At 42.5% G+C, this 60,948-nt stretch overlaps 3 protein-coding genes and 3 pseudogenes across 3 annotated transcripts; all 6 read right to left on the reverse strand.

The window, feature by feature from the left end:
• Positions 1 to 6,858: 6,858 nt before the first annotated feature.
• LOC115671617 (anthocyanidin 5,3-O-glucosyltransferase-like) lies at positions 6,859 to 7,986 on the reverse strand (annotated as a pseudogene).
• LOC115671682 (UDP-glycosyltransferase 88A1-like) lies at positions 7,651 to 9,767 on the reverse strand. Its single transcript, XM_030593303.2, has 2 exons — positions 8,036 to 9,767; positions 7,651 to 7,784 (listed from the first exon to the last, which is right to left on the reverse strand). The coding sequence occupies exon 1, from the start codon at positions 9,511 to 9,513 to the stop codon at positions 8,080 to 8,082; it is 1,434 nt and encodes a 477-aa protein (XP_030449163.1). The 5' UTR covers positions 9,514 to 9,767; the 3' UTR covers positions 7,651 to 7,784; positions 8,036 to 8,079.
• Positions 9,768 to 18,555: 8,788 nt separating this feature from the next.
• On the reverse strand, positions 18,556 to 20,522 carry LOC115663306 (UDP-glycosyltransferase 88B1-like). Its single transcript, XM_030585322.2, has 2 exons — positions 19,200 to 20,522; positions 18,556 to 19,043 (listed from the first exon to the last, which is right to left on the reverse strand). Exons 1-2 carry the CDS (start codon positions 20,200 to 20,202, stop codon positions 18,592 to 18,594), a joined length of 1,455 nt encoding a protein of 484 aa, XP_030441182.2. The 5' UTR covers positions 20,203 to 20,522; the 3' UTR covers positions 18,556 to 18,591.
• Positions 20,523 to 37,171: 16,649 nt separating this feature from the next.
• On the reverse strand, positions 37,172 to 38,934 carry LOC115667383 (anthocyanidin 5,3-O-glucosyltransferase-like; annotated as a pseudogene).
• Positions 38,935 to 45,830: 6,896 nt separating this feature from the next.
• Positions 45,831 to 48,167, reverse strand: LOC115671550 (anthocyanidin 5,3-O-glucosyltransferase-like). The gene is made up of 2 exons (XM_030593170.2): positions 46,951 to 48,167; positions 45,831 to 46,336 (listed from the first exon to the last, which is right to left on the reverse strand). Exons 1-2 carry the CDS (start codon positions 47,963 to 47,965, stop codon positions 45,885 to 45,887), a joined length of 1,467 nt encoding a protein of 488 aa, XP_030449030.1. The 5' UTR covers positions 47,966 to 48,167; the 3' UTR covers positions 45,831 to 45,884.
• Positions 48,168 to 51,921: 3,754 nt separating this feature from the next.
• Positions 51,922 to 58,273, reverse strand: LOC115671616 (anthocyanidin 5,3-O-glucosyltransferase-like; annotated as a pseudogene).
• Positions 58,274 to 60,948: the final 2,675 nt, after the last annotated feature.

A 60,948-nucleotide genomic window follows, 5' to 3' on the forward strand; every position in this document is an offset into this window, starting at 1 on the left:
AAAGACAGAGGCTTTTAACAATAGGGTGCTCTTCCCGGATACTCATTCTATAAACGATGGGGAAGCTACAGTCTCTCGGAGCTGCTTATTTTCACGGACAAGCTCCGCAATAAGCGTATCCCTCGTCTTGTCGGTCTCACCATGCCAGAAGCTCTTTCTTAGGAGCGGGGACGAATTGGATATCAGCTCTTCCCATCGTATATAGAATGCAATCAACGGGTGGCCTAACAGTAACAAATCAATTGAATAAGTAGGCCGTATAAAAAATGAGAAGGGATAGAATATATACCTTTTCTTGAACCATGGCAATCACAATAACATGCACATGAAGAGTGAGGTTCGATTTCTATCTAGACTGGCTCAGCAAAATGAAATTAAAAGGGTGCCTGACCGTCGCCGTCTCGCGTTGGTGTCAAGTCCTTTTAACCTCGGTCAAATCGAAAGGAAAATCTTATAGTCACGCGAATAGCGGCTAAAGATATTTCTTTACGATTTTTAGAAATAAATTTCGGGGAAAAGAAAGGCAACCTTTACATTGCGGGCTCGCGTTCGAGGTCGTATCTTTCTTAACACCATCCTAAAATGCCCTATTGCGGCCCAGGTCCGCTAGCGTGGTTGTATGTGCAATAGTGTAGTGCTAAATCATTAGAGCATGCACAACAATTTATAAACAATCAATTCGAACCTGCAAGAACAAATAACACCTTAATGTCAGGATCATACCTGGGGTCCTAGCTGCCAAATAAAAATTATTTTGAACAGGATAAAATTATTTTGGCTTAAGTACATTTTAAAAAAATTGCAAGTCCCCAGCAGAGTCGCCAGTCTATCGCGACCGACCTCCCGCTCTTTTTTGAATACATGCAAAAGGGAGGGGGGCTCGCCTGGTACGTGCTAAGTCTAGGTTCGGGACTTAACTCGGGCTCTCCCAAGCCCATACCATATCGCGACTTAGGGTTTAGGTTTTTTAACATGCAAGTGGTTTATACCAAGGAGTCGCCACTAATCGATTTGGGGTGGGTCGATTAGAAACCCAAATAAGGTGATGGGAGAATCACCCTATTCCTGCGAACCAGAGATTAACTGAGTTCGGAGACTTGGTTACACTAGTTGGATAACTAATGCCCTTTCGGTGCCTTTTTACTCTGTTCATTTTTTAAAACATTTGTCAGGCAATTTGGATTGATTTTAGGACCTTTCTCCTAACATGTGAGGTGATCAAGCGAGTGCATAATCATAAACGATCAGCAGTCAAAATAGACTTGGGTTTTAACCCTAATTAATTCAGATGACATTCAAAACACAACAATTCATGCAATTGTATTTTAATTAAAAACAAGCATAATAATAACAAAACAGTAGTAAAAATAACATGCAAAATACTACTGCACAACCCTATAGGCTTATCTAATTTAAACATGGCAATTTATACAATTATAACAACATGCATAATGATAAAACAATAAATAAAAACATTTAGATATACCACTTAATAAATACGGAAGAAGAAAAAAAAAGAAATTTTTTTAAAAAAAATTTTAATTAATTTTTTTTAAAAAAATAATATAATAATAAACGGGTCGGGTCGCGGATCCGGACTGGGTCGGAACCGACCCGGGTCAACGGATTCGACCTAGGGCGTTGACCCGGGTCGGTCGGATCCGACCCAGGGCGTTGACCCGGGTCAACGGATCCGACCCGGTCGTTGACCCAGGTCGGGTTAGTTGATCCGGATTGGTAGGACCGACCCGGGTCAACGGATCCGACCCGGGTTGGGTCCGAACCCGTGTGCGCAGGCGCCGACGAAGCCGAAAATCGGCCTCTCGCCGGCCGACCCAGACCGGCACCGACCAAAATCCGGCCCCTAGGACCACCACCAAACCTCGCCACCCACCTGGGTCGTCGTCCGGCCACCGTTCGCCGGCAGGCGACCGAATTAAAAAACGGCCCCATTGAGGCATTTTGTCGAACACCGGGCGTGCGCGACCAAAAATAGGAGATTCCGACTTGTTTCGAGGCCCCGCCGTCCTCGGGAAACCTGTCCTTACCTCTGGCAACGACGCACGGACGGCGGGGGACGGCGGAATGGGCCGAGACTCGCGCGAAACGGCCGGCGCGAGTCCCGGCCAAACCGAGCACAAAAACAGGGGAAAACAGAAGCGGTCGGGACCCAGGGGAAGCTACCCGGTCGACGGCGTGGCTGGAGGCTTTCCGGCTGATCTGCGATCGACGGCGCGGCTATGGGAACCTGTAGAAGCCCGAATCTCCTCTCTTTCTCTCTTTCTTTTCTCTCTGTTTTTCTCTCAGTTTCTCTCGGTTCTCTCTCTGCTCTGTTTCTCTCTCCAAATGGCCGACCGGGCCTCTCTCTATCTCTCCGGCTTTTATAGGCGACGACGACGGTGCCCCCCTGCTCCGTTACGTCTGCGTGACGATGGCCTGCACCGGCCTACTCTGTCCCGCGACTTTCGCGGCCATTAGGCCGGTGCGAGAGGGGGCCGTTCGACGCCGAAGAAGAGAGGAAGAAGGGGAGAGGAGGCCGGGTTTTTCGGGGGACGACGGATCGGCCATTAATGCCCGGTCCGTCGGCGTGCTTGGCCGGCCATCGTCCGGGCTCCGATGGGGACAAATGGGGTCAGCGCCGCCACGCCGCTCGCTCGCTTCTGCGTCAGCGGCAGAGGAGAACAGGGGAGAGAAAAGGACCGCTCGGCGCAGGGGGGAAGAAGGAAGGAGGAGAAGGGAGCTGGGCTGGGCCGGGCCCAGCTCGCGCGGGGAAAAGAAGAAAAGAAAAAAAGAATGGGCTGGGCCCGTGCGGGGGGAAAAAGGAAAAAAAGAAAAGGGTCGGGTCGACCCGGCCCAACTCGAAAATTCTTTTTTTTTTATTATTTTTTTTAAACACTCTAATAGACTCTATTAATACAAAATGTACCTAATTTCTATATGTAATGCATTTAAATAGAAATATTTTTTTGTTTTAGGAATTAAAGAAAATTAACTCCTAAATTTTGTGCAATTAATTTTGGGCAAATTAAAAATAGGTGTCAACAAATGTCACGGATATCTGGTCACGAGCACAATAATAAAAACTTGTTTGAAGAACACAACTAATTTGGCTAGGCAAACGTAGCATTCAGGCATCGTTAGAGGAAGGATAGGAGCGATACTTAATACTTGATGGTGAGGAACGAAGGCTTATTTAGCGTACTCACCATTTCGAATGCCTCCCTTCCGACTATGGGAGCTTCTATGATTTAACAAGCTCTAAGCAAAAATCAAAATTTGACCATTGTACCTTTATTCGAAAACACTATGTAATTGACTTATTTGGAAACTCAATTCAACATAATCAAATAATTTTATAGATAAGTGATGACACCTAAATTTTGACTAATCATTTAATAATTTATTGCATAGAAAATTAGAGATCGACTCCGGCCCCTAGCAAAACTAATTTTCATTAAATTGCATATAGTTTTTAGGAGCATTTCAAGGTATATAAATAAATTCATAAAAAAGGCATTTAATTGGACTGTTTTGAACTTAATTGAATTATATGGATCAAGCCTGTGAGGAAAGGCAAAATTCGGCCTAGCTATGAGGTGTGTTGGTGGCTGTAAATTCCAAGACAAAATACAATGTTCTTGAGCTTTAATTGAGATTGATTTATCCCATGTGATTGGGGATGGGATTTATTTAGAGTTCTGAGCTTAATTGAGCCTATAACAAAATTGAACTTAGCTAAGCCCATGCATCTTGGCTCGGCCGAAATCCACTAGAGAGGGGAGGCTTTATTGAGTTTAGTTCAATCAAAGTTAGCCCATTAAGTTTAATTAATGAAAGGCCTTGGGTTGTTAGAGCCCATTACATTAATAAGGCCTAAATCAAGTTCGCATAATCAACCGGCTAGAGGAAGGAGAAATGAAAGGAAAAAAAAAAGAAAAGAAAGGAAAAAAAAAGAAAATGAATAAATAAATATATAATTTGAAAAAATTATTAAAACATTATTAAAAGTTGTCAACGTCAGCGCCGCCCGGCGCCCACGTCAGCAATATCCAGCAAAAATTAGCCAGAATGACTAAATTGACACTATATCAAATGTTTATGACTAAATTGACACAAAAAAATGTTTAGGACTAAATTGGTGCCCACGTCAGCAGTATCCAATAAGTATGTATTGCACCAATTTATACGTGAGTTTTGTAAATTAGTTCTAATAAGACACTTTCACAAATAATTGCGGATGTGATTTCAGTGGCCTAGACAGGATCGAGTCAGGTTCATGAAAGGGCCAAAAAGTGACGGGTGCGGGTAATCGGAATGAGGGGGCCATGGCCGGGGTTGGGTCTAAACACTCTTTTACTTAAACCCGCCCGTTGTGTAAATCTTAGAAGTATATTTGGATTTGCTTTCAATTTTTTGTCCAAACATGAGGTGCGCACATGTTGATTTTTTTAAAATGAAAAATGCTCAAATTTTGTTTAAATGTGCTTTTGTAGGTGAATTACCACGTAAAAGTTTGCTCCACATATTTTTCTGTTATCTTCGTAATGTGGATAATATTTTGAGTTTTAGCGAAAATTTATAAAACTTGGGTCAGTAAAAACAACACCAAATGCACGCAGGTATTTTTAATAATACAGGTCAGTTTGTGAGATGAAATATTTTTCTAGTCTAAAAATTAAACTTTTTGTCATTCTATTTTTACTTCTTTTTTTTTACGAAATCCAAGTATTAAATCAGGCCAAATCCAACTAAGTTATTGTCAGAAAATTTGTGATGAGACGTGGATAAAGTTTTTCCAATATGAAGGTCCACGTGGGTGTTTAATTAAACTAAGTTTTATCCGCATTATATTTCGACGTGGACTACATTGGATAAATGTTTCCACACATGCATACTTTTGTGTCATCCGACAGTCTCATCAGCTAAATTCGGTCGAATTTAAAGTGAGGGGGATTTTATATAAAAAAAATTGTAAATGTAAAAGGAGTTTATTAGATAAAATAAAAGTAAGAAAACTTAATTAGAAAAGAAGTAAGAGTATAGGAACAAAAAGATAAAAATTTTCTCGTGAGAAGGACTTTGGGCATGTACTTTTACGCCCGAGGGACTGTTCAGGAACATCAATCGATCAAGATTACTCATATAACTAAACAAAATAACTAAACTTTCTCAAATATCTAAGTAATCCCGCGTTCCATCATTACACATATTAAATTTGTACAGCTTACAGCGTCTAGCTATTGTAGACGTTTAGGCGTCCCGTACTACTTGTTTCATCGTGTTCAACACACCAATTTTGAATGAAATAGCATCTCTTTAGAAACTTTAATATCGACCGATGCACACGTCAAATAGAAAAGGAAAATGATAGGAAATCGTTTATAAAAAGTGCGATAAAAAAGCCAATCATAGTACTTTAAGATATGAATTTATTAATACGTTATCGATAACTATAAAGTGATCGAACGTGTAATTTGTAATGCGATTCTTATATATATACATTTACCTAATCTCTAAGAGGCTTTTGGATTACTTCTTGATCATTTCAATAGTCAATCACATTCGATAGAAAAAAAAGTCAATCGCTATAAACCAAAATCATATGTAAATTTAGAAACTAAATGTCGTCATTTAAAATTTTGCCAATTGTCATAATCATGAAAGTAAGTTTTATTATTGAAAATAGCTTATGCATATTTTGATTTTTCATTGACCTCACTTTCGAAATAATCTTGGCTCCACCATTGGAGCAGAGAAAGAGACACAGATTTAAGATTCACACGTTTGTACTTTGTACACACGTGTTCGACGACAACGTTAATGCTGGAATCTGTTGCAGATAAACCTCGTCCATTTTGAACTCTTTCTTCGTGCGTGCCTGTGCATTGAGAGATTGCTAATCTTCTAATTTTGGGATTCTCGTTTTCCATTCATTGTGATGCTTCAATCATACAATTTGATTAGTATTTTAGGGCCTTTTTGTTAGTCATTAGTCAAAAGCAAACAATTTATTTTTCTTTCCCAGGAAAATCGAAATATTATTTAAATGTCAAAAATATTATGAAAAACTTATGTGCTAATTTACATTACAATAATTATTTATTATTATAAATAATTATAAATTATCGTGAGGTCTACTCATTTAAGAATTTGTGACGCAGTGATCTAAATATTGTTACGCTAGTAAAAACCCTGTCTAAAATATGTTCTACAATATATAATGTTCACCGATTGACGTGGTCTAACAACGACGCATCGTTCTCTTCCAAATGGACTCCGGTGGAGATCTACCACGTCTTATCTTATGTTCTGGTATGTGGACAGGTGGGCCCCACCTGAGTGCACGATCAGATGGGCTCGGCCCTCGGGCCCACCGGCAGAGTTAGTCGTTCGATGTAAACCCTTCCAATACGAAAACCTGTATAGTTAACATTTTATCGGTTGACTATGGCCAAAAGTAAAAAAAAAACACACAACACGTCATGAGGTGGCAGATGATGGGTAACAGTGTTGCGCTGCAAGTGCATTGTGAAATATGTTTTCTATCTATCTTACATGTTTTGAAACAGTCACAGCACTTCATAGCTCAATGAAATGATTCCTTAAATGCTATTATAACTTTAGAGCACTGCAAACTGTTGTGGTCTGCAAAACCAGCCGAAAATGGAGATAGGTAACACAAAGGGAGAGAATAAATTTGCAAATACAATCCGAGAGAGATTTTATTTCACCCATAAAAGAAAGGATTTTGTTTGCATGGGGGAGAATCAATCAAAGCGCAGCCTACAAGACAAAATTCAACCAAAGAAAAGAAAAAACTGATACATAGAAAAGCACATGCCACTTTGTTCGTAATGTTGCAAACCTAGAAGACAAGAAGAAAAATTCGTCAGCAGACGGCCGACCGAGAAGACCTGCAATATCCAGCGCATTTCACTCGCGCTTCCACGACTCAATCAGTCCGGCCAACGCCGACCGAGACGACCTGCCGGGGCTCTGAGCAGCTTTAGCTCCTTCCTTCATGGCAAGCGTTTGCTCTCTCACCATCTTGCCCTCCTCACTCTCCATCAACTCTGTGACTCGCTTCTCCACCTCCTCCGAACTCACCAACCCGTCCTCTGACTCGTCCACCGGCAGGGCGATCCTCATCTCCTGCACCAGCAGCACCCCTTTGTGCACCAGCAGCACCCTGTTGTGCCGCTGCTCTGCATAGAACGGGCATGGCCAGCATCGGCATGCCCGCGCACACTTCCTCCAGCACCGAGTTCAACAGGCAGTGAGTCACGAACCCGCCCACCGAGGGGTGGCTCAGCACCGCCACCTGCGGGGCCCATTTCTTGACCACGAGTCCCCTCTTTGGTTCGTTCCAAGAAACCCTCCGGAAGCAGCGAGCCCAAGTTCGGGTCGGGCTTCGCGCTCGTGGCAGCCTTTTGGTTCTTGTCATCTGTTGGGTTACGGACCACCCACAAGAACCGTTGACCGCTCCTCTCCAGCCCCGTCGCTATTTCCTTCAGCTGTTCCACCGAGAACACGCCCAAGCTCCCGAAACACAGGAACACGACGCTCCCTCTTGGCTGGGAGTCAAGCCACGTCAGACACTCCGGCGATCCGCCGTCATCACCTCCCCTGCTCGAGATCAGCGGCCCAATGCAGTAAAGCGGAGGAGTGGATCCGCCAGGCACACACTTGGCCGTCCATGATGGCTCGTATCGCTCTTGGCTCCAGCTTCTCTGCATTTTCAGGGACGAATCCAAGAAGCCCTTGTAGGCCTCGTCATAGCGATCCTGCAATGGTTTCACAACGTCGGAGGGCGGTATTGGTGGTGTGCCGAGGATATTAATGAGACAAGTTGCGCTTTAAGTACTTATTTGATACAAGATTCGCTCTAGATCCTTATTTGAGAAAATGAAAGCATTTTGAATCATTATTTGAAATTTTTCCTAAATTGTATTACCAAGCGATGAGACATTAACGCTTGACTGCCATGAACCTTATTAAATTGTAAATTTTCTTTCTACAACTACCATTTTTTCACCTTATGGACGCAAATGCTGGATGTTACTAGATTCCACCAACTCACTACCGCTTCCACGACTCAACGAGATTACGCAATTCAACACTAGATGACCCGCCCGGGCTCAGAGCGGCCTTCGCTTCCTCCTTCAAAGACTTCACTCGCTCCCTCATGATCTCGCCCTCCTCCGACTCCATCAACTCTCTGACTCGCTTCTCCACCTCCTCCGAACTCACCAACCCGCTCTCCGACTCGTTGACCGGCAGGGCTATCTTGATTTCCTCCACCATCAGCCCCTTGTTCTGCCGCTGCTCCGCGTAGAGTGGCCATGCCACCATCGGCACGCCGGCGCACACCGCCTCGAGCACCGAGTTCCACCCGCAGTGAGTCACGAACCCACCCACTGAGCTGTGGTTCAGCACCGCCACCTGCGGCGCCCACGTCTTCATCACCAGGCCCCTCTTCCCTGTCTGCTCCAAGAAGCCCTCTGGGAGAAGCGAGCCCAGGTCTGGGTCGGGCATAGCTGACGTCGCGGTCTTCCGGTCTGTGTCTTGTGGCGGGCTGCGGACCACCCACAAGAACCGTTGGCCACTCTTCTCCAACCCTGTCGCTATTTCCATCAATTGTTCAACCGAGAAAACGCCCAAGCTTCCGAAACATAGAAACACGATGCTTCCTTTCGGCTGCGAGTCCAGCCACGTCAGACAATCCGACATGCCGTTTCTGCCGCCCTCTCTCTTTCCCTCTCCGCGTGTGATCAGCGGCCCGACGCAGTACAGCGGAGGCGTGGGGCCGTCGGGCACGCACTTGCCGTCCTTGATCGCTTGAACTGCCCTGGGCTCGAGCTTCTCGAACGTGTTGATTATGATCCCGGCAGACGTGGCCATGTTCGTGGCGCTCTCGAGGAAGAGCTCGTATGCCCTGTCGTCGCGGTCTTGCACCGGCTTCGCGATATCGGAGGACGGCAAGGGCGGCGTCCCCGGGACATGAAGAACGGCGTTGAGGTCCTTGTAGCTCTTTGTGTAGAGCTTGTGAAGAGTTGGGAAATACAAGAACACGGTCAAGACGCTCGCAGCAGAGGTGAAGTAGTAGTAACAAGGGATGCTGAGCTCATGCGCGACGCTCAGAGCCGAAGCGCAGAAGAAGTCGATGACGAGGGCATGGACGACGTGGTTCTTGGAGATGGAGGTGAGGGCGCTGTGGACGTTTGGGTTGTTGAGGCGGAGGAGCTCGAGGGCGAGGGTCTCGTGGTGGGGGGAGGTGGTGGAGAAGTCCGGTGGGAGGGAGGTGGCGGGGAGGTGGTGGAAGGCGATGGAGGGGCAGGCGGCGGAGACGGAGGCGATGTAGGAGGTGGTGGAGCCGGCGTTGTAGGCCTGGCTGGTGATGAGGACGTGGATGGAGAGGGAAGGGCGGTGAGAGAGGAGGAGCTTGCCCAGCTCCACCATGGAGATGAGGTGGCCGATGGCCGGCGACGGATATAGCACCACTGCCTCCTCCATCTGATGTGTACAAGAAGGCGGTGTAGAGAGAGAGAGAGAGAGAGAGAGAGAGGATTGCTCAAGATGGGTGTGATGTGTTGAACTTATGTGGGGAAGTAGATATAGGATCGTTTGTTTCTCTCTTTTGGGCCATCGATGTAGGTTAGTTTGAGTTTTCACGCCTGCGTTTCCGAGAAGAAAAATCAGTGAGGAAGCATTTTCTTTTTCAAATTTCAGTAGGTCGCTCTTCTATCTTTGCTTGGCCAAAAGTAGGACAAAGGTTGGTAAAGGCGATTGTGAGATTGAGAGCGATTTTTTGCGTCATATTTCGGGGCCACATCTAGAAGCTAGGATGGAGTGGTGGGTCAACAAGGGAGACAAAACCTGAAGAGTGGGGCCACATGTACACGTGTCAAATCACTCAATGGAAGTCTGACGCGTGTAATGTTTTCTCGATGAGGAAGGAGAGGGGGAGATAGTGACATGAGGTGATTGCTTCCGATTATGAAATGTCGAATCGTCTTTTCGGATAGCTTTTATAACTGAACTTACGTGCCTAAGCACGCCAGCACGCATAATCTGAACTCGGGGTGTTAGAAATGAACTGAAAAATCGAGCTGAGACTGGAACCGAACTAAATGTTGTTTCAGTTTCTATTTGAATAATGAAAAATAACTGTTATTTCATTTCAGTTTGGATAGTTTCGATTCGATTCGATTAACCGATCCAAATTAAAAATCATCAATCTTCTTAATATTATAATTTACGAAATCCCTTTCCTTTTCACTAACCTCTTCTTAATATTACAAAAAAGAAAATCGAAAAACTGAATTGAAATGGGCCTTCGGTTCGGGTTATACTCGATTCGGGTCGCAGTTTGATTCAAAGTTATCACACACCAAAACGGTTCGATTCGGTTCAGTTTTCTTGAAAATTCGAATCGAATCGAACTCTTGACACCCATAATATGAATGATCTAATAAAAAAAATTAGAGAATGATTAAGTGATTGTCATTAATCCACTGTGAGTTTTGACACCTAAATTTTGGCGACCCAGTATGTCGTTCGTTGCATAAAAAATTAGGGATCGATCCCGTTCCCTAGACAAAAAATTAGTTAAATTGCATATAGATTATGAGCATTTGAATTAGTATTTAGGCTCATATAGTTCCATTTGCATTGGGCCGGCGGCGGGTAGACTTGAGTGAATGATTCTGAACTTAACTGGATTAAGTCTGCGGTGGCCGAAATCATGTGTACCAAGTTAGGAAAATTTGATGAAAATTTGAAGCGATAAAGCTTGATATTATCAAGATTTTGGTCACATAGCAAATAAGAAAGAAGCAATCGTCATAATTTTCGTGATATTTGTGAAATCAACTATTCGAAGGAATAAATAGTTGAGAATAAGATTTAGTCAACAAAAGGAATATTTGATTGAAAAGAAAGAGGAAAGAAAATATGCATGCGTCCAAGGATTTGTCAGTGAAAAAAAGTATATAAAAGGAGGAGGGGGGCTTCACTTCACGGGGGGAAGAGCAGAGGAGGCCACACAATTGAGTCACACGGCCACATTGAGAGACGGCCAGAGAATAGAGAGAAGAAATCGTGAGGGGAGCTTCAAGCGGTGGCTGGTTTTCTTTTGATTTTTGTCCAGATATGATAAAGAAAACCAGCAAGTATTGTGATGTTTGAAGACAAGAAAGAAGCTGCAGGTCAACGAAAGACACACACGAAGACTCCCCCTCTCGGTTTCCGTCCCTTCACCGAGCAAACTTGCGGACTTCAGCGTCGGATTTTGGTGGCCATCGTGGGTATTCAGCGAGCCCGTCACTGTAGCAACTTGTTCTTGCTATCAATCTTTTGCTACTTTGGCGACACAGAAACCATCATCGATCAAGCGTAGCCTCGGCTACACCGGACGCCGCTGTTTGTTATACTATTTCTCTGTCGCACTGGAGTTTTCCTTCGCAGGTTTTCTGGTGGCCTTCAAGCAACGCCCAACAAGTTCACATTGCATTTAAGCATCTTGCGTTTCTATTCCTCAATTGGTGACAAGTTCCAATTAGCCCCGACGTACTCAACACTCCTAGCCTCGAGCCACCGTCCGCCGATCCAAACTTAGAAAGCAAATATTCGAAGTAGGTGAAAAGCTCATCTAATTTGACTTTCGAGTATATTACTTCCTTGTTTGAAATATTGCAATCTTATGCGAAGTTTTGAGTAATATTATCGTATCCAATAAGTTCCCGAATAGTCTTTAAATTAGAAATTATTTCTTAATTTAATAACGTGCATATGATCAACAGGCCGATTTCATGCCCGAAATATGACTCGCGATCGTACGGAAAATCGTCAATCCGATCTCCCGCCTGAGATATGATTCGCGATTGTGCGGAAGATTGGCCAATCCGATCCTCATGCCTGAGATATGATTCGCCAATCTATTGTTTCTAAATTTAAATAGATATAGATAATATTTCCTGTGATTGGATGTCGTGATCATTTTATTGCTATTTCTTTCCGTCTTTTGTTTGAACTAAATTGATTGTCTTTCCAAAAAAAAAAAATACAAAAAGATTTGGTAAAATTTGAGTGGATAATATATTGCATGTTTAGGATAAATTTTGATTATTTTCTTAGAATAGATTAGATTCTTTTCTTAGATATTATTATTACATGTTTAAATTAGGTTAATTATTTATTTTGAATTTAAACTAAAATATATATAAAATACCACGTTCATGCCATATTAGAGATAGTTCATTTAATCGTCATTAGAATTAGGACATTTAGGTAAATCGTATGTCGTATGTCATGTTAGACTAGTAGCATGCATTGCATATAGTTTAATTTCCACTAAATAAGAGAAAACTCCAAAAAAAGATTTGAGTGAAATTGCATGTTAATTAGAAATCATATTAGGATTGTCAATGTGATTTTCTAACTCAAAATTGCAGATGCTTTCGTTGTTTTGAGGTAAGTCCCTATCTTGCAATTTATTTATTGCTTTGTATTATTGAGTGTTATATTATTGGTTGCGCACCCGCATGATCACCTCGCATGTTAGTGGATAGGTTTAAAATCAATTCAAGTTGCCTGCAAATATTTTTTTGAAATAAAAAAAAAAAGGTACTGAAAGGGCATTAGAGTAATCTAGTGTAATCAAGTCCCCAAATCCATAATCTCTGGTTCGTAGGAGTAAAGTAATTTTTCTGATACTTTACTTGGGTTTCTAATCAACTCACAAAAAATAGATTAGTGGTGACTCCTAATTGAAATTATCTTGCATGTTAAAAACTTGGACCTTAAGTTGCGAATTGGTATGAGTTTGGGAGATCCCGAGTTAAGTCTAGACTTAATAATCTATTAGTCAAATTTCTAGGTGTAACTTGAGGGTAGGTCGCGACGGTGAGATTGACATCTCATTCTAGGCCTCAAAAAATAATAAATAATAAATTGTTGTAAGGTCTACTCCTTCAAAACTTTGTGGCTCATAACATATTATTACTCTCACATGGGCTCACAGACTATGATGCGAGCAAAGTCCTAATTCGTATTGGTAACTATTAATAAAATTACCATTAGAAGAATTTGATCACACATTTAACAAGAGTTAATAACCTCGGTCGTGGCAATCGAAAAAATTAGAGCACTCACGTAATTTGACTAGCGTGCTAAAACCTACTATTCTAACTACAATCACAAGAAAGTTTGGGATGAAGTAATTGAGTGTGCTAAAACAACCAAGAAAGTTAGGTATGATGTAATCTGAGTGTACCTTCAAGAAAACATTAGAGGACATTACAATGTGACCAGTATATACTTAAACCTAACTATCTATCAAAATTAAGATTGTTAGGGATGATGTAATTGAGTGCCCTGAACCATTCGGCAAATTTTCTGGTTTGGGCTTTCAGTCGGTTACGTAAACAATGAATCGAATCTGATGTACTGTGCAAAATCTTTTTCATATGTACCACCGTCGTCGTATTGTGGGTATCGAAATTAAGGTTTGTACGATGTGCTGGACTTTATCGAAATAGCATTTTGGCAACATCTGGTGTTCAGACGGGATCTTCACGTCATGCACAATCATTTTGGTTTGGATTAGTCATGGCCACGGGCCGGTTTCGGCCGGGAACCGGCCCGGTCAAACCCGGGCCCGGCCCGTTGACCGGGCCGGCGGTTTGGAACCGGAACCGGCCCATGCCCTACGGGCCCGGTTCCCAAAAAAAAAAAAAAAAGCTGCAGCACAGCCTGTAGGTGCAGGCCATGCTGCTGCTGTTGCGGCCCGTTGCCAGGGCAGCCCCTGGCAACGGGCAAAATTGTAAAAATAAAAAAAAAAAACCCCCTGCAGCAGGGCCTGCACGTCTGCAGGCCCTGCTGCGGGCAACGGCCAAGGCCAACGCCCAAACGGGCAAAAATTTAAAAAAAAGAAAAGATAACCGTTGCAAAATTGCAACGGTTATCTTTTCTTTTTTTTTAATCCTAAATTTTCTTCTCATTTTTTTTTTATAAATTCTCTCAAATTCTCTCAATACTCACAATTCTCTCAAATTCTCTTCTCTCAAGTCTCAAATTTTCTCAATACTCGAAATTCTCTCAAATTCTCTTAAATTCTCTCAATTTTCTCAATCTACGCAATTCTTTCTTAATTCTCCCAATTAATCTGCTCAATTCTCTCAATCCACTCAAAAAATGGCAAGTGGAAGTCGAGTGCCAACTGGCAAAGGTAAGAATATCATGACGGAATCCCATCATTCTTTTGATCCTCGTGAATATGCAGATTTTCAAGATGATGAAATCAACATTTTTCCCGATGTGGAGCGCGTCCCGACGCAAGAAAGTTTTCATCCTCCTGCCGAAATATCTACAACAAAGGAAGCGGAACGGGAATTTACATCTGACATTTGGAATCACTTCACGAAAATGGAAATGTTTGATATTGGTCAAAAAATGTATGATATAATTTGTAAATATTGTGGGAAAATATATAAATATACAGGTGGACAAGGATATGGAACATTTAAACGATATCTTAGGAGCAAATATCCAACCGAAACGGGAATTGATATCGGGCAACAACAAATTTCCGGGTACATCAATCCTAACACTTCCCCTTTATTTCGTTTTAATGAAAAAACTTATAAGGAAGAATTAGGCAAATTTATTTCCGTTGAGCATTTAGCATTTAATTTTGGAGAAAGATTTGGTTTTAATGAATTTGTACAAAAAGCATGTGCTCCACAAGCAAAACGTGTTCCTAGAAATTCAACTAAACGAGTAATTAAAGATCTTTACAAAAATGGAAAAAAAGATTTACAAAACTTTTTTATGCAATTTAATGGATGCGTGCATATAGGTAGTGATATTTGGAGTGATCATTGGCAAAATCATTCTTACATGGGCATAACATATCATTGGATAGATGACGAGTGGAGTATTCAAAAAAGAGTTATTGCATTTAGAGTTTTCGATGATAAGCATACGGCAAATAATATTTATAGAATAATTAGGCAAGTTTTAGAAGAATATTATTTGCTTAACAAAATTTTTTCAATTGGTTTTGATAATGCCGCAGCAAATACCGCTTCAATTGCCGATTTAGAAAATATTTGTAAACCCGCTTTTGGCGGAAAATTTTTTCACGTTAGATGTGCTTGTCATGTTTTAAATTTATGTGTACAAGATGGTTTGAAAACTCTTGATATTTTTCTTCAACCAATAAAAACGGCGATTCAATTTTTATGGAAACATCCCCAAAAAATAAAAGAATGGGGTAGATTTTGTAGAGAAAATGGCAAAAAGCCAAAAAGATTTCCAAGAGATGTTCCAACTCGTTGGAATTCTACTTTCCACTTGCTTAGTGAATCTTTAGCATATAAAGATTTATTATGTGCATTCATTTCTAATAATATACCTCAGATTAATTTATACCCACAAGAGTGGGATATTTGCCAAAAAATTTTAGATGTTTTAAAGGTTTTTAATGATGCAACTTATACTTTGTCCGGTGTTTATTGTCCTACTACACATTTATTTTTAGTAGAGTGTACTAATATTGTCGGAATTTTTGATGAATATGAAAATGATGTTGAATTACAACATACTATAGTTGCAATGAAAATGAAGTGGCTACATTATTATAGCGAAATTCCCATTATTTATTTAGTTGCTTGTGTTTTTTATCCGCGTTGCAAATTGGATGGCTTAAATGATTTTTTGCGTACGTATTATCAATGTTTACATTATGATGCGATAAATGTTACAACCATAGTACGTGAGGTTAAAAACGTAGTAATAGAATTATATAATGAATTTTATACTAAATATAATTTAGGTGATATTAGATCTTCTCAATCTACGGAGATACAAAATGACAGTACAGGTAAAATTAGTAGAGGGTACCAACTTTTATTACATAGACAAAAAAAACAAAAGGGAGTAATAGGAAATATTTCTGAATTAGAGATTTATCTAACCGTTTCATTTGAGTTTACTGAATCCGAAGGTGGTACAGATTTTTTAATTTTGGATTGGTGGAAGAGGCACGCAAGCCAATACCCAATCCTTTCTCTTATTGCAAAACAGATTTTTTCAACCCCTTGTTCTACAGTTGCGGTCGAACAAGCATTCAGTGCCGGAGGTAATATTTTGGACGAACATCGTTCAAGATTAGCTCCAGAATCAGTGGAGATTCAAGCTTGTGTTGCTGATTGGACGAAGGCTCAATACTGGCAACAAGAGATAGATCGGAATAATGAATCCGAATTCTTTAACGACGGAGATACTACCGCTACCGGTACCGGTACTGGAACGGGTAGTGACGATTGAGGGTAAAAGAACTATTGGAGTTGGCAAATATTTCGGGAACCCTTGTTTCTCATACCGGGTACGCCCACGTGAGCTTAGGGAAACTGAAGTATAATCCGACGACATGTGACCTCTGGTCCCCTGCGCACGGAATGCTTAGGTTTTGGGATCATTTTATGGCATATATATTGTGCTCCTTTTTTTTATAGATCGTTGTAACGAATTGTAATGTGCTTAATGATAATTTATTAAGTTCAAGCCCTCTCTTTCTCTCTTGTCTTTTTGTCCCCAAATTTGATTACAATTTATATTGAATAATGTTCCGTCACCGGAACAGTAATTTTTTAATTTTTTTATTATTTTCTTTTCTGTTTTTTTTCTTTTCCTTTTCCTTTTCTTTTTTTTTTCTTTTCTTCCTTCGCCGGCCTCAGGCGAGGCCGCCCTCGTCGGCGTCGGGCGAGGGCCGCCCTCGCCTAGGCTGGGCGAGGCCGGCCTCGCTAGATCGGGCGAGGGCTCGACCTCGCCGGCAAGCGGCGAGGCCGGCCTCGCCCGACGCCGGCGAGGTCGAGCCTCGCTAGATCTCGGCGAGGGTTCGACCTCGCCGGCGTCGGGCGAGGCCGGCCTCGCCCGGTTGCGAGGCGAGGTCGAGCCTCGCCGGCGTCGAGCGAGGCCGGCCTCGCGGTTGCGGCGAGTCGGCCTCGCCGACGCCGGCGAGGTCGAGCCTCGCCAGATCCGGCGAGGGTTCGACCTCGCCGGCCTCGGGGAGGCCGGCCTCGCCGGCCTCGCCGCTTGCCGGCAAGGTCGAGCCTCGCCCGCGCCGGCGAGGTCGAGCCCTCGCCCGATCGGCGAGGCCGGCCTCGCCCGGCCCAGCGAGGGCGGCCTCGCCCGACGCCGGCGAGGCCGGCCTCCGCCGGCCCCGGCTATGGCCGGCGGAGGAAGAAAAGAAAAAAAAACAGAAAAGAAAATTTATGAACCGGTTCTGAACCTGAACTGGAACCAGAACCGCCGGTTCAGAACCGGAACCGGTCGGTTCCGAACCGTGGCCATGACTAGTTTGGATGCAGTCCCCATGTTTCATTTTCCTCCAATTGCTTTACACCTAATGGTCGGGTCTTTGTCAAAGCAAAAGCTCCTTTAAGGATATCCAATTTCAACTCTGCGCGGAGCTAACAGGAGAGTTATAAAAAAAGAAAATCAAAATCTTAAACCAATCGTGCCAACCGCTAATTCAGTCATGAACTTTTTGATTTGGCCAATGTAGTTCTAAATCTTTTGATGATTCTTTTTTTAATGTAGTCCAACCGGCTAATTTAGATCGAAAATTATTGACATGGCCATTCAGTCAGCGCTGGCCATCCAACGTGGCATGACCGATGACCGACGTGAATGAAAATGTGTCAATTTGCAATTTTAAATTTTTTTCCTTTTATTTCTTTTTTATGTTTGTTTTTTTCTATTTTACTATTCATCTTCTTCCTTCGCTGAGGCCTTGGCGATGGCTGGTGAAGGTCGTTGACTACAAGCCAGGGCTTGCGGACCTCATCAGCCACGGACAATTGTTAGTTAAACATCACAGTTCTCAAGAGTCCTTGGTATGAAACATAAAAAATCACCTAGCATATCAATATCATGTGTAGCATCACACATCACCAATTGTTGTGATTCTTCTAGAACAAGGTAATAGAGAGGAGGATATTTAAGTGAATGTGTGCTAATCGCAACCCTATGGTCACATGGAATGTTTGTGCTTTTTGACTAGCATTATATCGATTTATAGCGAAGTTCGTAATCGTATGTAGATGATGTTTACGTCGGAGGAAATTTTGCTGCGATTAGGAGCGAAAAATAATTACCACTTTCGAAGAAATATGGGGTCAGATTGAATTGTTGTCAAGTTTGTCACCATGGATTTGGGCATTGATGACACGCGGCTTCGACCGCAATTATTTTGCATCATTCGTGACCTCCATATAGGCTTGATGCGTTGATCACTAGAATTCCACATAAACGATGGAGGTTCACAACTCTTGCTTCTATAAACTAAGCCAAAAACTACTTCTAAATCGGCAGAAGATTAAGGTGGTGGTTGTCGTTGTTTAAAAACCATGCATTTGTTGATCTTCCACCTAGAGGACCGAGATTTACGACGACCATCACGATGACAGCTTTTTATTCCGTATTTTTTTTAGAAAAGTAGATCATTCATAAGGAGCGCAGAAAATTTTACGAGCGATCTTCTTTTGGCCAACTTGTCAAATCGACGATATATAATTACCCTTCTTCTCACATCATTCCGCTTTTAAACGAGTCCACCAACTTGTCCATCGCCACCCGCGACGACCCTCCCTCGCTCAACGCCTCCCTCGCCGCGTTCCTCATCTCCGCCACTCGCTCCCTCACCTCTCTCCCTTTCTCGGAGCACATCAACTCGGTGATTCGCCCTGCCAACTCGTCCGTCGTCACGAATCCGCCTTCCATCTCGGCCACCGACAGCACCAGCTTCATCTCCCCGGCTAGGTACGCCCGGATCAGCTTGTGCTCTGCGTAGAGCGGCCAGACTATCATGGGCACTCCGGCGCACACCGCCTCCATCACCGAGTTCCATCCGCAGTGGCTCACGAACCCGCCTACCGAGTCGTGGCTCAGCACTGCCACCTGCGGGGCCCATGACTTAAGCACCAGCCCTCTGTCCTTGGTTCTCTCCGTGAACCCACTCGGAAGGATGGCATCCATGCCTGAAGAGAGAAAGGAAATTGTTGGGTGTACTGAGAAATCATAACGAAACTCGTGATTGAGAGCTCATGAACGGAATTATTTGACTTCTGACCGTGATTCGGAGTCCCCCGTATTATTCTTGTACCACTTGATGTGGACAAGAGACGTAAACATACCTGGATCATCTTCTGGTTTAATAGCTAAGCTGCGCCAGATTTCATCGTGCGGTGGTGGGTTACGCACCACCCACAAGAACCTAACCCCACTCCTCTCTAGCGCATGAGCGATCTCTCTCAGCTGCTTCGACGAGAACACCCCCATGCTGCCGAAGGTCATAAACAAGACACTTCGGCTAGGATGCGAGTCGAGCCAGCTCAGGCAATCCTGCTCACTGATGTGATCGTCGGCTGCCACGAGCGGCCCGATGCAGTAAACCGGCGGAGTTCGGCCGTCCGGCACGCACAGTCCCTCCGATATCGCTTTGACGGCCCTCGGTTCGAGCGCCTTGAACGTGTTGCTTATGAGCCCGGCGGATCCCGCCAGCCGCATGGACGTTTCCAAGAAGTGGCCATAGATTCTGCTGCTGCGGTCCAGCATTCTCGACGGCATGTGCTTCGCTGGAATGGGCGGTACGCCCGGGATGTCGACATTTCCGTCCAGGTCTTTGAAGCTGGTGTTGGTGAGTTTGTGTAGGGTGGGGAGGTAGAGAAACGCTGCGAGAGGGTTCGCGCCGGAAGGGAAGTAATAATACGCAGGGAGGCAGAGTGCGGCGGCAACCTCGGCGCCGGAACCATAGAAGAAGTCGACAACGAGGGCTTTGGGCTTCTGCGACGGCTTGGAGGTGGAGAGCAGCTCAGACAAGGCTTGGTGGAGGTTGGGGTTGTTGAGGCGGGCGTACTCAAAGTACATGGCCGGGTCGTCAGAGAAGGCGGTGGGGGCGGAGGAGAGAGAGGGGGGGAGGGAGACGGAGGGGAGATGGCGGAAGGCGATGGAAGTGGTGGCGGAGGAGATGTAAGGGGTGATGAAAGGGAGGAGGTGGGGAGGGGAGGAGATGAGGACGGTGACGGAGAGGCAAGAATGGTGGCGGAGGAGGGACTGGGCGAGCTCCACCAGGGACATGAGGTGGCCTCTTCCCGGTGATGGGTACATCACTATGTGACATTTGTCTGCCTTCACCATCGTGGGTTTGATGCTTCTGTGTATTGTTGTTGCACTTGCACTTGCACTTGCACTTGCACTTGTGAGGTGGCCTCTTCCGCGGTGGCTTTATGGCCTTCTTTCGGGACGCAAGCAATGGAGTAACTCGAGAAAGACTGGTTGATGGAAGAGTCGGAGATTTGTGGTTTAATTCTGATGTTAGTTGAAATAGGGTTCATCAAAATCTCTTTCTTCTGATTAGAGATTCAACATGTCGTTGAATGCAAGTTCTTGCAAATACAATCATCACGTGTTAACAGCGTTATGAGGACTATGATACATAGATCAAAAAATTTTAGGTGGTACTGTCTTGCCAACTCAGTAATAAAACACTTCACTCAAAGCGTAACACGTCTCCATCGTATCCCATTTGTTAGAAATTTTTGAAATTCCATCTTTTCCCTCTTTCCATTATTTCTCTGTCTCTCTTCCAGCTCTCTCTGAGTCTCTCTCCCTCTTCACTTCATGATCCCTGCTCTTTCTCTATCTCTTCACGACCAAAAGTTCTCTCTTTCTCCCTCTTCTGTGAACTCTACTACTTCGACACAATATCCGTGTAAGTCGTTGTCTCATATTGGAATTGGATAAGACAGTCTTCGAAGAAGTGAGGTAATACTGATAGGACCAACAATTCGCGTTCGCACGTCATGATTATGTTTTGCAATTGTGTCAAGTCACATCATTAGAAAATCACTATACTTATGTTAATTATGTTATAAAAGCTATATATGTTAAAAGGGTTTTGCTAGTATAATAGTTGTTGAGCTACTTTAGAATAACAAAATATTATGAGTTACGAATTCTTAAAAAAGTGAACCTCATAATAATTTATAATTTTTTTATTTTTTATGACTTAAAATAGGCTATTATTCTCTCAGTAGATTATTGACAGTCCATAAGCATTTCTCTACGTTAAATACGCTTCACTATCGAGTTTGGCCAATAATCATACTAAAACGTGTTAATTCGTGTTGGAAATTGCTAGCTGTGTTCATCAGGGAAGTGCTAGACATGCACGAAGTATGCCTAGGCCACTGGCTCTGGCCTTGGCAGATCACATCACTCCCCTACTAAATAAAAATATATAGGGGAAAAAAAAAGGGAAACTTCTACTCATATGACTTCTGGATGGTCTGCATATGTCGGACGACAGCAAGTTGGGTGGTTTGATTTTCGGATTGCTGAATGTTAAGTCGGAAAGCATTAGATATATTAGCAATGCTATGTGCAAATAAATTAATGTGGCCTTTAAATTTATTGGTTCGTGTAATCTGGTCCTCTAAGTTTTGTTTTGTACGATCAAATCATTTTAACTTTCTTGAGTTGTGCAATCAAGTATTTTGTTGACCGACGATAACAAATACTATTTAGGGTGTAGGGTTTAGGATTTTAGGGTTTAGGTTACGTTGAACTTGTTTCTCTAAAATGACATTGTTTCTCTTTTTATTCTCGGGAACAGAAAAGTAGAATTTTTTTATTTTTTATTTATGTTCCAAATCTATTCCTTGGCCACTAATCTGTTCCACGGGATAGAAAAATTAACTGACGTACACAAACAGATTTTGTTCTTTTTCTGTTTCGAGAAAAAAAATAGAAAACAGAAAAATAGAAATGTTACCAAACCGGCCCTTAGCAGCCACATGCCCTCTCATCACAGGCCGGGCTCTACTCAACCTACATAAGCCAACCCTGTGACATCCACGATTTTGGCTATACGAAATGTCTATGGAACTGGCGTGTCGATCGTGGGAGAAATCGACCATGGACCAATCCAAGGATAGGTCATAGATCGATCAACTCGATCGGAAGCGTAACCAAGGGATCAGCCATGGTCTGACCGAAAGATCGGCCCTTGAATGATCAAGGGATCGGCAGTGAATCAATCAAATGACCATACAAGTAACCCTAGCTATTCGGCCGTTGATCGGCTTCTTGACCATAAGGGTTGGTCGTGGGACGGTCTTGTACTACCACTGATTGATGGATGATCATGGATCAGTATTGCACGGTCTTATTCCGATCGCGGGTGATTCCGCACGGCTATATACTAACTGCAGACGAACATGGATCGATTCGTACAACCGTGTGTTGGTCACGGAACGAACGGTCCCGCGCAACTACATGACAACCGAGGGTTGTCCATGGATAGGCCATGGACCATTTGGACGGGTCACGGATCGATCGTAGATCGGTCGCGGATTGATTCGACGACCTTGCCGAATGGATCGTGTGCCTAAGTCGTGTGCCAGGCCATGTGTCGGGCCACGAGTCGGCCATGTGCCTAACTTGGACCCTTCCATAAGGCTAAAGGCCAACTCAAGCCCTGGCCATGTGTTTGTCTGGCCTGTGCACGCTGCGGATGGAGCGCGCACCAGGTCGCGCACGGTCCACGTGCCAGGTTTGCACAGGCCATGCACCCGATCCGCAAAGCCAGCGACTCGGCCCTGTGCCCGTCTAGGCTGAGAACCAGGCGGACAGGCCCTACGCCATGCCATGTACGGGCCGTGTGCCCAGTCTGCTAGGCCACGCGTCCGGTTAGTGTAGGCCATTGTGCCCACAGCATGGGCCACCGACATAGTCATTCAAAATAAGCTTAGCCAATACCCACCACTTCCGTTGGTGACTCGGCTTTGAACCTCAATTTAGTAGGGATGGTTGATCGTGGGTGGACACGAGGAATTCATTCCCGAGCAAGTTAGCACTTCCTTTGGCCTAGTCCTCATGTTTGCTTTAATTCTTGGAAAATGACAAAATAGAAAAAAAAAAAAAAGAATACTCTAGAAGAAGAAGGCTTGTCTTGGTGAGCAAATATTGGATAAGATCAAATCCAAAGCCCATGATTACACCAAATATAGACATTAAATGAAGGATGGTGAGTCACCTAGCTTAGGTATCTTATATATCATTACACTTAATTAATGCCAGGATGATTCATGTATTAGGTGGTGCAATATGAAGAGGGCAAAGGTCAACCTAAGGCCTAGGCTTGCCACATAATCTCACTAGGCTTGACACCTCTTCTTCTTAGACTACCTAACTCAACCTAATAGGCTTGCCACTTAAATAATTTCTATTGGTCTAATTGGCAAAGTAATGACGAGAGGTTTGCATATAAATAGATGAGCCTCCTCTTGCATTTCCACCTTTGGCTCACAACTCCACTATCACCTCTTCCTCTCTTCCTCGGCCGCGCCCTTGCCGCGCCCGTGCCTGTACCGCACCGTGCCATTGCCGTGCCCTTGCCATTGGCTCACCCCTAGGCCACACTCAGCCATAATCTCGGAGAGTTGTGAGTAGACTTACTAAATTTTAGCTAGGATAATGTGTTGCGTTGTTGGGCAAGTCATGTGCTTGTGGTGCTTGCGTGTATTCCGTTATTTGTGAACGCTTGATATAGCTTGCCATACTTGCATATACATTTGTAAGGTTTGCTCATGTGTTTGGCATCATGTTTGAAAGCACACCCCGGGCCTTGAACAAGTCTCGCTTAGTTCGGATCGGCGTCGAGGCGTGTCGGAATGAGCCTTGCCTGGAGGGTCGGTGTTGAGGCGTACCAATCCAAGCCTTGCTTGGTGTAGGTCTACGCCATGACCAATCGGTTCGGACCACGAACTTGGTTTTTAAGACTTTAGAGGCAACATGGCATGATACATGTTGACACCTAAATTTTGGCTAACCATTTAGTGATTAATTGCATAGAAAATTAAGGATTAAATTTTAACCCTGAACAAAAATATTAAAATTGCATAGCATATAGCTTAGGTCCATATAGGTTAATTGCATTCCGCATGGGACCGGTGGAGGCAAGTAAGCTAAAAATTCATCGCGTAAGTCGAGCTCGGGCGCCGAGCGAAATTAAGCTCATTCAGAGGATGGGGTGATGGGTCTTGATTGTCTTAATTTAAGCTTAAATCAGCCCATTGAGCTTAATTAGAGAAAAGCCCAAATTAATTCAACACATTCAAAATTAAAATAAAATTAGATGATAAAGCCTAAGCCAAAGCCCACGAGGATTAGAAAGTCCGGCCAATTAACCTAGGGTTGCGATATAAATATATGATTATACCCCTCAATCAAGGGAGAGATCTCTCATAATTCTCAAAATCAGAATTTTCAGAAAGGGCGAGAAAGACACGTGAGATTGAGGGAGAGAGAGAGTCGGCTGCGCGCGTGTGCAGTCTTCTGCAGCCACGGCTCCCGCCCCACCACACCTTCGGCCGCGTCGCCGCGCCTCACTAGCGGCCAGACTTGTGGCCGTGAGACGACGCTCTTACCAGGCTGATCCAGTGATGTCCAAGAGCTTCCGCTGCTGTGCCCAGACCTGACACCAACGCGAGCCGCTGCTGTTCACGCGCCTGGGCCGCCGCACCTCCCGCTGTCGTCGCCAACCTGAACCAACGCTGCACCTGCCACCGAGAGCTGCCCATCCAGGACGTCCAGCGAATCCAACGAACGTCAAAGTAGTCATCGCGAGCTCTTGCATCTCCGACATCCCAGTTCCAGGCGATCCCAGTTTGTTGACGATTTCTCTTACCACCAACAAGTTTCTTCGACTTCCCCGGTGTCCCCGCAACCTCGGTCCGTCCCACACCGCCACACTATCAGTGACCGAAAGTTGATAGAAGAGGAGAAGACGAAAGTCAAGCGGTGGATTAAAGATCAAAATCAAAAAGGGTTCAAAGTGAGAGATCCTCAAGAGCGTTCCATCGACACGTAGATCTGTTGAATTTCTCTCATGCACTCCATCTCTTTCATGGACCTTCCCAGGGAAAGAAATAAATAGAAAGTAAAAAGAGTTGGAGTGGGAAAGAATGATCAGTCCCGACGTGCTCAACCGAGTTAATCTTGATACTAGAAACTCGACGAAACAATTTTGTGCTTTTGGTGATTTTTCTTGCAGATTCTTAGGTGCTCCCTACGGTCTGACAATCACTTACATCGCTGCTACTCTTCAAAGTTGGCCAACGAAAGCTTCACGCCAAGGCCAAGCTTCACCGCATCGTCGCTGCCGCGTCCACCGTCGGCCACCCGCCGTCAGCCGTCCCGAGATCCGCAATCCCGATCCGCCGCGAATTCAAATTTGGAAGTTATCCACGAAATTAGGTAAGATCATTATCCGAGCATTTTCCGAAATATTTAATTTCCTAAGTTTTCGGCGTTTGAATATTTCGTGGATATTCTTTGGTGGTTAGCTAGATATCTTATGATAATGTTTGTGATAATCGCAATATCCTAAGATACCCCGAATTATGAGTTTTTCCTAATTTAGCAACGTACCTGGATAACTATCTGACCTTGATTCTAAGGTACGATACGCGGCGGTACGCACAGATCGTTATCTTATTCATAACCACTTGGATAAGATAATATATTTTATTTGCTTACCAAATTCAAACAATCGGCTTTCCGTCGATATCTATAACCATATAGATATGACCATTGGTTTGATTCCTTTTCCTAATTTGAACATGATAAGAGAGATCTTGAGGATCGCGTGAATGGTTGGTCTTTCATTGTTATCTTGTGTGTGATTTATTTTCCTTTTAAATAAAGAAAATCCAAAAATATGTTAGTTAGGATTTAAATTAGGAATTTTGCATGTTTAAGGAATCCTAAATGTATCTAAAAGATAGGATAATTATCTTATTTAAATTGGGATTTAGGGTAGTTTATTTCCTAGTTTAAATTAGGGATTGTTCTAGTCTCAATAGATTATTTAGGATATTTAATTATTTCGAATTTTCATAAAAATACCCAAAAAGAGTCACTTTAGGATAGATTAAATCATCTTCCCTAGGATAGATTGCATGTTAATTTGAGTAATTTTTAATTTCGAATTTTAATAAAAAATACCAAACAAGAAGTTGTTCTAGAATAAATAAAGCTGCTTGTTCTAGGGTAGATCGCATGTTAATTTAGGCATTTTATTTAATCCGAATTTCATTGGAAAAATACTAAAAATAAATCATTTGTCCGTCATTAGAAGTAGGTCATATTGCCGCATGACATATAGTCCGCATGTTAGGGTTCATTAATTGCACGTCATAATTTGCATGTTATTGCACTTAGGCTAGTTTCATTAATATAAAGAGAAAACCCAAAAGAATATGCTGATTAAGTCGACTGCTTTATTAATTAGAAATCATATTAGGATTGTCTATATGATTTTAACTAATAATGTAGATGCTTGCGTTGCTTTAAGGTACGTTATTCTCCTAATCTAGTAATTTATTTACTGCTTTCCTTATTGGGTATTAAATTGGTGGATTGCACACCCACATGGTCACCCTACATGTTAGTATATGGGTAATTAAATGGATCCAAATTGCATGCTTAAACATTTTTTGAAAAGAAAAGGTACCGAAATGGCGTTAAACTAGATATAGCAGAAACCAAGTCTCTAAGCTTAGAATCTCTGGTTCGTAAAAATAAAAAATATCTCCCTATATTTTATTTAGGTTTCTAATCGACCTACCATAAATAGATTAGTGGTGACTCCAAGCATGAAAACATTTGCACGTTAAGAATTTTAACCCTAAGTCGTGAATTGGTAGGGTTTGGGAGGGCCCGAGTGAGGCTTAGTCTTAATAATCCATTAGTCGAACCCCCAGGTGATCCACACCCGCTGGAGATTAGGTCGCGATAATACACACTTCGCGTGAAATACTCAAGTTGGTATGATGCTTGTTGGCATGGTCATACGAGGGAAAAGTATAGTCGTCGCCCTTGATTGGGGACGTTGCCCGATTAAGTTTGGATGAATAGCCGTCGCCTTTGATTAAGGGACGTTGCCCGATTAAGTTCAGATGAATAGCTGTCGCCCTTGGATTAGGGGACGTTGCCCGGAGAATTTCCAAAAGAACCGTACCAACGGTTGAGATGATGAATCCCTCGTGTGCATGCTCTTGGTTTAAGTATTGTTACTTGAATCGAAAGACAAATTGAGATCGTTTTATCCACAAGAACTAGTGTGTATGAAACATATTTGTTATTGATCTGCCATCAATTGGTGTGGCTATGGCATGTGCTTTGTTCGATGGCGAGGCGTCCCCCTATCTGGAGTTTAGTGAGTTTTACTTACTGAGTTGTGACTCACTCCTTATTTTTACAGACTTGTAGGTATGGCAACGCCACCTCCCATTTGTCACGGTCTACCCGTCGAAATGCATGTATTTGTGATAGATATAGTAGATGTAGAGGAGGATATTACCTACCGTAAGTGCACTACTACCGTTTGGGTGCAAGAGAATGCCGAGAACATGGTTCCCCACCATTATGAAGCTTGGTTTATGTGGTTCGATGGGGACTTAGTGGGCCCTATTCCTGGATTTGATGGACTGCCGGAATTTTCATCCGATGGAACTGTGGCTAATCATTAGGATCCTAGCACTGTCAAAGGGGAAACCATTTTTAATATTATAACTCGTTAGAGGAGCTAAGGTTACCCTAACTTTTGATGTAAGTAAAAAGAAGTGGCCCGTAGAAAAGAGCTTGTAAAATATGAAAGGGTGACATGAAAATAGTAGTGTGTTTGTGAACTAACTGTTCTTTTTGGCTGCTCATTGTTGTTTCAATGTATGTTTCTGCATGCCATTAAAGAAAGATAAAAGATTCGGGACGATGCGAAAAATAATTCCCCTAAGCGAGGGCATTACAAACCCTATATTAGACCAATGAAGAATCTTTAGATTTTACTTTATCAGATTAAACCTATAAAATGGTAAATTACAATCTCAATAATGTAGCTTACATTGGAAAACCCTTACATTATAGGGTCCAACCTTTAATGTATGTTGGGTTTACGAGCATCAAGAGCATGCAAGTGTTGCTCTCCTTGAACCGTGGGATAAAAGAAAAGACCACGTTTTCCTTCGTCCCCGATTTAAAGGAAATATTCCCCCAACAAGACTTTTAAATATGAGATCGTTTCGGTTATATTTAATTAGGTTTGCATGTTGGTGTTGTCCATAGTTCGTAAACTACCAAATTAAAGAGTTGGAGGAAATTTCCTACGATTAGGGATGGAGAAAATTATAGCTCTCGAAGATATATCGGGTTAGATTGAGATGTTGTTAAGGGCTTGTTTGATAATCATCTTGTTTTTCTATTTTTCTGATCTTTTCTTCTCCGGAACACAAAAAGAACAGAAATTCACTTGGCAACGTCAGCGAATCATTCTATTCCCCGGAACAGATGAGTGGCGAGGGAATAGATTTGGAACAGAAACAAGAAGTAAAAAAAATCTATTTTTTTGTTTTTGGGAACAAATATAAAAACAAGATCAGCTCTCTTTTTCACAAAATATTTTCATGTTAAACCATAAACCCCAAACCCTAAACACGAAACTCTAAATCCCTAAAATCCCAAACCCCAATCTCCAAATCCTAAAACCAAAAACCAGAATCCCTAAAACCCTAAACCCAAACTCTAAAACCCTAAACCATAAACTCTAAATCCCAAAACCCTAAAACCTAAACTCTAACACCATAAACCCTAAACCCTAACCCAAAACCCCAAACCCTAAAACCCTAAATTGTAATTTCCTTGGCCATCACCTAGTATTTGCGTTATCTATAAGAAGTAATTTTATTTATGATTTTATTAAGGTCATCCAATTATATATCATAATTTATTTTGATTCTACTTCTAGTCTAATTTTATCCAAACGTAAATTGTTAAGTCTCCACTAACATTTTTATAATTAAATGAAAAGAATTAAGAATAAAAATGTTAGGGTTGTTGACACCTAAATTTTAACTAGTCATTTAGGAACAATTGCATAGGAAAATTAGGAGTTGATCCCGTCACCTAACAAAAATAATAATTAAACTGCATATAGTTTTTAGGAGCATTTATCATATAGTTTAATTACATTAATTGCATATTTATCGTACATACGGTAGATGGACTCGAGCGAATGGTTCTGAGCTTAAATGAAATTAATTCAATCAAGCCCGTGACCAAAAGTCACATGTTTTGCACGTGTGATCTTCGGTCGCAAAAGATTTTCTGTATATATATATATTTTCGGCCAAATAGAAAACCAAGAAGGAAGGGGGATTCATTATATTTGGCCGTATTCTCTGAAGATAGGAGGGAGTAATATCGTATCCACACATATCTGTAATCCATGGACAGTAATTGGCAATATATCTTTCGGAAATTCCATTAAAAATCTTGGACATCACGACAAGGCAAGGGGGGAATGTTCTTCGCTGAGGCGAGGGCAATATATAAAAGGAGGAAGGGTATCACCAAATTTTGTTTCTTTGTATCTTTGTGCAAAGGAAAAAATATATGAAGGATACAAGAAGAGGAAAACGGAATCGGTCAACGTAGGGGATATATATTTGGAACTACATTCTGGCGTCATGGGCACAAGCAAAAAGGAAAGAAGCCAAAGCGTAATATGTTTTAAATATTCTTGAGAGGGTCTATTTCTAAAAAAGGCCTAGGCATTCTCACCCGTAAAAGGGCCTCCTACGGACAAGAAAAAGGAGTCACTCTTTTGGATTGACGACACAGGAAAAAAAAAGCACAAAGCAAGAGAGAGAGAGGAGTCTTCTTCCTCGGCCGTGTGTCTCCACCACGACTGAGCTCCTCCGCACCCTCACACTCGAATTGCTATTGCAACTGCAACCTTCGACAAACCCAGTTCACTTTGCGGTCACGTTCTCCGTTCGTCTGCGCCCGGCTGCAGCCCCGGCTGTTGTTGCTTGCTAACGCTTCTTTGACGATGATCTAACGTGGCCGAGTTCCTCCTTCTGTGAAGCTGCTGCCTTGCTTTGGTGACGAGCGAGCTGCGACCGACTTAGTTGCTTCCCCTGTCCCGATGACAACGTTGATGTGCCCCCTAACTGCGCGATAACAAAGCGTGCTGTTGTTCCGAGTCTGACCGCTGACCAACGATCAACGTTGCTGCTGCTGCTTCTCATAGGATTCTCGGTGGTGTCCCTGCAGTGAAGTAGTAGTGGGTTCCCAGTCACCACCAAGTTCAGCAAAGTCTCAGTGTTGGTCCAGTTCACGTTTATTCTTTCTGCCATTCATCAAGCAACATCCAGCGAGCCCCACCGAATCCTTGCTGTTGCAGTAAGCCGTGACATCTTTGCTGTGTCACCACCGTGAGCCGTCCACACCAAGTAGCCAAGCTAGCGGCTATCCTTGGTCGCGTACTACCATATGCCGATCCAAACTTGGAAAGCAAATATTCGAATTAGGTAAAAATCTCATCTAATTTGCTTTTCGAGTATATTGTTTCCTTATTTGAAATATTGCAATCTTGTGTGAATCTTTGAATGATATTATCGTATCCATTACGTTCCCAAATAGCCTTTAAATTAGGAATTATTTCCTAATTTCACAACGTGCGTATGATCGACAGTCCGATTTCATGCCCGAAATATGACTCGCGATCGCACGAAAAATCGTTAATTCGATCTCCCGCCCGAAATATGATTCGCAATTGTGCGGAAGATTGACCAATCCGATCCTCATGCCCAAGATATTATTCGTCAATCTATTGTTTTTAAATTTAAATGGATATGGATAATATTTCTTATGATTGGGTGTCATGTTCATTGTTATTTTTTTTCGTCTTTTGTTTGAATTGATTGTGTTTCCATAAAAAAAACAAAAAAAGATTAGTTAATAATTTGAAATCTATTTTTTATATAATATTGCATATTTAGAGTAATTTTCTCATTCCGAATTCAATAAAATACCAAAAATATATTCTTAGAATAAATTAGATTTTCATTTCTAGGATAGATTGTAGGTTTAAATTAAAGTATTTAATTAATTTCGAATTTCATGAAAATCATATAGATTAATTGCATCATGCTTGCATGTCATCTTGCCACGTCATTCGTGATGTAGCTAGCAAGGATCACCTAGAGGGGGGTGGATAGGTGATCTTAAACAATTTTTGATAATTTATGCGGAAACAAAATAAATCACAGTAGAGTCTGAATAAAATTCAGATTCAAGACAGATTGTAAAGACGGTGCTCTTGATGTGCAGAATGTAAAACAAGAGATAAGGGATAGAGAATCTGCACACAAGTTTATAGTGGTTCGGCTTATAGCAAGCCTACATCCACTCTCCCACGCTTACAGCCTACCGGCTGGATTTCACTATGTAATCAAGAGGAATTACAACTTCTGAGTGTTAACACTCTTGTGTATGATAGGACTCTCTATCTCACACAATCACTCTTACAAAGTGTCCCTCAAGATCTTAATGTTTTGCTCAGAACGACAAGAGAAATGATTGGAATATGCTCAGACTTTGGACTTGTTGATTCTTGATTCTGTACTCCTTTTGCTGCTCGTTGATCTCCTTAAATACTCCTCTACTTCCAAAACTAGCCGTTGGACAGCAATCAGAGGATCATCTTCCAATCTTCACCTTGGACAGATTTGTATAGAAAGGATTGAGTAGCCGTTGGATAACAGATTCTGAATCCCGCTGATTCTGGTCGCCCATACAATCAGAATCTTGATTTCCATAAGTAGAGCTTTGTCCGTTGTAATGCATTCCTGTCGTGATGTTTGATTGTCAATCAATTTGATTTAGATTGAGACAATCAGAACATTCCTTCTGTGAAATCCATGCCAGATCACTAGCTGTTGTGTTATGTTCTGAATTCTGCGTCTGAAGAAATTCTGCGTCTGTATCAGAAGAACTTCTGCGTCTGCGTCTGAATAATTTCTTCGTCTGCATCTGCATCTGAATAACTTCTGCTTCTGCATTTGAATAACTTCTGCGTCTGAATCTCAGAACTTCGATTATGTGGGTCTTCAAAAACATACTTGACAGTTTGTAAAGTCTGAATAACTTTCTTCTGAGCTTCCAGAATATACAGACCTGGAATAAAATTATTCAGAATAAGTATCAGATTTACAATAACATAGAAGGTTTTGTCATCTTCAAAATCAATAGGAGTTTTCCTCAACAATTCGTACCTTGCCATGTGTCATTGCTCGCGTGTCATTAGAAATTGCACGTCTAGGTTCATTTGTGTGCCATATTAGAATAGTCCATTTAATCGTCGCTAGAATTAGGACATTTAAATAAATTGTATGTCGCATGTCATACTAGACGTAGAATGCATTGCATAAAGTTTAGCTTTCGTTAAATCAGAAAAAATCCTTAAAAAGATTTGAATGAATTTGTGTGTTAATTAGAAATCATATTAGGGTTGTTAACGTGATTTTCTAACTAACATTGCAGATACTTTCGTTGCTTTGAGGTAAGTCTCTATCTTGCCATTTATTTATTGCTTTGCATTATTGAGTGTTATATCATTGATTGCGTACCCGCATGATCACCTCGCACGTTAGTGGATAGGTTTAAAATCAATCCAAGCTGCCTGCAAATATTTTTTTGAAATAAAAGAGAAAAGGTACCGAAAGGGCATTAGAGTAATCTAGTGTAACCAAGTCTCCGAATCCATAATCTCTGATTCATAGGAGTAAAGTAATTCTCCCGATACTTTACTTGGGTTTCTAATCGACTCACAAAAAAATAAATTAGTGGCGACTCCTAATGAAACGATTTGCATGTTAAGAACTTAAATCTTAAGTCGTGAATTGTTAAGGGCTTCGAAGAGTCTGAGTTAGGCCTAGACGTAATAATCCATTAGCTGAACCCCTAGGTGGTGCACCCGAGGGTAGGTCGCGACAAGGGTCGTACTAAACGCATTTTTGTTCTTATTCTATTCTATGAATAGAAATTTTGTGCAGTTACCTCACGTGTTTTCCTATTCAGAAACTCGTCCGGGGAATAGAAATAGAAAAAACTATTTTTGAATAGAAATTATTTTTGAGAACAGAATGGTTACCAAATAGGCCCTAAGTTGTCACCATATAATTGGGTGACCAATGGTGCGTTGAACATTATGAGGCTAGTGCCTGGTCATGGACTCGGTCCAATTTAGTATTTCTTGTTGGATTGGTCGCGAGGGTCGATCAAATGGACTGGTATGTGTGCATTGTGTGCATGTGGATCGTTTTGTTTTAAGAAAAATAGTTTGGCTAAGGGCCGTGATAATTGAACTTACATACTCAAACATATATAATCCAAACGATCCAATAAAAATTTATCATATTCATCTGTGAATCAATATCACGAATGAGTCATTGTGCTTGTATATCTAGCATAATTCTTTCTTTCGCTATGTAGTTGCACGTGTCCATTGTCAAAGAACTTGCCCTTGAAAATGAGCCTAAAACCCTAAAAAACCTCCAACTTTAACTTTTGCCCCAATTTACATTTTGTCTCATTAAAAACCTCCAACTTTAGATCCAGTCTCAATTCTACCATAAACTTTTTTTTGTCCTATAAAAAACCCTCAACTTTGGGTCATGTCCCAATTTTACCCTAAACTTTTTTTTTGTCCTATGAAAAACCCCAAATTTTAGGTATCGTCCCAATTTTACCCTAAAATTTTTACCGTCTCATAAATAATCACAAACTTTTACTCGAGTCGTAAAATCCGTCCCCAATAACCCTCCATCGTTGACAACTGAGAGATGAAAAACTCTCAACCAGGAGCTATTCGTGTGTCCCAAGCGTGAGCTCTCCGACCGCAACAGATGGAACACTCCCAAACACAAGAGATAGACAAGTGCAAAATCCTAAGAGCGATTTTGATGGAGGGCTAGTGGAGAGTAGATTTGAGACTCAAGTAAAAGTTGGTGATCTTTTATGAGACAAAAAAATTTCAAGTGAAATTGAAACTAGACCTAAAACTGTGATTTTTTATAAGACAAAAAAAAAATTAGGGTGGAACTGGTACCAATCCTAAAGTTGAGGTTTCTTATGAGACAAAATAAGTTTATCGTAGAATTGAGATTGAACCTAAAGTTGGGATTTTTTTACGGGACAAAAAAAGGTTAGGGTAGAATTGGGACATGATTTAAAGTTGAAGGTTTTTTATGAGACAAAAGATAGAATTGTTGACAAAAGTTAAAGTTAGAAGTTTTTTAAGGTATTAGGCCCTTGAAAATGTGAATATAACTTTATATAGCTTGTGTAGACTAGATTGGTCCTAAAATTAATGGAAGTGGTGGTCCATTTCTATTTTGATTACTGATGGTTTCTACTCTAATAATAGCACATATACCAACTGTTTATAATAGTATGTATCATTAAACGACTTGATAGCACATTTTATCATTTGATTATCTTTTTATATCTTAACTGTAATTAAATATGTGAATGAGTCGTTGATTTTTTTTTTACAATAGAGTCCCTTGACGGCATAGTGCACATCTAACATCGAGTCCTTTTGTTAGATGCTCGTAATATTGCTTATATGACAATAGTAATGTGGTATTAAATGGCACATGAAGCTAGGCTTGGCATGACCCGCTCTTTTCTTTTTGATAGATACGAAAGAGAAAGAAAGGGAATAGGATGCCGATCCCCATTGGACGTTGAAGAGGGCCAACTGACCAACTTTGGATTGGCGTGAGGTCGACTCGATCGCTTCGAGAGATCTAAGCAAGCTGATCTCGCCAAGTTCAGGTACTAGCTAGTGCCACTGGGGAGGGGCTAGCTAGCCCTCGCCAGAGACAAATGAGGTATGTTGGCCCTCGTCGTTAACAAGGACGGCCCCCATCCTCCTCCTCCTCCTCCTTCATTCTATTTTTTTTTTCCATATTGTATTATATTTAGAGCAATAATGATGTCATATTGATTAGATTATTGAAATTACAAACAAAAAAATTCGATAGCATGTTTAACAAGAGTAAGAAGACTTGATGGCAAAATAAAAAAATAGAGGATTAACATAATGTGATTAGTGTATAAAAACCTACCTTTTTATTGCAATCACAAGAAAGTTGGGGATGAAATCAATGAGTGTACTAAAACAATCGAGTTAGGGATGATGTAATTAAGTGTGATCAAGAAAATTAGAGGATTTATATAATTTGACTAGTTTACTTAAACCTATCCTTTTAATCCCAATTGAAGAAGGTTAGGGATGATGTAATTGAGTGCATTGAAACACCGGGCCTTTGTCAAAGCAAAAGTTCCTTAAAATATCCAATTTCCACCGAGCTCGAGCTATAGTAGTCCTCAAGAAAAAGGGAATTTCTCAATTAAGGTCCAAGTCCAACGCGACTAGTGGATCACCTAACATTCACCCTTCTATCCCCGATTCATTAATCATCAACACTCTCTCTCATATGTAAATTGGACTTTGGTCTAAATCCGAAAAAGAAAATAGGAGCCTGAAAAAATTTGAACTCAGAACCTCCTACTTCGATATTATGTAACATTTGGTAAGGTGATTGTCAAGTATTCTAAAAACTTAAATAGTTAGAGGAAGATGTTGTTTATTATTTAAGTTAGGATTTCGAGATTTCCATTATCAAGCAATTGTAAAATATTAATTGACAATTTCAATAGGTTCACTCTCAAATTGAGAAAAAGACCACAATCTAATACTCTGCTACTGTCTTTCTCCCATGAGATCGAAGTTTAAGGGCAATACTGACGTTACTCGGATACCATCTATTGATAATGTGGGTTTGATGTGAGTCCCACAAAATTCAACAACCAAGATATTAGATACATATGGATCCAATTTATGTTAAAGTTTCATGTGTTTTGGAGAAATTCATTTGGAACACGAAGCTCCTATTATTGTCAAGAGCTCTCAAATCGAGAAGTCAAAAGGCTAGAGGGAGAGAGAGAGAGGAAATGCTCGATTGTTACTTAAACGTCACGATTCTCGAGTCTTTCGCATGAAACACAAATCATGTAGCATGTCAATATCATAACTAACATCACACATCACCAATTGTTGTAATATTTCTAGAACGAAGCGACAGAGAGGAGGATATTTTAGTGGATGCGTGGCAACTGCAACCCTATGGACACATGAAATGTTGGTGCTTTTTAGCTAGCATTATATCGACCTATAGCGAAATTCGAATCTAGATGATGTTAACAATTTGTAAACTACCAATTAAAGAAGTTCGGGGAAATTTCCAGAAATTAGGAGCGGAAAATAATTATAACTCTCGAAAAAATATGAGGTTAGATTGAAGATAATTATAGGTGATGGGTTTTATGGTTATCGGGCCGCCCATGTTGGGCTAACCCAGCCCATAATTCAAAAAGGCCCACAATTTACAAGAAAGAAATAACCGCCATAAGGTAATTATCGTGGATTATTTTCTTAAATGGAAAAAGAACGTGTTTTTCCAAGGAGAATGAAAAATAGAAGTGTCTGTGTTCTAAAAACAGAACAAAGAAGAAAAACGCTCTCTCATGAATCCAAAGAAGTGCTGGCTCTCTCTTTTACAATGCTGCAATAAGTGCATTTAATCTGTGGAAAACAAAAGTATGTTCCGTTGTGTAACGTATCTTCCGATCAGTGATTCAAGTAATTATGGGCATGTTTTCCACACTTTCTCGTTTATGTAAACGTTCTTGGGTTCGTTTCTCGTATGCGGTTTGTGCATTACTCGATAGTTCAAGATATCTAATTAGGAATTCGTTGTTCTATCAATAGGCATTGATGACACGCGGCTTTGACCGCAACTATTTTGCATCATTCGTGACCTACGTAAGCTTGATACGTTGGTCACTAGAATTCCACCTAAACGCCGGAGGTTCACAACTTTAGCTTGTATAAACTAGCCAAAAATTACTTTTGAATCGGCAGAAGATTAAGGTGGTTGTCGTTGTTTAAAAATGATGCATTTGTTGATCTTTCGCCTAGAGGACATGGATTTACGATGATCAGGATGACAGCTTTTTATTCCATATATTTTTTTTAGAAAAGTAGATTATACATAAGGAGTGCAGAAAATTTAACAAGCGATCTTACCTATGCTTATTTTGAGAATTATAAATGGTCATTTTGTCAAATGGACGATATATAAAACCGTACATAAAAAAATGTCATTTACACCATATAATTACACTCTTCTTCTCACATCATTCCGCTTTTAAACGAGTCCACCAACTTCGCCATCGCCACCCGCGACGACCCTCCCTCGCTCAACGTCTCCCTCGCCGCATTCCTCATCTCCGCCACTCTCTCCCTCACCTCTCTACCTTTCTCCGAGCACATCAACTCGGCCAGTCGCCCTGCCAACTCGTCCGACGTCACGAACCCTCCTTCCGACTCGGCCACCGACAGTACCAGCTTCATCTCCCAGGCCAGGTACGCCCTGATAAGCTTCTGCTCCGCGAAGAGCGGCCAGACTATCACGGGCACGGTGGCGAGCAGCGCCTCCATCAACGAGTTCCACCCGCAGTGGCTCATGAACCCGCCCACCGAGTCGTCGCTCAGCACTGCCACCTGCGGGGCCCACGACATCAGCACGAGCCCTCTGTCCTTGGTTCTCTCCGTGAACCCCAGGCGGAAGGATCGCATCTATGCCTGACGAGAAAGGAAAGTGGGGGGCGTACAGAGAAACCTCAATAAAAGTCTGGTTGAGAGCTCATGAAAATTATTAAACTTCTATCCATGATTCGAAGTCCCACGAATTTTTGACCGAAAAAAAAGAAGTCCTACGAATTATTCTTATGCGGCATGATGTAAACAATACACAGAAACATACCTGGATCATCTTCTGGTTTAATAGCTAAGTAGCGCCAGATTTCATCGTCGGTGGTGGGTTACGCACCACCCACAAGAACCTGACTCCACTCCTCTCAAGCACGTGAGCGATCTCTATCAGCTGCTTCGACGAGAACAACCCCATGCTCCCGAAGCTCATAAACAAGACGCTTCGGCTTGGCTGCGAGTCAAGCCAGTTCAGGCAATCGCGGTTGCTAATGTGATCGTTGGCCACCACAAGCGGCCCGACGCAGTGCACTGGCGGAGTTCGGCCGTCTGGCACACACAGTCCCTCCGATATCGCTTTGGTGTCCCTCAGCTCAATCGCCTCGAACGTGTTGCTTATGAGCCCCACGGATTCGGCCAGCCGCGTCGACGTTTCCAAGAAGTGGCCGTAGATTCTGCTGCTCCGGTCCAGCATTCTCGACGGCATGTGCTTCGCCGGAATTGGCGGTACGCCAGGGATGTCGACGTTGCCATCGAGGTCTTTCAAGCTGGTGTCGGTGAGCTTGTGTAGGGTGGGGAGGTAGAGAAACGCCGCGAGAGGGTTTGTGCCAGCAAGGTGGTAATAGTATGTGGGGAGGCGGAGCACGGTAGTGACCTCGGCAGCGGAGCTGTAGTAGAAGTCGGCGATGAGGGCTTTGGGCTTCTGCGACAGCTCGGAGGCAGAGAGCAGCTCAGACAAGGCTTGGTGGAGGTTGGGGTTGTTTAGGCGGGCGTACTCAAAGTACATGACCGGGTTATCAGAGTAGCCAGTGGGGGCGGAGGAGAGAGGAAGGCGATGGAAGGGTTGGCGGAGGAGACGGAGGAGATGTAAGGGGCGATGACAGGAAGGAGGTGGGGAGGGGAGATGAGGACCGTGACGGAGATGCAAGAGTGGTGGCGGAGGAGGGACTGGGCGAGCTCCACCAGGGACATAAGGTGGGCTCTTCCCGGTGATGGGTACATCACTATATGACATTTGTCTGCCTTCTCCATCGTGGGTTTGATGCTTCTGTGTATTGTTGTTGCTCTTGCACTTCTGAGGTGGCCTCTTCCGCGGTGGCTTTATGGCCTCTTTTCGGACGCAAGCAGTGGAGTAACTCGAGAAAGACTGGTTGATGGAGGCGTCGGAGATTTGTGGTTTAGTTCTGATGTTAGTTGAAATTGGGTTCATCAAAATCTCTTTCTTCTTATTAGAGATTCAACACGTCGTTGAATGCAAGTTCTTGCGATTATAATCATTACGTGTTAACAGCGTTACGGGGACTATGATGCACAGATGAGAAAATATTAGGTGGTACGATCTTGCCAACTCAGCAATAAAGACACTCCTCTCAAAGCGCGACATATGTCTATCGGGTCCCACTTATTAGAGATTTTTGAAACTCCATCTTTTCCCTCTCTCCATTACTTCTCCGTCCTCTCTCTCTCTCTTCGCGACCAAAAGCTTTCTCTCTTTCTTCTTCTTCTATGAATTTTACTATTTCAACACAATATCCGTGTAAGTCGTTGTCTCATATTGGAATTGGATAAGAATGTCTTTGAAGAAGCAATGTAGTACTGATAGGGCTGATAAGTTATTATGTTTCTTTTACTGATGATTTTTCCAAATATGTATGGATATATTTTCTGCAAAGGAAAGATGATGTGCTTGAAAAATTTCGCAAGTTCAAAGCTTTGGTAGAAAATCAGTTTGATAGAAAAATCAAAGTTTTGCGGATCGATAACGGAGGAAAATTTTGTTCAGCGAAATTTGATCAATTTTGTGCGTCCAGTGGCATTGCAAGGCAGAAAACAATGCCCTATACACCTCAGTAGAATGGGGTGGCAGAGAGACTTAATCGGTCTCTCATGGAAAGGGCAAGGGGTATGCTAAGTGGTACAGGCTTAGCAGCTGAATTTTTTGCAGGAGCAGTGGCTACCGCGTGTTATCTGAAAAACAAATCTCCCACATTAGCTTTGAAGGATTAGATATCGTTTGAGGTACTATTTGAAAACAAGCCAAACATATCTCATGTTAGAGTGTTTAATTATGAAGCATATGTACATGTGCCAAAGAAAAAGAAGAACAAACTTGAGAGTAATTCAGCGAAGTGCATCTTTATTGGGTACAAAGATGGTGTCAAAAGGTATAAGCAGTGGAATCTTGATGCTAAATGTATCATCTATAGTAGGGATGTGGTGTTAAAAGAATCTAAGACAAATTAGATTGTTCGCCAAGCTCCTAGAAAACCACAAACGGTTGAGTTAGATGTTGGTTTAAAGGAAAAGACAGAGGCTACATTAGCTAGAACATAAAATTCAAATTCTGAAGCTGGTGAGCCTGACAAGGTGAATGATGTAGTAGATTCTGAAATTGAATTTGAAGTTGAAGCACCACCGGAACCAGTCTTAAGAAGGTCCACACAACTGAAAAAACCACCTGAGAGTTATACCTTGTTTGCCAATAATGAGAATTGTACCAACTGTTACAAATGATGATCCAGAAGCAAGAAGCGCGGAGGATGCCAAACAGTGGGAGAAAGCCATGAAAGATGAGATGGACGCACTAGATAAAAACGGCACGTGAAGTCTGGTAAAACTACCTGCTGATCAAAAGGAAATTGGTTGCAAGTGGGTGTTCAAGAAGAAGATATCCACAGATGGAGAGATAAAATGATATAAAGTCGTTTGATTGCGAAGGGATACTCGCATATAGAGAAAGTTGACTATGGTGAGATTTTTTCTCCTATTACTAAATCAAATTCCATAAAACTTGTCTTATCTATAGTAGCTGCATACAATCTGGAGGTAGAGCAGCTTGATGTGAAGACAGCATTCCTCCACGGTGACTTGGAGGAGGATATTTACATTAAGCAACCAGAAGGGTTTGTGGTCAAAAGAAAAGAAGATCTTGTTTGCAAACTAAATAAGTCTTTGTATGGCCTGAAGCAATCTCCAAAAATGTAGTACCAGAAGTTCTACTCAAATGTCTTGAAGCTTGACTTTGTTCATTGTGATGCTGATCATTATGTCTATATGAAAAGGGTAGATGATGACTTTATTATCTTAATATTATATGTTGATGATGTGCTGCTAGTTGGAAATAGTTTGAGAATGATTAGAACTGTGAAAGGATTGTTGGCCAAACAATTTGAGATGAAAGATCGAGGCCCAGCAAACTTCATCTTCGGCATGCAGATTAAAAGGGAGCGTAAGAATGAGAAGTTGTGGCTAAGTCAGAAGAAATATGTTGAAAATGTATTGAAAAAGTTCAATATAGCTGACTGTAAACCCGTGAAGACCCCCATATCCACAAGTTCCAAGTTATCAGCGCTCTAATGTCCCAAGACTGAAGTGGAAGCCAAAGAGATGGCAATAGTCCCATATGCAAGCACTATTGGGAGCTTAATGTATGCCATGGTATGTACTCGTCCAGATGTTACTCAAGTAGTGGGAGTATTGAGCATATATATGTCCAATTCGGGGAAAGAGTAATGGATGGCAGTAAAGCGGGTGCTTCGTTATCTTCATGGTACATCTGACCTTGAGCTATGTTATGAAGGCATGAAAAGCTCAAAGGAACAGCAAGCGTTAGAACTGAAATGTTTTGTGGATGTTGATTGGGGAGGTGACATTGATAGCAAAAGGTCAACCAGCGGATATGTTATTTCCTTATTCGGTGGAATTGTGAGTTGGATGAGCAAAAGGCAAAGCATGATTGCTTTTTCTACTACTGAGGCAAAGTACATGGCCTTTACTCATGCTGCTAAGGAAGTAATATGGATACAAAATTGTGTAAAGAACTTGGTTTTACACAAGGAGGAGTAAGTGTTGGGTGTGATAACTGGAGTGATATATTATTGGCTAAGAATCCTGGATTTCACGCAATAACAAAGCATATCAGCATACCGTATCGCTTCATTCGAGAGAAAGTGGAACAGAAGGTTGTGGTGCTGGAGAATGTTGACACAAAAGTAAATAGTACAGATTTTTTTGCCAAGGTAGTGAGTGCAAAAAAGTTCGAATGGTATACAACTGTGTTGGGTCTAAAGAAGCATGTGGAGTACTCATTAAGTGGGAGAATGTTGCGGTATGGTTCATATCCCCAGCGACTGGACAACACTAGGGGTCTAGGGGGTAGCGTCGTCGAGCTATTAGAGGGCTTTTATAGTTTGAGCCCGAAAAAGGAAAGTTTCCTAATTCAATTGGGTTTCCTATTTTGAATAGGTTTTCTAATTAAATGGCTTCCTAATTGGAGTAGGTTTCCTAGAGAAAGGTTTCCTATTTTGAATCAAATTATTGCCCATATACATTCTCTTTCTCTTGTAATTGGGAGATATAATAAAGAGGAGCGATGTGCTAATTAGTGGAATCCTTTGCTGGACATAACCCTAGTTTAAGAGTGAACCAGGACAAAACCTTGCATCTCAATTCTCTTTCTCGTTTTTTACTCTCTATTTTTTTGTGATCATGCGGCAAATCCGAACATCGGATTTGCGCACCTCACGATTTGCGTTCAGTAAGTGCTCCTTATGTGAGGTAATTTGTGCATTGGGCTTTAAGTGAGAGACTTGAGTACTATTTATAGAGTTTTAACCACAGATCCTCTTATCACAAGCTAGACTCTACTTGGCCCACACCAGCCAGCCTCATATTCAACTAATTAAGGCTCCGTTCGTTTGGCGGAAAATATTCTCTTTTTCAAAAAATATTTTCCCGGAAGTCATTTTCCTGGAAAATGTTTTCCCGGAATATAATTTTTCGGTGTTCGGCGACCAAATGAAAAAGTTTCGGAAAATATTTTTCGCCGGCGACGATGGCGGCGGCGGCGGCGGCAGCGGCAGCGGCGCGCAGCGGCGCCGGCGGCCGGCGGCCAACGTCCGGCGTCCGGCGGCGGCGGCGGCGGCGCCCGGCGACCGGCGGCCAACGTCAGTGTCGGCCGGCAGCGGCGGCGGCCGGCAGCGGCGTTCGGCGGCCGGCGGCCAGCAGCGGCGGCCGGCGCTAGCGGCCGGCGATGGGCGGCGGCGGCGGCGGCCGGCGACCTTAGTGAAGAAGAAGAAGCTCCGAAAAACGATTTCCGCTTTTGAAGAAGCGGAAGTCATTTTCCGTAGAATTAGGCTATTTTGTGATGGGGGAAGGAAAAAATTTTCCCACGGAAAATGTTTTCCGCCCCCCGAACACCGGAAAACCCGGAAAATATTTTCCGGGAGAATATTTTCCGCCAAACGAACGGAGCCTAAGAATCTTTATATCTTACTTTATTAGACCAATCCCGAATCTGAATGAATGTAGCCCACATCAGAAAAATTCTTACATTGCTCTTCTTGAATCGTGGAATAAAAGAAAAGATCACGTTTTCTTTCATCCCAGAATAAAGGAGATATTCCCCAACCAAACTTTTGAAATTGACATTGTACCAGTTATATTAAATTAGATTTGCATGTTGTAACCTATCAATCAAAGGTGTTCAAGGAAATTTCCTCCAATTAGAGTAGGAGAAAATTGTGGCTCTAGAAGATATGTCAGGTTATATTGAGATGTTGTGAGGTTGTCACCATATATTGATCAGTCTTGACAGCTGGTGAGCTTAACATTACGAAGCTTCTTAGTGATGGTGTCTGGTCATGGACTCGGTCCTTCCAAGTTAGTATTTCTCGTTGGAAATGGCTTGAGGGTTGGACTTAGGGGGAGGGGGGGGGGGCGGGGCGGCGGCAGTCGTGTAGGCCTACGATAACTGAACTTACATACATATACATATATCATCCGAACGATCCAACAAAAATTTATAATATTCATTCGTGAATCAGTATCATGAGTGAGTCATTGTACTCATATCTTAGCATAATTCTTTTTTCACTATAGATTGCAGTGTATATTCATCTTTCTATAGTTGCATATGTCCATTGTCAAAGAACTTACCCGTGAAAATGTGAATATAACTTTATACAGCTTGTGTAGACTAGATAGGTTCTAAAATTACTAGAAGTGGTGGTCCGTTTCTATTTTGATTACCAATGGTTTCTAGTAATAGCACATATACCAATTGTTTATAATTATTTATATATATTAAACGACTTGATAGCACATTTTATCATTTGATTAAAGATATTATCTTTCTACTCCTTAACTATGATTCAACTAAGTGAACAAGTTGATGATTTTTTTTTTTTTTGCCATAGAGTCCCTTGACGGCATGGTGCGCGTCTAACATCAGGTCCTTTCGTTAGATGCCCGTAATATTGCTTATAATGTGGTATTAAAAGGCATGTGAAGCTATGCTTCGCATGACCCATTCTTTTCTTTTTGATAGATATGAAAGAGAAAGAAAGGGAAGAGAATGTTGTCGATCCTCTTAGATAGATCCAAGCAACGCCGACCTTGCCAAGTTCAGGTTCTGGGTGGTGCCACTGGGAAGGGGCTCACAAGCCCTCGCCAGAGACGAATGAGTTCTATTGGACCTCGCTGTTAAGAAGGACGGCCCCATCCTCCTCCTCCTACATTCTATGTTTTTTTTTTCATATTGATGATTTGGCTTGCTCCATGACATGGTATTATATTTAAAGCAATAACGATGTCATATTAATTCAATCATTGAAATTACCAACAGAAAAATTCGATTGCATGTTCAACGAGTGTAAGAAGACTCAATGGCACAATTAAAAAAAATTAGAGGACTTGACAATTGACATAATGTACCCACTCATCGGTGGCCGCGTTGGTTTGCGCTCAGTTCCTTTCACGAGAGGTCCTGGGTTCAAACTCGCCCATCGGTGATTTAAGTGGGGGGGTCGTGGCGGTGGGATGCTGCGCTAGCCCCCCTCGAGGACTAGTCGGACATCACCGCTGGTTTGAGCCCTAGCTCGCCGGCCGCGCGGACACCTCGGTTATCAAAAAAAAAAAAAGACATAATGTGATTAGTGTATTAAAAACTACCTTTTTAATTGCAATCACAAGAAAGTTGGGGATGAAGTAATTGAGTGTACTAAAACAATCAAGTTAGGGATGATGTAATTGAGTGTAATCAAGAAAATTAGAGGATTTATATAATTTGACTTGTTGACTAAAACCGATCCTTTTAATCCCAATCAAGAAAGTTAGAGATGATGTAATTGAGTGTAATCGAGAAAATTAGAGGATTTATATAATTTGACTAGTTTACTTAAACCTATCCTTTTAATCCCAATCAAGAAACACGGGGCCTTTGTCAAGGCAAAAGTTCCTTAAATTAATCAATTTCCACCGAGCACGGGCTATAGCAGTCCTCTCGAAAAAGGGAATTTCTCAATTAAGGGTCCATGTCCAACGCGACTGGTGGATCACCTAACATTCACCCTTTTGTCCACAGATTCATCAATCATCAACACTCCCCCTCGCGTAGTCCGAACTTTGGCCAAAATTTAAAGCGTGAAAATATGCAATTGAACTCAGGACTTCCTGATCTAATATCATGTAAGATTTCGTGGAATCACTACTAAATTTTCTAAAAATTTAAGTTGTTAGATTAACGCGTAATTTATTATTTAAATATTTAAACAATTAGGATTTCGAGATTTGCATTATCACGCAATAGCAAAATGTTAATTGATAGGTTCACTCCCAAATCGAGCAAAGGACCATAATCTAATACTCCAATACTGTCTTTCTCCCGTAAAATCAAAGTTTAAGGGTGATGCCAATATTACTAGGATACCATCTATTGATAATGTCGATTTGATGTGAGTCCCATGAAATTCAACAACTAAGATAGTGGATTCATATGGATCCAATTCATGTTAAAGTTTCTTGTGTTTTGGGGAAATTCGTTTGGAACACGAAGCCCCAGTTATTGTCAAGAGCTCTCAAATCGAGAAGTCAAAAGCCTAGAGAGAGAGGGGAAACGCTTGATTGTTAGTTAAACATCACGGTTCTCGGGAGTCTTTCGCAGAAACATAAATCATGTAGCATATCAAGGTGATAGAGAGGAGGATATTTAAGTGGATGCGTGGTAACTGCAACCCTATGGACACATGGAATGTTTCTAGAAAAGTAGATTATACGTAAGGAGTGTAGAAAATTTCTTATTTTGAGGATTATAAGTGGCCACTTCGTCAAATCGACGAGATATAAATTACTCTTCTCACATCATTCCGCTTTTAAACGAGTCCACCAACTTGGCCATCGCCACCCGCGACGACCCTCCCTCGCTCAACGCCTCCCTCGCCGCGTTCCTCATCTCCGCCACTCGCTCCCTCACCTCTCTCCCTTTCTCCGAGCACATCAACGCGGTGATTCGCCCTGCCAACTCGTCCGTCGTCACGAACCCGCCTTCCGTCTCAGCCACCGACAGTACCAGCTTCATCTCCCCGGCTAGGTATGCCCGGATCAGCTTGTGCTCTGCGTAGAGCGGCCAGACTATCATGGGCACTCCGGCGCACACCGCCTCCATCACCGAGTTCCACCCGCAGTGGCTCACGAACCCGCCTACCGAGTCGTGGCTCAGCACTGCCACCTGCGGGGCCCATGACTTCAGCACCAGCCCTCTGTCCTTGGTTCTCTCCGTGAACCCACGCGGAAGGATCGCATCCATGCCTGAAGAGAGAAAGGAAATTGTTGGGTGTACTAAGAAATCTTAACAAAACTCGCGATTGAGAGCTCACGAACTGAATTATATGACTTCTGACCGTGATTCGGCGTCCCCCATATTTGATGGGGGGTGTATCGCAAATCGAATCAGAATGATTACGCAGAGAATAAAAGAAAATTAAATAATGCACGAGATTACCCAGGTTCACTCCAGAATAGGATTACGTCCTGCAAAGGAATTCCACTATGATTTAGGTTTACAACCACAGCCACTCGTTATAATGATCTCTCATACAAGTAAAATATATATAGAACTTAAAATGGGCCCAAAGTCCAAGCCTATCCGAATCCCTTTAATTCTACAATAAACGGGCCAGCAAACCTGATGTTGTTTCGGAACCCCTGCCCACTATCCGGTCAGCGGGACCCCCATGTCCGGGGCGCTGCCTCCGAACCCCGCATTCCGTGCGCAGGGGTCATATGTTGTCGGATCATACTTCGATTTCCCTAAGCTTATATGGGCGTGCCCGGTATGAGAAACAAAAATTCCCGAAGTATTCGCCAACTCCAACAGTATTATTCTTGTACCACTTGATGTTAGACAAGAGACGGAAACATACCTGGATCATCCTCAGGTTTAATAGCTAAGTTGCGCCAGATTTCATCGTCCGGTGGTGGGTTACGTACTACCCACAAGAACCTGACCCCACTCCTCTCGAGCGCGTGAGCGATATCTCTCAGCTGCTTCGACGAGAACACCCCCATGCTGCCGAAGGTCATAAACAAGACACTTCGGCTAGGCTGCGAGTCGAGCCAGGTCAGGCAATCCTGCTCACTGATGTGATCGTTGGCTGCCACGAGCGGCCCAATGGAGTACACCGGCGGAGTTCGGCCGTCCGGCACGCACAGTCCCTCCGATATCACTTTGACGGCCCTCGGCTCAAGCGCCTTGAACGTGTTGCTTATGAGTCCAGCGGATCCCGCCAGCCGCATGGACGTTTCCAAGAAGTGGCCGTAGATTCTGCTGCTGCGGTCCAGCATTCTCGACGGCATGTGCTTCGCTGGAATGGGCGGTACGCCCGGGATGTCGACGTTGCCGTCCAGGTCTTTGAAGCTGGTGTTGGTGAGCTTGTGTAGGGTGGGGAGGTAGAGAAACGCTGCGAGAGGGTTGGCGCCAGAAGGGAAATAATAGTACGCAGGGAGGCAGAGCGCGGCGGCGACCTCAGCACCGGAACTGTAGAAGAAGTCAACGACGAGGGCTTTGGGCTTCTGCGACGGCTTGGAGGCGGAGAGCAGCTCAGACAAGGCTTGGTGGAGGTTGGGGTTGTTGAGGCGGGCGTACTCAAAGTACATGGCCGGGTTGTCAGAGAAGGCGGTGGCTCCGGAGGAGAGAGAGGGAGGGAGGGAGACGGAGGGGAGGTGGCGGAAGGCGATGGAAGGGGTGGCGGAGGAGACAGAGGAGATGTAAGGGGTGATGAAAGGGAGGAGGTGGGGAGGGGAGGAGATGAGGACGGTGACGGAGAGGCAAGAGTGGTGGCGGAGGAGGGACTGGGCGAGCTCCACCAGGGACATGAGGTGGCCTCTTCCCGGTGATGGGTACATCACTAGGTGACATTTGTCTGCCTTCTCCGTCATGGGCTTGATGCTTCTGTGTATTGTTGTTGTACATGCACTTGTAAGGTGACTTCTTCCGCGGTGGCTTTATGGCCTCTTTCGGGACGCGAGCAATGGAGTGACCTGAGAAAGACCGGTTGATGGAAGAGTCAGAGATTTATGGTTTAATATTGATGTTAGTTGAAATAGAGTTCAACAAAATTTCTTTCTTCTGATTAGAGAGATTCAACATGTTGTTGAATGAACGCTCTTGCAATTATAATCATCATGTGTTAATAGGATATGATGCGCATATGAGAAAATATCATGTGATACAGTCTTGCTAATTCAGTAATAAGACACTCTACTCAAAGCACGACACGTGTCCATCAGGTTTCACTTGTTAAATTTTTTTGAAACTCCATCTTTTCTCTCTCTTCTCTCTCTCCGTTACTTCTCCATTAGCCGTCCTTCTTCATATTATCTCTGCTCTCTCTCAATCTCCCTCCATCTTCACTTCACGACCTCTAATGTCTCTCTCCTTGCCTCTTCACAACCAAAAGCTCTCTCTCTCTCCCTCTTCTACGAACTCTACTACTTCAAACAGTATCTGTGTAAGTCATTGTCTCATATTGGAATTCGATAAGAGAGTCTTCGAAGAAGCAAGGTAATACTAATAGGGCCAACAATTCGTGTTCGCATGGCATGATCATGTTTTGTAATTGTGTTAAGTCGCATAGTTGGAAAAACACTATACTTTTGTTAATTATGTTATAGAAGATACATATGTTAGAAACGCATAGCCATGGGGTTGGCGGGATAATTGTGCTAAAACGTGTTAATTCATGTAAAAAATTGCTAGCTGTGTTCAGGGAAGTGCTGACACGCATCAAGTATGCCTCGGCCACTGGCTCTGGCCTTTGGCAGATCGCATCACTTCCCCTGCTGAATAAAAAGAGGTCGGACGACAGCAAGTTGGGTGGTTTTATTTTCGCATTGCCGAATGCTAAATCGGAAAGCAAAAGATATATTAGCAAGGCCATGTGCAAATAAATTAATGTGGCCTTCAAATTTATCAATTTGTGTAATTTGGTCCTTTAAGTTTTGTTTTGTGCGATCAAATCTTTTAACTTTCTTGAGTTATGCAATCAAGTGTTTTGTTTACCAACGGTAACTAATACTGTCAAATTACGATTTTTTTTGTTTTTTTTCCATTTGTTTTCAGCTCATTCAATAGCAAATTAACATCACGTGGCATTGCTCACGTGTCATTTCTGTCACATGAGCAATGCCACGTCGTTAACTAATTTGGCGATTTAGTTAGAGTGGTTGACCGAAGGATTTGATTGCAAAAATAAAAATCCAAAGAATTAGAGGACTTGATTGCAAAAAAAATGAAACTTACAAGATCAAATTGCACATATTAAAAAAGTTACAGAATTTAGTTGAACAACCTAAAATTGGAGGATCAAACCGCACAAACGTTGAAACTTAAAAGGTCTAAATATGTACTTAACTGGGATAAGTGCATGGAAGTCTTAAATTTGTCACGAAAACGTAATTAAGTCCTAAACTTTTAAAAAATGCAATTAAGTCCTAAAACTTGTCACGAAAGTGCAATCGAGCCCTAAAACTTTCAAAAAGTGCAATAGGACTCAATTGTACTTTCGTGACAAGTTTTAGAAATTCTAGTGCACTTGTCCCAAGAAAAAAACTTATCAAGCTGCATGTTGAACATGAAAGCTGTTCTAGAGGCACAGGAAATCTGTCTTAATAGATTTTGATGGTTCTCTTGATTATGATCTGTGTGAAGGACATGATTGCTTGAGAAAGATCGTGAAGAAGATGACATTGGGTGGACTTCTCTTCATTATGCAGCTCAGGCTCACTTTGGCAAAGTTGAAGCAGTTCAAATATTATATTGCTGAACGAAATTTCGATTTTCTATTCTTTTCTCTTTGAGATGGAGATCTCGTAGAAGTTGAAGCAAGCAACCTCTCAAAATCACTTAGATGCAAACCTCAGTTTTTCCCTTCTCGTCGTGGAAACAAAAGAAGCATTTTTCTCCAACCCCACTCATTAGTAACTTCACCACAAGAGAGCTACAGATTCACCTGCTTTTGTCATCGGTGAGCATCCTCGTCATCTTCTTCTGCTTCTTCAGCATTGGAACAACTGATGGGTCTTTTCAGAATTCACATACACAAAGGTGTCAACCTAGTCATCCGAGACGTTAACAGCAGCGATCCTTATGATGGTATTGTCGAACTCAGCAAACTGGTTCTCATTTTCGCTTCACGGGTGAAAAAAAAAGGAACATCCTTTTCAATTGGCTTGAATCGACGGGAAAGAGAAGAGTACCTATTCAGCTGAGACGGACATCTCGTTGGGCCTTTTCCTCCGCCTCCTGACTAATGAATATTTTAAAAATATATCTCGAATTCGAGTCCGTTCAACAAATACGTTTAAAGTAACTCTGGCGACCGTACTTTGACTTTGTTTGTTCGTGCATTAATTTCTCTGCACGCGCCGCTCGAAGATGAAGAAATCAAGTTGCAGGAAGAAGAATTTCATATTGTCGCACATGGAAGATCTGACATGTTCGGTGCAAGAGAAATTGAACAAGATAAAGGAATGTGGGCTTTGTTTGTCACTTTCTATTTGCACATTGATCAAAGGAAGCTGCATGGAGTCCATCTCCCTATATGCAAGTGGGACTTTCTGAACTTGGGAAAGAATTATTTATTTTGTCATGGTTTGTTGGAGCTCTCTTTTACGCACAAAAGAGAGGCCAACGGGCAAGATGTCTCTTTCGCATGTGAGCATCATGAAGTGCAATGATGACCACTAGGTCATGGCCATTGAATGATGAAGACTCTCTTCTGCATTATTAAGGAGAGTGCGGGACGTCCAACGAAGTAGTGCGCCAAGTTCTATTCGGTGGCCGAGAGAAGATATAGAGTTCTACTCGTGAGAGTTTGCTCGTTGTAATTATATCCAAGTAATTTAGCCAGTTAAATTCTTGTGAGTAGAATTTGTTTAATTCCTTGAGTGAGATTTCACTAAAAATTGTGAGGGGATAAACACTGAGTAGGTTACTAGGTATAATTAGGGACTGGGAAACACCAAAAGTGTGTTTGAGTGCTCGAGTGAATGTAATCTTCATTGTATCGCCTATTTTCTATAGTAGAATCCCGTGTTACTCTCTCCGTGAATGTAGGTTCCGATATTCAGACCGAACCACATAAATACGGTGTTCGATTTTCTTTCCTTCATTCAGACTATTTTATCCGATTCGCTTGGCATTATTCACAACAAATCTGACCATCTGCTAAATCTGCTTCGTCACATCGACACCATTCATCTTAGCCGGCAGCAGTGATATCTAAGAGAGAGATCGTGCGAGAAGAGGAGAAGTCGATGGCGAGGTTGATTGAGGGTAAAAGAACAATCCAGAACTCTCTTTGAGTGAGTATTTGGTGTTTTAATATGTTTCGATTCGGTTCGGGTTTATGACCCGAACCGAACCGCCACAATGCCCAATTTTTTAGCTATTACCCGAATTGGCAAAATGCCTGACCTGACGGTTTGAGTATTTTTGACAGCCCAAATATAGGGAAAAGTACAAAAAAAAAAGTCTCAATCATGTTGCACTTGTACTAATTCAATCCTAAACATTTCACAATTGGCCAATTGAGTTATTCCAGCCAATTTTGGCTTGAAATCGCTTACGCAGACGCCGGACGTGCCACGTCCACATCAGCAAAATAAAACAATTTAAATAAATCATTTGCTCTTGTTGAAGTTTCATATGCCACTATTTATATATAAATTAAAAGTAATTAATAAAATCATTTCATTGAAAATTAGTAGACACTATAAATCTACAAGATGTGCAAAACCTATAATTTTTATGAGACCCAAACGTATTCAACATTAATGGCTATTTAGTCTAGTTAGATGTATCGAGTGCGTGCAAATAACTTCTTTATATGGAGTAAAGATTTTCTAAGGGTTGCAACGAATGTCAACCATCGATTTATTCCTGAATCGTACATGCGTAGATAGAGATGTCTATGCAGAATATTGTGGGGTTGTCGTTGCTTCAAGATAGCAAGACCACAGAAACACTTGCACCATTCATTACACCCTTTCTGGCCATATTATATTTGAACAAGAATATAAACGATGCTTTCATTGATCTTCGACGTAGTGGGTAAATTATGCTGTAATTACTCACCTTCTCACATCGTTCCGCTTCTAAATGAGTCCACCAACTTCGCCATCGCCACCCGGGACAACCCTCCCTCGCTCAACGCCTGCCTCGCCGCATTCCTCATCTCCGCCGCTCGCTCGCTCGCTTCTCTCCCTTTCTCCGAGCACATCAACTCGGTCACTCGCCCCGCCAACTCATCCGACGTCACAAACCCTCTTTCCGACTCGGCCACCGACAGTACCAGCTTCATCTCCCAGGCCAGGTACGCCCTGACCCGCTTCTCCTCTGCGAAGAGCGGCCAGACTATCATGGACACAGCGGCGAGCAGCGCCTCCATCAATGAGTTCCACCCGCAGTGGCTCATGACCCACCCACCGAGTCGTGGCTCAGCACTGCCACCGGCGGGGCCCATGACTTCAGCACCAGCCCTCTGTCCTTGGTTCTCTCCGTGAACCCACGCGGAAGGATCGCATCTCTGCCTGACGAGAAAGGAAAGTGGGGGGCGTACAAAGAAATCTCAGTAAAAGTTGGGTTGAGTTGAATTTTAGTAAAGTAATCACAAAAAGAACACAAGAATTACGAGGTTAGGCAATGTGCCTACGTCCTCGGTCAAAACTCTCAACTCTCTAATTTTTTGTCGTGAGAGTTAAGCTGTCATTATTCGGGTTGCCACAACAAAGGAAACAAGCAAACCCGAAAAACAGGAAACTCCAAAAAATAGGAAAACTATCAATATGCAGATTTGCCTACAATCTCTCCTTTCCTTGAATAGGAACGCAAATCCCGCCAATACCGCCAATACTCACCCTCAAGTTGGAGCGAAGACATCGTCAGGGGTCAACTTGTTCACCATATCCTGAAATATTCCCTTGGATAAAGCTTTGGTGAAGACATCAACAAGTTGATCCTTACTATGAATATATAGTGTTTCTATCGTCTTGTCTTTAACATTTTCCCTTACAAAGTGACAATCGACCTCTTTGTATTTGGTCCTCTCATGAAAGACTTGATTTGAAGCAATGTGTCTTGCCGCCTGAATATCACATAATAGCTTCGTAGGTTTAGACATGGCATCACAACCCAATTCTTGAAGTAATAGACGGAGCCATATGATCTCACTAGTGGCGGTAGCCATGGCTCGGTACTCAGCCTCTGCGCTAGATCTGGCCACAACTGTTTGCTTCTTGCTCTTCCAAGTAACAATGTTTCCACCAACAAAGGTACAAAAACCTATGGTAGATTTTCTATCCATGAGGTTCCCAGCCCAATCAGCATCAGTAAACCCCACAATCTCTGTATCACCATTATTCTTCAACAGTATTCCTCTTTCCAGAGAAGCTTTCAGATATCGAAGGAGCTGGTTTAACAACTCCATATGCCCTTGTGTAGGTTTCTGCATAAATTGGCTCACATAGAAGACATAATAAGCAATATCAGGTCTAGTAATGGTTAAGTAAATCAATCTCCCTACCAAACGCTGAAATTGCCCAATATCATGTAATGGTGTTTCCTTAGACATAGTCTTACTTTTGTAATCCATAGGTGTGCTAGCAGGTTTAATGCCCAACTTACCAATCTCCTTCAGTAGATCTAGGACATATTTCCTTTGAGTCAAGAACAGACCTTTGTCAGAACTTGCTACCTCTATGCCCAAAAAATACCTCAATTTTCCAAGATCTTTAATGTCAAACTCCTTGCTGAACAACTGCTTAAGTTCTGCAATACCCGTTAAGTTACTGCTAGTAATAATAAGATCATCAACATAAATGAGAATAACAACAATACATTCACCAATTGCTTTAGTAAACATTGAAGAATTAGCTGTGCTCCTTTTGAAACCAAATCTAATGAGTGCGGAACTTAGTTTGCCATACCATGCTCTAGGCGACTGTTCGAAACCATATATTGCTTTCTTTAATTTGCAAACCATTCCCTTATTATTCTCTAAAGGATGTCCTGAAGGGAGATCCATATAGACCTCCTCCTCCAAGTCTCTTTGGAGGAAGACATTCTTCACATCCATTTGAAACAACGGCCAGCTACAGTTAACTGCCACAGATAGAAGGACACGAACAATGTTCATTTTCACTACAAGAGCAATTGTTTCTTTGTAGTATATCCCATAGGTTTGAGTATACCCTTTTGCGACAAGCCGAGCTTTGCACCTCTCAACCGAACCATCACTATTGTATTTGATCTTGTAAATCCACTAACCTCCAATTGTCTTCTTCCCGTTTGGCAATTTAACAAGTTCCCAAGTATGGTTATGATCCAATGCCTGAAGCTCATCTTTCATGGCATTCACCCACACGCTGCTTTTACATGCTTCCAAGAAGGTATTGGGTTCCTGTTGATTTTCAATGGCAGATAAGAAACTTAAATAATTATAGGAAATTCTATCATACCCAAAAAAATCTTGAATGGGATGCTGAGCAGTATGATATGTTGAAAAATCAGGGAGCCGCGTTGAAGGCCTTGGAATGCGTGATGACCTGTGAATTGGGGCTGAGATAATAGGTGCCACATCTGCTGGAGCTACCTCTGTTGCATTTTCAGCTCCAACTTCCAAATCAGCCGCATCTGTTGTAATGGCAAATGTATTAGGAATGGCAATGACATTGGGGGTAGTATTGGCATTTTCTATATTCACAGGTTGACTCCCTTGAACAGCCACTGTTGGAATTTCCTCTTGATCCAACATTGAATTCCCGATAGGTAGGACAGGAAACAAAAATTCAGAATAGTCATCTTGCTCCCCCTGAATTTGATTCTTGGCAAAAAACATGTGAGCCTCATCAAAGACAACATCACAAGAAATATAAACACGTCTAGTACTTGGTTCATAGCATTTGTATCCCTTCTTGACATTAGAGTATCTGACAAACACACACTTCTGAGCCCGTGGATCCAGTTTGTCACCAGATTGAGAATGCACATAACACACACATCCGAAAATTCTTAGGTGAGAGATACCAAATTTTCGGCTATATAGACTTTTAATTGGAACTTTATACCCCAACACATCCAATATGTCTTGGGTAAATTTCCTGAGAATAACAATGCTCAAGTAACCTCAAGCATATGCCTATTTTTCCTTTCTGCAACTCCATTCTGCTGTGAAGTTCCCACGCAAGAGGTCTGATGAATGACTCCCAAACCACGTAGGAACACTTGAAAAGCCTAATTAGTATATTCAGTTCCATTGTCTGTACAAAGAATCTTCACTATGGTGTTAAATTGATTTTTCACCATATTGCAAAAATCTTGAAACACAATCATAACTTCACTTTTGGATTTAAGCAAATAAAGCCATGTAGCTCGGGATTTATCATCAATAAATGTAACAAAATACTTGAACCCCTCCTTAGAGTCAATAGGAGAAGCCCCCCAAACATCCAAGTGAACTAAATCAAAAAACTGTTCTGATTTATGTGTGCGATGTGGAAATGGTAACCTCTGCTGCTTAGCATAATGACAAGGATCACAACAATTGGAATCATAACTTAAAGTCATGTCAAGAGCATATAACACCCGATCAGAGGGATGACCCAGACGCCAATGCCACAATTGGGAAGTATCAACAGTCTTCCTTTGCGCCATCAACACTTCATTGTTAAGGTCCACCATATACATCCCATTTTGCAGCTGCCCTTCACCAATCATCCTCCTGGTGGTTCGATCTTGAAAAAACACCTTTTGAGGAGTAAAACTAACATTACAATTCCACTGATTAGTATATTTGCTAACTAACATTAAATTTGAGGATAATTCAGGTACCAATAACGCTTCATAATTATTTGAGAAAAATTTAATTTGTCCAACACCACTAATTGGAACCTGCCCACCATTAGCACTAGTAATAGGTGGATATGACACACCTGAAGTAATATTGGATAGCAAGTTTGGAGAACTACACATGTGGTCTATAGCCCCAGAGTCAACAATAAACTGAGTTATGGATAAAGCTGAGTAAGCTTGAACATTACCAGATGTCATAGCCAAATTTCCAGTTTCAGTGCCAGAAGCGTTCGTTCCATTGCCATGTATATGAAGTAATTGCTGAACTTGTTAAGACAAAGCCTCCAGCTTGGATTAAAAATCATTCGGATTGTCTTGGACTGCCACCTTAGCTTCCAAACCCCTGCCTTTGGAAAGACATAGATGCGGATGAAGGACCCAGCACCTCTCTTTGGAATGGCCATCGCGATTGCAATGGTCACAATGGAACCGTGCCGGTTTCTTAAATTTTCCTTTGGCAAACCGAGCAATGGAGTCTCCTTGCTTCGTGTTGATAGCACTATGGGCCGTGTGTTCACCAAGCTCTCCTGATGTAATTGGAGCTAAAGGCATGACACGTCTCCTTGTTTCCTCATTTTGGATTATGGCACAAACTTCATTGAAAGTAGGCAATTGAGGAATCATAAGAATTTGACATTTTGTGTCCTCAAATTCAGGCCTGATGCTTGCTAATAGCTGAAAGATTTTATCTTGTTCTTCTCGATTAACATAATCCATCACATTCTGGGTCACAAGTCTATACTGATGAAGCTCATCCCATTGCTTCTTCATTTTTTCGAGGTGTTAAGTGAAAGATTGTACTGCGCCTTGCTTAGAACAAGCAAGTCCTTGCTGCAACTGAAAGATCCGAGATGCATTTCTGGCTTGACCATACATCTCGTATATTGAATCCCACAATGCCTTGGCTGACTCTGAACATGCAAATATCTCGTAGATCTCCGGTTCCATGAAATTGAATATCCAAGACATCACATTGTGGTCATTCGCTTGCCATTCATCAAATTTGGGATCTGTCGCGGGAGGGGCTTTAATCTTCCCGTTGATGTGACCAAGCTTCGATCTACCCCCGAGAGCAACTGTTACAGCTCGTGACCAAGGAACGCAAATCCCGTCAATACCGCCAATAGGTTGAGAGCTCATGAAAACTCTTAGACTTCTAACCGTGATTCGAAGTCCCACGAATTTTCAACCAAAAACAAGAAGTCCCACGAATTATTCTTATGCGGCTTGATGTAGACAATACACAGAAACATACCTGGATCATCTTCTGGTTTAAGAGCTAAGTTGCACCAGATTTCATCGTCCGGTGGTGGGTTCTGCACCACCCACAAGAACCTGACCCCACTCCTCTCGAGCGCGTGAGCGATCTCTATCAGCTGCTTCGACGAGAACAACCCCATGCTCCCGAAGCTCATAAACAAGACGCTTCGGCTCGGCTGCAAGTCAAGCTAGTTCAGGCAATCGCGGTTGCTGATGTGATCGTCGGCCACCACGAGCAGCCCGACGCAGTACACCGGCGGAGTTCGGCCGTCTGGCACGCACAGTACCTCCGATATCGCTTTGGTGGCCCTGGGCTCGATCGCCTCGAACGTGTTGCTTATGAGCCCAGCGGATTCTGCCAGCCGCGTCGACGTTTCCAAGAAGTGGCCGTAGATTCTGCTGCTCCGGTCCAGCATTCTCGACGGCATGTGCTTCGCCAGAATCGGCAGTACGCCAGGGATGCCGACATTGCCGTCGAGGTCTTTCAAGCTGGTGGTGGTGAGCTTGTGTAGGGTGGGGAGGTAGAGAAACGCCGCGAGAGGGTTTGTGCCGGCAGGGTGGTAATAGTATGTGGGGAGGCGGAGTGCGGCAGTGACCTCGGCGGCGGAGCTGTAGTAGAAGTCGGCAACGAGGGCTTTGGGCTTCTGTGACGGCTTGGAGGCGGAGAGCAGCTCAGACAAGGCTTGGTGGAGGTTGGGGTTGTTGAGGCGGGCGTGCTCAAAGTACATGGCCGGGTCGTCAGAGAAGGCGGTGGGGGCGGGGGAGAGAGAGGGAGGGAGGGAGACGGAGGGGAGGTGGCGGAAGGCGATGGAAGGGGTGGCGGAGGAGACAGAGGAGATGTAAGGGGTGATGACAGGGAGGAGGTGGGGAGGGGAGGAGATGAGGACGGTGACGGAGAGGCAAGAGTGGTGGCGGAGGAGGGACTGGGCGAGCGCCACCAGGGACATGAGGTGGCCTCTTCCCGGTGATGGGTACATCACTATATGACATTTGTCTGCCTTCTCCATCACGGGTTTGATGCTTCTGTGTATTCTCGTTGGAAGTTGTTGCTCATGCACTTGTGAGGTGGCCTCCTCCGCGGTGGCTTTATGGCCTCTTTCGGGACGCAAGCAATGGGGTAACCAGAGAAAGATCGGTTGATGGAAGAGTCAGATATTTATGGTTTGGTTTGGTTTAATATTTTGATGTTGGTTGAAATAGGATTCACCAAAATCTCTTTCTTCTGATTAGAGATTCAACATGTTGAATGCACGTTCTTGCAATTATAATTATATGATGCACAGATGAGATAATATTATATAGTATAGTTTTGCCAACTCAGCAATAAAACATTTCACTCAGAGCGTGACACGTGTCTATCGGTCTCACTTGTTAAATTTTTTTGAAACTCCTTCATTTCTCTCTCCGTTACTTCTCCGTTTGCCGTCCCTCTTCATATTATCTCTGCTCTATCTCAATCTCGCTCCATCTTCACTTCACGACCTCTGCTGTCTCTTTCCCTACCTCTTCACTATCAAAAGCTCTCTCTCTCTCTCTCTCTCTCTCTTCTCTGAACTCTACTACTTCAAATAGTATCCGGGTAAGTCATTGTCTCATATAGGAATTGGATAAGAGAGTATTCGAAGAAGCGAGGTAATATGGATAAGACTGATAATTCGTGTTCGCGTGTCATGTTCAGATTTTGTAATTGTGTCAAGTCATATCATTGGAAAAACACTATACTTTTGTTAAGTATATTATGAAAGATACATACGTTAGATACGCATCGCAATCGGATTTGTCGGATAATCGTGTTAAAATGTGTTAATTCATGTTAAAAATTGCTAGCTGTGGCCATCAGGGAAGTGCTGACATGCATCAAGTATGCCTCGGCCACTGGCTGGCCTTGGCAGATCACATCACTTCCCCTGCTGAATAAAAAGAGGAAACTTCTGCTCATATGACTTCTGGATAGTCCGCATAGGTCGGACGACAGCAAGTTGGGTGGCTTGATTTTCGCATTGACGAATGCTAAATCCGAAAGCATTAGATATATTAGTAATGCCATGTGCAAATAAATTAATGTGGCCTTAAAATTTATTAACTCGTGTAATTTAGTCCTCTAAGTTTTGTTTTTTGCGATCAAATCTTTTAACTTTCTTGCGTTACGTAATCAAGTGTTTTGTTTACCAACGGTAACTAATACCGTCAAATTATGACTTTTTTTTTGTTTTTTTCCGTTTGTTTTCAACTCATTCAATAGCAAATTAACATCACATGTCATATCTGTCACATAAGCAATGCCACATCGTTAACTAATTTGACGATTTAGTTAAAGTGGTTGACCGAAGGATTTAATTGCACAAATCCAAAAAATTAGAGGACTTGATTGTAGAAAAAATGAAACTTAAAAGATCAAATTGGACATATCAAAAATGTTACAGAACTTAGTTGAACAAAGTAAAATTGGAGGATCAAACCGCAAAAACGTTGAAACTTAAAAGGCCTAAATATGTACTTAACCCAAAGAAAAAAAAAACTTATCAGGCTGCATGTTGAACATGAAAGCTGTCCTAGAGGCACGGGAAATCTGTCTTAATAGATTTTGATGGTTCTCTTGATTATGATCCGTGTGAACGACATGATTGCTAAAAAACGATCGTGAAGAAGATGACATTGGGTGGACTTCTCTTCATTATGCTGCTCACTTTGGCAAAAGTTGAAGCAGTTCAAATATTAGTGCGGGATGAGGTTTCCGCTGCTTACCTGTTGGCCAAGGACCGCGCATCCGCTCTTCATATTGCAGCGCTTCTTGGCCATATTGATGTACTGGACGAGCTGATTACGTTCTGTTCTGATGCTTGTGATTCAATAAACGGCAGAGGACGAACCGCTCTTCACTCTGCAGTTGGCGGACAGACAAAGGTCGTCAAGCACAACATGTTGGAGACGCCGAACCTGGAGGATCTTATAAATGCACGAGATAAAGATGGGAACACCGCTCTCCACTCGGCTGCTCTTCGCCGAGATTACGACATGATGAACATCGTAGCATGTGATAAGAGAGTCGACATCAGAGCCACGAATAAGGAACGTTTGGCATAATGCATATGCTTTTTAGTCAGCATCATATCGACCCATCTTGAATTCCAGCCCCTTGAAGAAGGAGCATCTCCTCAAGAGAGAAGAGCGACTACCAAGCCAATACCTATACTATACATACTACATAGTATATACATCACATGTAAGAGTTTCCCTTCATTTAACTTTGATGATATCATAAGAGCTGCAACCACAGATAAAAATGCCATTATCTGAAGTAAAAGCTACCACTTCCAAGCCAGTAATGCAACCCACTTACTTCCACTTCTCTCCCGTGGAATAGGACATTTGGTCGCGTGCACCTGATGTATGGCAACAACCATCATAATGTCAGCTGTTAAACTCTAGAGATTTGTACATAAGCTGCGAAAACGGCACCCAAGATCCATAGTGAGAAAATTAGAACACAGTAATTGAAAAAAGAAATTTGCGTACCTGATTTGGAATCCATTATTCTTGATACGGAATAACGATAATTCTGGGCTCAAGTGCTTCTTCTTTATTACCCTCTATGTTATTGGCTCAATGAGACTGCCCCTCACGAATTACATTCTGTAATTGCTTCTTATGTGAAGTTATTTACACATCCGGGTTAGATGACAGATTTGAGCACTATTTATAGAATGAGTAGCTAGAGGCCCTCTCATCACAGGCCGAGCTCTACTCGGCC

The sequence above is a fragment of the Syzygium oleosum genome, unplaced genomic scaffold (genome assembly GCF_021117445.2).
Source record: "Syzygium oleosum isolate NSW1041296 unplaced genomic scaffold, Sole_v2.1 Sole_v2.25, whole genome shotgun sequence".
NCBI classification, from domain to species: Eukaryota; Viridiplantae; Streptophyta; class Magnoliopsida; order Myrtales; family Myrtaceae; genus Syzygium; species Syzygium oleosum.

Excerpts from the sequence above, each read along its gene's own strand:
- LOC115671682 (XM_030593303.2), bottom strand. The coding sequence starts at position 9,513 with ATGGAGGAGGCAGTGGTGCTATATCCGTCGCCGGCCATCGGCCACCTC.
- LOC115663306 (XM_030585322.2), bottom strand. The coding sequence starts at position 20,202 with ATGGTGAAGGCAGACAAATGTCACATAGTGATGTACCCATCACCGGGA. Across the intron at positions 19,044-19,199 it reads TAAACCAGAAGATGATCCAG|GCATGGATGCCATCCTTCCG; the intron begins GTATGTTTACGT and ends TTCTCTCTTCAG.
- LOC115671550 (XM_030593170.2), bottom strand. The coding sequence starts at position 47,965 with ATGACGGAGAAGGCAGACAAATGTCACCTAGTGATGTACCCATCACCG. Across the intron at positions 46,337-46,950 it reads TAAACCTGAGGATGATCCAG|GCATGGATGCGATCCTTCCG; the intron begins GTATGTTTCCGT and ends TTCTCTCTTCAG.